The sequence below is a fragment of the Hibiscus syriacus genome, unplaced genomic scaffold, assembly GCF_006381635.1.
Source record: "Hibiscus syriacus cultivar Baekdansim isolate YM2019G1 unplaced genomic scaffold, ASM638163v2 tig00006858_pilon, whole genome shotgun sequence".
NCBI classification, from domain to species: domain Eukaryota; kingdom Viridiplantae; phylum Streptophyta; class Magnoliopsida; order Malvales; family Malvaceae; genus Hibiscus; species Hibiscus syriacus.
The window spans coordinates 1-69,270 of record NW_024062114.1 but is presented as its reverse complement, the minus strand read 5'-3'; the positions used below and the strand labels follow the sequence as shown (position 1 = coordinate 69,270).

The window sequence follows — 69,270 nt, the reverse complement described above, 5'->3', positions numbered from 1 at the left end:
AATATCCAATCATAACAAATAAAAACATGTGCTCTTTTCTTTTTTACCTTGATTTTCCTTCCAAAGTTCCTCTTTGTCTTTTTGTTCCTGTATCTCGAGAGCTTTTCTCTTCGATCTTCGGTAGAATAGCTGCTGAAGATTAACGGTCGCTCCACCGGAGAATGGATGACGCTCACGTTAACATTGCCAAGAGTCTGTCATAAAAACATAGTATCATCAACGACCCACCCACCCCATCCTGTGGAAACGGCACAATACATGCTCATTGATGGATTAAAGTTTTACTTTACGAGTCACTTGATCCGGGTTGGTTTTTGAGATCGTAATCAATCGACTAAATAAATCGAGTTTAGAATCGAAAAGCTAACTCGGCAAAAATAATTAAGGCTGACCTTTATATCTCCTTCACTAAACGCTCTCCTCATCCCGTAAACGGTATCGAAATCCATTCCGGGGAAATCGAGAAAATTAGGCTTGATTGCAGCTTCTTGCATCCATTCCATCGAGCTTAAACAACTTGAGCTGACACTTTTCGAGAACGATACATCGCAGAGCATTTCATTTTCTTGAGTTTGGTTTCCATCCGTTTCCATGACTGGAATCTTGATATCAAGGATCTCTACCAGCGGCGTTCCGATCGCCGCTTGTGCCATCAGATCCTTCTCGCACTCATAGAGAACCTCCAAAAGCTGATCGTTTCGAAACGATTCGATGTCCGCAGCCTTAAGTTCTTGTGAAGTAATGACATCTTCACCACACGAGATCAACGAGATGGCTGCAGTCATGGGATCAAGGCCTAAAGCCGGTTCCTCGATGATCGGTTCTGGAGCTTTGAACAGATCACCATCTCCTCCCAGAGAATATTCAGATATCGTCGAGGTCGGAATCAGGTTGTCTACATTAGGCACAAACAGAAAAACAAAGATTAAAAACAAGTACCATTAACCAATAAATAAGATCTCTTAAACAATGATTCAGCTTAAAGTTGTTAAAGATCAATACAGGCATCAGACAAGTTGAACTCAAATCCGAAGATTCCGGCTCAAATATCGGCGACCTATCACGTAATCGACCTAAAGTTCATTTCAACAATAACTAACTGAAACATATCCGTGCAAATACAATACCTAATTCTGGCCAAATACAGAATTAAGTCAAGTTCATATTGTCGCAACGATTACGAAGATTGTCACTAGAAATATTACTAATAGTGGTAATTTCTTTCTTTTTTTCCTCTACGTGAGTCGGATAGAAAGTGAAATCCCACATCGAAAAGTATAAGAAAATGGGGGAATTCTTCAAGAACACTGAGTTCATGACATGGAAATCATTTTCCAGATATATTCGCAACTTTTCTTTGCTTTTCTCCTTCCCTTTTCCAGCTTCCAGCATCTAAAGATTACTTTTTTTCCCATTTTAGACTTGTTTTGTTTGGTTACTGAGAAAGTGTTTCAAGAGAATAAACTAAGTAAAGTCCCCACCTTCTCCCTTTTCAGGAGAACCCAGAAAAGCATGAAGCTTCAGAAATACAAAAATTTCATTTTTCACACTCTGAAATCACTCAAAAACTGGAAACTATTAGCAGAAACAAGCAGAAGTTTTCTCTTTTGCTCCATTAAAAGCAACAAAGTAAACACAGAAGCAAATGAAAGAAAAAGCAACAAAAAAAAAGACACAATGAACTTGAGATGTTCAATACCGTTGAAGCATTGGGTTTCTGGGTTTTACAGTAATCTCCAAGCTGCTGGAAATCTTGAGCAGCAAAGTTCTGCATGTAAGGGAAAAACAGCCCTGTCTCTGCATACATTTTTCTTTTTAACCAAACAGAAAAAACACACTTTCCTTGATCTTCTCTTAGAAAGAATACAACTTTTCTTAATGAAATTTCACCTTTTTTTTTAATGAAAGGGAGAAATTTTTGGTTTTGAATGATTGAAAGTTTTGAATGAATGAAAGTTTTGAATGAAGGAAGGAATAACACAAGAGTGGGAAGTTCATATATACATGTAAGAATCAGTAGTTACTGTAGAGCTAGTTGTAAGATTTTTGGGAAAGCAAAGAAAGGGTGATGCAATTACTATAACAGGACAAATCGTAAAAGGACATGAAGTACTGTGTTCTGTCCCCACTGTTCCTAATCATGCTCTTAAAAAATACGGTCTCTTCTTCCATGTGTAATAGGGTAAGGAGAGTAAGATAGTAACTTCACTCCAACACTTGGTTGAGAATAATTTTTGTAGGAGACCTCTAAATTATAAAATATTCTTTATGAAACTCGATCCCACGACCTCAAAGTTAAGAACCCTTTCATTTCCTATTTATTTAACATAGTCAAAATCCTTATTAAATTACTTTTGAGAGTATTACGGAAAAAAATAGAAATTTATTGATATTTTAAAATTATTTAAGATTTTATGGTTATTTTTATAAATATTGTTAAAACTATTTTTTAGTAATTTAAGATTGGTTATTATATAATATCTATTTAAGAATTTTCTTAATCATTAACAATATATATATAATCACCGAGAGTATGAGACCGCTTAATTATTTTAGAAAATTATATTTTTATATGTTTGTAAAATAGAAACCAAAATTAATACATATTTTTGTATGTATAATAAACTTATTTTATTCTCAAATTTTTTATCATTCAATTTAGTCCTTATATGTTTATTTTATTAGATCAAATTAGTTTGTGTATTTTTTCATTTGATCTCTATTGAATCTAAAAACCGTTGATGACTATGAATAATTTTAATAATTGTTATAAAATAGTATAAAGTATAAACCCTTAAATATTTTTAAAGTATATTATAAAATAGTATAAAGTATAAACCCCAAAATAATTTTGAAGTATACACAATCTCTATATTTTTAATAGTGTTTTCTAAATTAACCTGTTTTAGTGATGATAATATTTAATTAAGGTGCAATTGATTTATTTATTATTGAAGTGAATGCACCATGCTGGGTTCCGACTGTCTGTGGGCTGGATAGTGCTCATCACAATTACCCTTTTTTTATAATATCTTTATGTCGCATTGGAACAATTTTTCCCACGCGGCTTTTTCTTGCGCGCATGTTTACACTTTTCTAGAGTACCTACAAAATATTTTAGTTTACGGAATGTAAGATTATTAACGAATAGGATTATCGAGAATGTTATATTTTGTGTTTAGTTGGTTTAACAGGAATATAAGATTACCGTGTTTGGTTAAAGGAATAAAAGATTATTAGAATATATATTTAATCAAATTGTTCTTATTATATATTTGTTCTTTTAACAAGTTGAAAATATTTATATATTTTCTTTAAAAAATTTAAGTTCATAAAATTTATAGAATTTTTTTATAAAATTCATATAAAATTTTAATTATAGATTTTTTTTTGTAAATCTAAAATAGTTTAAGGATAAATTTGTAATTTAACCTTCGTATAATTTTTATTATTTAATGACAGAAAAATAATATTTTTGAAAGAAAAAAAATATTTAAGAGCATTTTAGTCCAAAACAACAGTGTATGATTATAAATATATTTTTTGGAGTGATTATTTGATATACATTTGACATTTTTTTAATATAATGCATTTAATTTATTATCATGTGTTTTTAATTAATATTTAAATAAATAAAGTGTATGATTACATATTAAAACAGATTGAGAAAGAAAAACATCTCATTCTTTGTATATGCACATTGTATTGATCATTAAGTGGGAAAAATATACTCTTTTGAAACAAAAATAACTTACTGGTCATTCATTCAATAGTTTAAAAAATTGACGAATTATTGTACGAATCAAACGATTTCAGTGACAAAATAATTGTTGTTATCCTTATAATATATTCTATTATTTATTTCAATAAATACTATTTTCATTTAAAATCTAATAAAACATTATAAAGAAAGAAAGAGACAACAACAACAAGTTTTTTTTTCTATACATAAAATTGATAAAAACAAAACAAAATATCTTAATTTTAGTTAATTTTAGGTACAAGGGCTAAATAAATTATTGATATAACGTTTGGGAAAGACGCCAAAAATGAATAAAATTATTGCAACTATAAATGCAAAATTTCTAAATATTTTTTCTTAAAACATGTCCTTTTTTCTTGCATATTATTTGAGAATTTAAAATTACTCAAAGGGAATATCACTAAAAATGGAAAGCTATAAAGGAATTCGAATCCATTAAAAGAAAAAGAAAAAAAAAAGTTTTGCTAGGGTTCATTATCAAAGCAATTATTGTAGGTTAGAAAGCAAAGCTATATCCTCTAGAACTCACATGCTTACAATATAATATTTTAGATGATTTAGAATTGAATCGGATTATATAAATTTCGATCATATAAAAAAGCATATGTTTATAGAAACTATATATTAAATTAAAAAAGGATTTATGAAACAGCTCTTAATAATATAAAAACTCGTGTATTTATATGAACAAATGCTTTATGATCGAATCAGGTCATGATAATATTATAATACTCACATACTTTTAAGTTTTATAATTTAAATTTTTTTTTGGGTATCCCGAGGTATCCCTAGGCTTCGCCTGGGACTAATCCTTCGAGGTACTGTCGGGCACTAAAGGTGGGGACCTCTTCCTAGAAAGTTTGATGCATCCACAAGAGCTCGAACTAGAGACCACTTGCTTAAGCGACCATAGCCCCTTCCACTCAGGCCAACCTTCGTTGGTATAAATTAGTACTCTTCTTAACTACATTTTTATTTTTAATCATTACTACTCTTCTTCTAAACTACATTAAAGTTTAGTGAACAATATTAATTACATTAAAGTCAAGGCGGAATAAAATTTATTTTGAGGTGTCAAATTTAGAAATTATATGATTTTTTAAAAAAAATAGATGAAATTTAAGAACCGTGTCAATTTATGTTTAAACATGCCAATATTTAAAAAAACACGTTAATTTTATTTTATTTTTAAATATTTTTATACTAAATTTATAAAAAAAATTAAGATGTCACATGATACTCCTCTTTATATAGTGGCTCCGCCGGTGATTAATGTTAAAATACATAAAGATCCATTAACTGATCGAGTGATAAAACATATTTATATTATTCTATTTCATGCGAATTCAAATCTTAATATTTATTTTAAAAATATAATATTTTCTACTTAATCTAAAAAAAATATTAACAGACATAATATTTAAGGATTAAATTTTAATATAAATGATCCCCACCACCTTTCAATAACATGTGTTCACATATTTTATAAGTGATATTGCGATAGTAATTTAATAATACTCGGATTAGCTTCTAGAGGCAAAAAAAAAGACACAAGAAACTAATGTTTTATATCATTACATCTTTCTTTTCATGTTCCAATTCTCTTTTTGTTAAGAACTTTAATCAAAGATGGTATTATTTAATGTTGAAAGAGCACTACAATAATAATAACAATGACAAGCATATGATCCAATCATATTGGAGTTAAGGACTGTCCACAATCCATGCCCAACTTGCATCTTTCTATATCAATAGTAAATAAATATATATTACAATTACATGTTTAAATTAAAATATTCAATACCAACATAAAACAAAAATTATATATTTTTAATTTATTTAAAATTTAACATGCATAATTCATATAAATAAAGATACGAATAGTTATCACTGACTAAGCTAGTAAAAAAGTAATAGCTTAGTCACTGATAATAAAATAAACATTCAGTTAACCTTCAACAATAAATCAATAACAAATTTAATAAATGGTATAAATAGAAAAAAAAAATATGTTCTATATGAAAATATCTAATATTTTAAAAATTAAGATTTGAGCATGCGATGTAAACAGAAAACTAAATGTCGGTGTTGATAGGGATGGTAACGGGGCGGTTTCGGGCCGGGGATTGGTCCCCGTTCTCGTCCCCGTTTAAAAAAACTCATACCCGTCTCCGCTTAAAAAATCGCGAGGATTTAAACGGGAATCTCCATCGGGTAATCGGGAAAAACCGCGGGGAAACGGGTATCTCCGTTTAGCATAAACGGTTATTTAAATGGGTATCGGGTCGGGTATAGGGCTGGGTATATACATTTAAATTATATATATATATATATAATTTAAATTAAATTTATTAATATTATATATATATAATAATAATTTTTAATATTTATCGGGTCGGGTATCATGTCGGGTATTCGGGTAATCGGGGTGTGGATTACCAAACCCGTCCCGTTTAAAACATTCGATTTTTCCCCGTCCCCGTCCCCGTTTATCATCCTCGAACCCGACCTGTTTAATTCGATTTTCCCTTATAGGTTCGGGTTTTTTTTTTTTGCCATTCCTAGTGTTGATTTGAAGATGAAATTGAATGTTGACTATGGAAGATAGACTGCAAAAATCATATCCAACAAGATAACCCTTTCACCGGCCAAAGTTCCCATATAATGCGACAGGGAATGTTTAATTCTCAAATTAAAGTGTTCATTCGATTAATTCCTCAAATTAGGTGTTTTCTACAGTAAATTTGGGATCTCTCGATATCTTCAGGGTTAATCAGATTTTTTTATTGTTTATTGGATCTCTAGGCGTCTTTAGTGGAATCTATGAAAAAATTTGGCTTTTTTTACACAAATATCACCTTAATATAAATTAATTACTTGTTAAGCACTGTTTAAGAATATTTTACGGATCTAGTAAATTTTTAAATACTTTTTATAAATTTAATCATATTTTGTTAGTATTTTTTTAATTATTTTATTATTTTATTATTTTATTTAATTATTTTATTTTTTTACAGTTATAAAATGGAAAGTGGTCCTTGAATAATTATATTCGTATTTCTCGACTTTTAAACTTTTCTCTCGGCTGTAAATACGCCCTCAACCTGTAAACATTCACATCAATCATCTAAACTAGAAGAATGTCGTCGCTTCAGTATAGATATCCACGTGTTGAGAGCGTATTTATAGCCGAGAGAAAAATTTAAAAGCCGAGAAATCCGAATATAATTATTCAAGAATCACTTTCCATTTTATAACTGCAAAAAAATAAAATAATAAAAAAATTAAATAATACAATAATTAAATAAAATACTAACAAAATATGATTAATTTTATAGAAAATATTTAAAAATTTGCTTGATCAGTTAAATATTCTTAAACAGTGCCTAACAAGTAATTAATTTATGTTAAGGTGATATTTGTGTAAAAAGGCCAAATTTTTCATGGATTTAACTAAAGACACCTAGAGATCCAAGCAAGAGTAAAAAAATCTGGTTCACCCTGAAGACGCCGAGAGATCCTAAATCTACCGTAGAAAACACAAACAATCTAATATCCTGAAGACGTCGGGAGATCCCACCAAAAAATCTGGTTAACCCTGAAGACGCCGAGAGATCCCAAATTTACTGTAAAAAATACCTCATTTGAGGAATTAATCGAATGAACACTTTAGTTTGAGAATTAAACATTTCCTGTAGCATTATATGAGAACTTTTGCCCCCTTTCACCATATCTATTGGGAAAAGTAAGCAACTTCACAGCTCTTAAATAGGCTAAAGGGGAAGAAACAATGATATAATATATGATTAATAATAGAATTAGTTTATTGAATTTGAGATAATAAATTAGCATTTAGAAAGGTGAATTTCATATTACCGTTTATTAGCTTTATCCCCTTTGTCTGTGGAATATTTTGTGATATTTTATTAATTTAAGTTAAGAAGAAAAAAATATAACTTTAAACTATTTAAACATATGGTTGATTATTTGATACTAACAATGAAATTATGTTCTCCCAAGAAAATGTATCCCATTTATTTAATCTTTCCTAAATAATTAAAAGTTGTTAATTAGGTATGACAACAGGTCAGATTGGATTGAGTTCTTGACCAACTCGATTCGAGAAGTATGTTCCCTCTACTTGAATTTGACCTGAATTTAGGAAAAATTTATTATATTCTGAATTTGACCCAAATTTTAGAATAAAGATATGTATCTCACTTAATTGATATAAATATAAAAAAAATTCATTTGACAAAATAGGAATCTAACTGAAAAAATATATAAAAAATAGTATTATAAAAATTATCTCTAAATATATAGAAGAAAATTAACTATTATTTCGGCTCGAGTTGAATCAAAGATTTTTCATCTTGAACACGATCCGACTTCATCATTTACAATACTTGATCTGACTTAACCTGAAACCATTTTTATATTTTTTGACAAATTCTAAACCTAATTCTACTTAGAGGGGATGGGGAAAGAATGACTCTAGGGAAAATAATAGGTGTTCTCTTAATGGGTCTAGAATCCATGAGTTAAGAAAATATAAAGAACACAGATGAATGGTTTAATAAACCCACTAAATGTACTTACTCAAAAATTTATCATCTAACCGTTAACAACTTATTAACTTCGTTTATAAAAATATTTTTTTATTATTAATACATAAATAATCCCTTATATATACTTTCAGCTGATATTCTTAACTTCGTTTATAAAATTATTTTTTATTATTAATTCGTAAATAATTCACATATATATATACTTTCACCTTATAACCTTTAGAACACAAGCAACTTGCATTTGAACTTTCTTTATATATATACAAGGTTAAAACCCTAAATTATGCGATGTTGAACTTAGTTTGTTCATAATTTGGAAACACAGTAAAGATGTCAAATCATGCGAAAACGATGTTTAGTTCTGTCAACTTGCTAGTAAGCTTAGCGGCGATAGCTTTGAAGGTTAAATCCGTCGACCAAAACCCAAGTTGTAGGCTTAGCTTTAATCTACTTGCATTAACATTAATTAAGTTATTTAATTATTATTTTACATTGCAAGTTGTGTGTTGTGGGATGTGGGGTATCAAATATTAAAATTAGTCAATTTTTTAATCTAAATCTGTAATTATCTGAACACGAATCAAAAGTTCCGAAGTTAGAGGATATAAGAACATGAAAGGGATATTTTTTATTACGGTTTACGGTTAGATTTGATGTCGATAATCTGATTGTTACTTATGTGGACTTTTAAATTAATTATTTTATAATAATAATTATTTATAATTATCTTAAATATATTGTATTTGAGTAATAACAAAATCAGTTATCAACGTGTTACTATTATTTATGTCAGTGTTGATGATGTTTATCCTTCACCACTATTAACGGCTTTTTTTATATATTATATTTTTTCAAATTATTTGTTAACATTTTTTTATGTATGATCGTATTGTAATTATTTTATGTTTAGTTTATACCTCTAGATGTTGCGGAAGATGACTATCGGATAGAGCAAAATCGCAACTGATAATTTGAGAAAATAAAAATGAAGATAAAAGAGACACAAAATTTACGTGGAAAACCCCTAAATAATATAAGGTAAAAACCACGGACAACGGTAGAAGAATTTCACTATGAGAAAATAGGAATTATAACTTCTCTCGATCTACCAAGGAGAAAATAATGATAATTCTCTCTTGATAAAAAAGAGAAAACAACTCTTAAGAAACTCTCTAAATTCTCTCTAATATTGGAAGAAAGCTAGAATGCTTTGGGATGGTTTTGAAGCTAAATGAGGTATGGTATTTATAGTTGAAGCCTTAAGGACTAATCTTGTAAATACCCTAAAAGTAAAGTGACTAAATTGGGTATTTTACCCTTTATTATTTTATCAAATTTGGTGGCCAAATTTAACTAACATTAGCCGCCCTTAATACTGCCAAGCCGTCCCATTTGTTTCCTTCTCCCTTTTTGACTTTCAACAATCTCCCACTTTAAGATTTGATTGGAACAATTATATCTTCACATCATTCTTTCTACCTTGTACCTTCATGTTGCTTACATTTCTGACATGCCTCAAGAGGATCGACACCAAGTAAATTTATCAGTACTGATCGCCTTGGTCATGAAATCTTCTATGTTGTCTTTGGTATGGATCTTCTGCATATCTACCGTCCCTTCTTCCACCTTTTCACGAATAAAATGGTACTGAACTCGTATGTTCTTTGTCCTTGAATGAAATGTTGGATTCCTTGCTAGATGCAAGGCGCTTTGACTGTCACAAAACAGAGAGACATACTCTTGATTGTGCCCAAGCTCCTCCAATAGCATCTTCAACCAAATTGCTTCTTTACTGGCTTGTGTAGCTGCTACATATTCTGCTTCTGTTGTGGATGTAGCCACAACTTACTGTAATTTTGAAACCCAGCTTACAACTCCACCAGTAACTTTAAACACATATCCTGTAGTAGATTTGCTTTTATCCAAATCGTCTGCATAGTCAGAATCTACATACTCATTGATTAGTAAGTTTGATCCTCCATAACATAATGCAATATTTGAGGTCCCTTTCATGTATCTCAGGATCCTCTTTACTGTATTCCCAATGCTCTTTACCTGGATTCGCCATGTACCGACTAACCACTCCCACTGCTTGTGCAATGTCTGGTCTTGTGCATATCATAGCGAACATTAAACTTCCCACTACTGATGCATACGGAACTCGAGACATCTTCATCCTCTCTTCTTCACTGCTAGGACTCATATTGGAGGATAATTTGAAGTTAATAGGAAGAGGGGTAGAAATTGGCTTACAATATTGCATGCTGAATCGTGACAAGATCTTCTTCAAATAATTCTTTTGTGAAAGCCAAATCTTCCTATTACTTCTATCTCGGTGAATTTGCATCCCTAGAATCTTATTTGCCGATCCCAAGTCCTTCATTTCAAATTCCCTAGCCAGTTGTACCTTCAATTCTTCAATATGATCTTTGTTGGGTCCTGCAACCAACATGTCATCCACATACAACAACAATATAACAAAATCGTTATCACCATACCTCTTGAAATAAGTACAAGGGTCAGCATTAAGTCTGTTGTATCCAAGGCACATAATGAAGGAATCAAATCTCTTATACCAACACCTTGGCGACTGCTTTAGACCGTACAGAGATTTGTTCAACCTGCAAACCAAGTTCTTCTTTTCTTTTTCTTCAAAACCTTCAGGCTGGAGCATATAAATTTCTTCTTCAAGATTTCCATGAAGAAAAGTTGTTTTAACATCTAGCTGCTCTAGATGTAAGTCCAATGTAGCACACATTGTCAAAACTACTCGAACTGTTGTTAGTCGAACCACAGGAGAAAATATTTCATTGAAATCAATACCTTATTTTTGAGCATATCCTTTGACCACCAGTCTTGCACGATACCTCTCAACTTGATCGTCACCATTTTGCTTGATTTTGAAAACCCATTTGTTACCAATTGGCTTCCTTCCTTGTGGTAGTGGCACAAGGTCCCATGTATTATTTTTATGAAGGGCTTCGATTTCTTCTTGCATTGCCATCATCCACAGTGAAGCATCTGAGTTGTTTATTACCTCCTGGTATGTTGATGGCTCACCGTCCTCTGTTAAAAGACATTATGTAATATTACCTTCTATAACATAATATGAGTGCCAATTGGGACGTCTTCTCACACAATCTGATTGACGAGTTGTTGGAGCTTCAGAATTCTCTGGTTCTTGTTCATCTTGTGCTTGTTCTGCTTCAGAAGAATCTCCTTGTTCAACCTCATTTTCCACATGTATCTATGTAGTCTCTGACTTTTCAGCGCTATCATCATATTCTTTTCTTTGTAGTTTATCTTCTACAAAGATAACATCCCTGCTGATGATCACTTTGCGGGCAGTGGGATCCCACAAGCGATACCCCTTTACTCCATCAGCATACCCCAAGAATTTGCATTTCCTGGGTTTTGGATCCAGCTTTGAAATTTCTTGGGAGTTGTACATCACGTACACTATACTTCCAAATACATGGAGGTTTTAATAATCAGCTGGTTTTCCAGTCCACATCTCCATTGGTGTCTTCAGCTCTATTGCAGTTGATGGAGCTCGATTCACCAAATAACAGGCGGTATTGACTGCTTCTGCCCATAATGATTTTTCTAGGCCTGCATCCCTCAACATTGCTCTTGTTTTTTCTAACAAGGTTCTATTCATCCGCTCTGCCACTCCATTTTATTGAGGAGTGTTCGCCACTGTGAACTGTCTTTTGATGCCTTCTTTCCTACAAAAGTCATAAAATTCTTCGCTTGTGTATTCTCCTCCATTATCTATTCTGAAACACTTGATCTTATTTTCAGAATCAAGTTCCACCCACTCTTTGAAGTTTTTGAATGTTGAAAACACATCTGACTTTTTCTTAATAGGGTACACCCAACATCTCCTAGAGTAGTCATCAATAAATGAGACAAAGTATTTTGCTCCGCCAAGGGATGTAATCGGTGCTTGCCATACATCAGAGTGAACCAATTCTAGAACACTTTTGCCTCTAGAATTTGATGTGTTGAATTTCAACCGGTGCTGCTTACTTGTTATGCAATGCTCACACAAAGGAAGTGATACCTTTGTTAAGCCTGGAAGTAGCTTTTGCTCCACAAGGACTTTCATTCCTTGTTCTGACATGTGTCCAAGTTTCTGATGCCATAACATTGTATAATCTAAACTACATGAGGCAACAGAGGCTTCTGCTTCTAGCAAAGTTTCTCCCTTCAACATGTACAAGTTTGCTGATATCTTTTCGCCTTTTAACACCACAAGCGCTCCACGGAACACCTTCACGATTCCTTTCCGTGTTTCAATCTTGCTTGTATTATTATCCAACAATCCGTAGGATAATACATTTTTCTTCAGGCCTTTCACGTGCCGTACATCTCGAACAACTTTAATTGTTCCATCATACATCTTCAATTTGATGGTTTCCACGGCAATAATCTCTAAGGCATGATCATTACAACTATACACAGATCCTCCTGAGACAGGTTCATAATGATGGAACCATTCTCTTCTTGAGGTCATGTGATATGTTACTCCCGAATCAATGAGCCATATGTCTGTATATCTCTTTTTACCTTTCACGGTGGTTGACGCTTCACAGCATAGAGCATCTCCATTATCTGAAGTGTTTGCAGTATTGCCTTGTAGATTGGAGTTTTTATTTAGACTCCAATAATCCTTCTTCAAGTGACCCTTCTTTCCACAGTTGTAACACTTTAAATTATTCTTGCTCCTTGACTTCGATCTACCATGTTTGTGACTGCTGCTTTGGCCACGTTCCGTTTATCTCCCTCTCATCGTTGTCAACGCTTCTGCTTGTTGCAGATTTACTTGTATGTCTTCCTTGTTCTTGCGCCAATTTTCTTCTTGTAGAACAGCAGCTGCAACATCATCGAAGACTAGACTGGTGACATTACTGTTTATCAAGTTGATGATGAGTTTGTCATACGAATCAGGTAGACTTTGAAGTAGAAGTTCATCACGTTCTTGATCTCCTATTATACATCTTAGGGATGTAAGCTGAGAAAATAAAGTGTTCAGCGTGTTTAAGTGCTCCGTCACTGAAGTAGATTCTGGCATACGGAGAGTATACAATTTCCTCTTAAGGAAAATTTTATTGTGAAACGATGTGGCTCGTACAATTTGGTGAGATAATCCCATATCTCCTTAGCTGTCTTTTTCTCCTCGATGCTTGACAATACTTCATCTGCTAATGCTAGATGAAAGTTTGCCATAACATTTCTGTCCATTTTGATACATTTGCTGTCATCTGCAAAATCCACCGGCCTTTCACTGATAGCCGCTAGACACCCGTCTTTTCTCAGGATGTCATTCATCTTTAATTTCCACAATGAGAAATTTCTCCCATTGAACTTTTCAATATCAAATTTCGTTGCCATAGCTTCTTTTATGGATAGCTCACACTATTTCACTATCGTGAATAGTTCTCTGGAACCTTCAAAGAATGGGTAATAACTTCTTACTTTCTTATGTTGGAGGATCCACCTTTTTGTAGCAACCACAAAGACAATAAGCAGATATTACACACTCTAATCTAGCTCTGATACCAATTATTGCGGAAGACGACTATCGGATAGAGCAAAATCGCAACTGATAATTTGAGAAAATAAAAATGAAGATAAAAGAGACACAAAATTTACGTGGAAAACCCCTAAATAATATAGGGTAAAAACCACAGACAACGGTAGAAGAATTTCACTATGAGAAAATAGGAATTACAACTTCTCTCGATCTACCAAGGAGAAAACAATGATAATTCTCTCTTGATAAAAAGGAAAAAACAGCTCTTAAGAAATTCTCTAAATTCTCTCTAGTATTGGAAGAAAGCTAGAATGTTTTGAGATGGTTTTGAAGCTAAATGAGGTAGGGTATTTATAGTTGAAGCCTTAAGGACTAATCTTGTAAATACCCTAAAAGTAAAGTGACTAAATTGGATATTTTACCCTTTATTATTTTATCAAATTTGGTGGCCAAATTTGAGTAACAATAGCCGCCCTTAATACTGCCAAGGCACCCCATTTGTTTCCTTCTCCCTTTTTGACTTTCAACAGAAGGTGATTTTAGGAGGAATGACTAACAAATATATTAGTCTATTTTAACTTTGTTCATATATCAAACTTCAAATTTTTAAAAAATGCAAAAATTAAAATTAATTAATTAAATTATAGTATAAGGACTAATGATAAAATTAATTAATTAAGTACAAAACAATCCATACATCATATTAGTAATGAATGTGAGCCACGAGCTTGTCTACCGTCAATCCACCTTATTTGTTTAAAACCATACCATCATCTCAAACAAGAAAAAATTTCCCAGGAAAGTGACAACATGCTTAATTATTTACATTTTTTTATTGGCTAAACCTAAGGATGAATTATTTTTATTATTTTCTAGGGTTTTGCTTCCATTGGTTGCAACTTGAATCTGTCTTCTTTTAGCCTAAGGGGCCACTTAATGTCGTCCTGATTTTCTGCATGACAATGAAATATGAAATATGAAATATGAAATAAAACAAAACAAAATATTAATAATTTTTTATTTATCATATTTTATTACTAATAAAACTTGTCTTCCTTCATTAAACAATTAATTATCATTTTTGTTCTAAACCCTAATTAATGTTTGACGTTTCTGTCAGTTTCAAAGAAAGGACAAAAGTAGCTTGACATTTTAGAGAAATTAAAAAGGAAAATGTTTAATTTATTGATGTTATATGGTTTTATATATTGTTTATGAATCAAACTATAATGTATCATTGAAATAATTTTTTATTAATATGAGATTATTATAAGATAATATATTTTGTCTAATTTTATTAATCTGTTGATAATGAACACAAATTATACATACATAATTGTTTGAACTCATGTCTTCAAAGAAAAATACTTTTTTCTAAAAATCACTTGTTTAACATTGTTTATGATTCCAAAAGTGCTTTTCATCCAAAAAAAATATTTTTAAAAAGTAATGTTGAATCGACTCTAAATTTACAGCTTACATAAAATATAATGCATTAACAATACAATACAATACAATTCGACTTGATTTATTTAACCATTGTTATTTAGATCAAGAATCAAATTTCATGATTAATGTATTTAAAATCATATATTTACATTGATTTTTTTAAAAAAATACAAGTTTAGAAAGAAGATAATGAATACCTAATAATTAATATTTATCAGTTAATTTAGATTTAAACCAATAATCAGCATCATTTTGAGGTAACATGTAAGAGGACAATCAGCAAACAGTGAAACGCCCACTAAAAGCATTTCCCTATCAAAGTTTTGTTATCTTCAAGTTTAATTGCTTCGTCAAATAGCTTTCGAGTTGAAGTTTGGAATATGGAGTTGGGCTGTAAAGTGAGAGAATTCAACCAAGTCCTTTTCTATTTGCAAAATTGAAGTGCGGTACTGTCCTCTTTGGGATGGTTACCATGACGGTGCAAAACAACTTCAAATACCATAAAAAATTGAAATGGATTCAAATATTCTTATGACATCATAAGTTAAGAGTAAAAGAAAAATCGAGATAAAATTATCAAAATTTAAACCAAAATTAAATGTTAAATGCGTTTAAGTTAATTATTTTTATCGAAATAAGATGAATTATTTCCTCCATGAATGTAGGTATACCTGAAAAGAGGGAAAAAACACTCGAGTTACACGTGTTAGATTTGTTGATGCTTTTGTCACGCGGAAATACTTTTAAACCAACTGTGTGCTTACACCTGGCGCATCTACATCTCGCCAAATGGCACGACCATAGCTTTTGTGGTGGACTTTACAGCAGACAAAAGAATAAGGAATGTCGTAGTTACTCCAGCTGGTTGAGTTAATGAATCCAATTTCATTCATTTGGACCATAATGGGTATAATTAACTGTAAAAGATGTAAATTCAAATAAATTAGTTTTTAAATTTTGATAAATGAATGTAAAATTGGGAATTTGGAGAGCTTCAACGAGTTTGAGTAACACAGCTGGAGAGGATTGTCCGTTTGTGGAGCAAAAGAGGATGAATTTTGGTTTTAGGTAAATGGGACCCCTTTGCACTTCCACAGACATGGCCCAAAGCTCCATTCCTCTGGTTTGGATTCTTTCCCTTTTGGAAGTAAATGGGTTCTTCTCATCAACTTTGATTTAACCAAGTTTTGATCTCCACTTTAAAGGCTCCAGTTCCCACCCACCTACTTTAGTTTATGCCAAAATCTAACCCTACATATTCCACTTTAATCTAATTTAACGAAAATCATAATAAGTAAATCAGTATTATTTTACCATTTGAATTTTATATGAATTTTCTTTAGAGTCGAATCATATATACTTGTTTATAATATTAATTAGTCTCAATTTAAACAATTCTCGTTAATCATATATGATATACACATATATTTTTCGTATGTGTAAATAAAAATTGTAATGTTATTTATTAAATCAAATATCACATAAAAGTATACAATATATTTATAATTTTTTTTAAATAAAACATTTCGAGGATATAGTGTTGGTAGGAGTATAAAGGAGTCAAGTAACTAATGAGGAAAAAGAATTTGAAAAGAATTACAGTCGAAAGACCAAATTAAATAAAATATAAAATTGAAGTCGAGTGATTAGATTTTTAAAAATATTATCAAACAAAAGAAATTATACAACTAATTACAAATTCTTTCGGTTGAATTAAATATGATTATAAAGTAGTATTTATTTTAAATATTCTCAATCATTTGACAATGAACGCTCAATCATCATTACAATTACCAGTGCTCGAACTTATGACCTCTAAGAACAATAATGATTCTTTTAATCACAAAGGTAAATTAGTTGGTATTATATATATCTACAATTGACCGACTAAAATTGGATTGTTTTTTACTTTCGACATCCAATATTATAACAGTACGTACAAGTTCGATGTTATTTTAGTTCATTTTCTCTCTTTTTATATTTTTTAATATCAAACTATAATATTTAAACTAAATATAATATCTGGTTCGTAAATTGGAATGAATTATACTAAATAAAAAAAGAGCTTCCTATGTTACAATAAACCTATATTCAATCAATTTCTTTCTCTCTTGTACTTTAGTTTATAATACCAAACTTACGTTCAGAGGCTTGCGATAATGACAAAAACGATCGTGTCAGAAACAATTCAATAATTGAATGAAATTAGTACCCAATTTGAAGGAAAAATACATCGATGGAAAACTACACGTTAATCCAATTTGCGAAACATCCAAATCGATAAACACCAGAAGAATTTGGAATACTTTTTGTAAGGTTTTCATCCACGGTTGAATTCCATCAACAATCGAAAGCTTTCGATAGAAACTCAATCATGAAGGTAAGGTGTTCGACGAAATTAATAGAAACTCAATAATTGTTTCAGGGACCATTACAGATGTTGGATGCGGAAACATCGAAACCCGCCAGCTTGGGCAAGTTCGGAAAAGGGCAATTTCAATGGCAATATTCTATTGGGAAAACTACATTTTTATCACTGAACTTTATTAATGTTTTTTTGTCACTCAACTTTAAATTATTTTAATTTCATCCCTAAACTTTTGAATTTAGTTGTTTTTTATCACTAGGCCACTAAATCTTTAACTTTATTTTTTTCTTCTGGTGAATTTATGTAAAAAAAACCCATGAAAAATTAGCCTCAAACCTTAATTTTTGGAGTCCTTTTTTTTCACCAACCAGGGCCGTGGCTAGGTTTTCGGAGGCCATGTACAAATTCATATAAAAGGCCCTATTTTTTAGATATATTCTATTTCGGGGTAACAATAGTGGCGTTTTTGAAAAAACGTCGCAATAGGTTCATCTATATTGGTGTTTATTGGAAAAACGCCACTATATATATATATATTTTTTTGGCATTTTTTGGGGCACTCAATAATAGTGGCGTTTTTTGAAAACACGTCACAATAGATCCATATATAGTGGTGTTTATTGGTTAAACGCCATTATATATATTTTTTTTTTGGGCATGCGCGATCATGCAATTCGCGCCGCCCCAACCACGCCCCTGTCACCAACACCATAGTTGTTTATCTTTTAAAATTGAATGATAGGAAGTTGAGGAGGACAAAAATCATATATCTTAACTCCACATTAATCTAACCAAAGCTTTGATTTTAATTTACCGATTCCAAGAGAAATTTAAGGAAAATCAAACCGAAAATAAGAAATAAAAAATAAAAACGTTTTGGTACCAACTATATTGGAAATGATGAACGACAATGAAAAAAAAAATCCAACTAAAGATTAAAATTTGAAGGGAAATTCAGAAATAAAAAGCTTCAAAACGTATTATTTTGGTACTAGCATTACACACTTGAAGGCCTATCGATTAAACGGAGTAAAATTCAATAATAAAATCAAAACAAAAACACATGAAAAATTAAGTGAGCAGAATAACAATTTACCCTATCCTATTTCAAGGGGAATCCCAGGGCAGCTCAGCTGAAAAGAACCTGCCCCGGAATTGGACAATCGTTGGGTGGCCCGACTAACTTTTTATGGAAAAGGGCTTGTGAAAAAAGAACCGATATGTATGGCGTTTTCTGGACAAGTGTTGCCGAATGGTTGCGTGCTTCAGCGGTGATATTTGTCGCCTTGTGAGTTTCTTTTGTTTGCTTTCGTTATTTTATCTCTATTATGTTCGATGAAATTCCTCAATGGGAGACAAGTTTTAGTGAAGGAGTGTTCATGAGTCATGGTCATGAACAGACGTCTCTTGCTTTTTGAGTTTTTTAGAACACTGTAGATGTTGGCAGTATTGGTTTTGGCTACCAATTTAACAAATAAGTGTTATCACTATAACCCAATTGAACCAAAACCAATTTTCTAAACTGAATTTGGTTTGATCCATTTAATTTCTTTAAAGTGTTCTTTATATATATAAAAAATGTAATATTTTCCACTCATTTAAACCAAGTTATAGTGACGGACCTTAATTCTTTTAAAGCCTTAAATTTTCTTTGTTTGTTCTGGGCACTACAAACCAAGTTATAGTGACGGAACTTAAAACGTAGCAGAAACTCGTCACTACAAACAATTGCATTTATTTATGGTCCAGCGGGTGCAAGTTGTGATTAACTTGTAAATGTTCTCTCATTAATTACAGACCAAACTTCCATGGACGCGCACAAAGTTTATTTGAAAATTATTAGGGTTCCATATCAAAAAAATAATGTAGTTAAACACGAATTTAATGATTTTAGTTAATAAAAATATAATTGTTATCTCTAGAGGTTTCGATTTTGAGCACTATGTATGCAGAGGTATTTGAGTTTTTATTGTCAAATGATTGATAATCTTTTGAATAAATATTATATCATAATCATCTCATATTTATCAAAAATAAATAAATAATATAATTAAGTGTTGCTATTAAATTTAAGGTGGTGTTTGTTTTCACTGTGCAAGCTCTTCAAGCCACTTATGTATGCGTCGCGCAGACCACGCGCAGACATTAGGCTTCGCAGACTGTTTGTTTTTTAGAAGACAGAAGCTCTTCAAACGTCTGCGCGAGCTCTTCTTGGTGCTGACTTGGTTTTATATCCTCAAAGGTCTTCAAACCTCTTCAAGAACAATTATAAAATATAGTTATTTATTAAAATAATTTTAAATAATTTAATAAAGTTATTTATTTTAAAATAATTTATTTTATAATAATTTATTAGTATAGATTGATTTATTTTAAAATATGGATTGATTTATTTTAAATAATTTATTAGTATGGATTGATTTATTTTAAAATATGGATTGATTTATTTTAAATAATTTATTAGTATGGATTGATTTATTTTAAAATATGGATTGATTTATTATTGTAGTTGTATGGATTGATTTATTTTAAATAATTTATTAGTATGGATTGATTTATTTTAAAATATGGATTGATTTATTTTAAAATATAGATTGATTTATTTTAAATAATTTATTAGTATCAATTGATTTATTTTAAATAATTTATTTGTATGGATTGATTTATTTATTTTAAAATATGAATTGATTTATTATTGTAGTTGTATGGATTGATTTATTTTAAATAATTTATTAGTATGAGTTGATTTATTTTAAAATATGAATTGATTTATTTTAAATAATTTATTAGTATGTATTAATTTATTTTAAATAATTTATTTGTATGGATTGATTTATTTTAAAATATAGATTGATTTATTATTGTAGTTGTATGGATTGATTGATTTTAAATAATTTATTAGTATGAATTGATTTATTTTAAAATATGGATTGATTTATTTTAAATAATTTATTATTGTAGTTGTATGGATTATTTAAATTTCAGTATTGTAAAACTAAAATTATTTAAATCTCAGTATTGCAAAACTCTTTTAAGTTTAAAAAATCAGTTTATTTATATTTCAGTTCATTTTAGCAGTCTGCAGACGTTAAAAAACAAACAGTCTTCTTCTTGCAGACTGCAGACTTTTGGTCCACCTCTTCTGCTGCAGATGCCTGCAGATGTGGTCCGTAGACTGCAGATCTTTTACCTCTGCAAAAACAAACACCACCTAAGTGTTTATTTGGGTAAAATTGTACTTAACATTATATTTTATTTTCAGTTAGATTATCCATCACAATTAACTAGAATTTTCAAGCAAAACAAACAATCAAAGAGTAACTCAATTTCACATAAAACTTGAAAATTATATAAAAAAGAATCTTTTAAGTGATTTTCATCTTATTTTTGAAGGAGTTGCATTGGATAAAATAATTGAATGGCCAATATAGAAATATACAAATACATGGAATACCAAATAAATAGTTTATCCTAATTTTAATTAGTCCTAAAAGTTCTAAGTGAAATATTAGTTCAAATATAAGTAATTGGATTCAAATCAAACATTTAATTTAATATGTTTATTAGGGAAATTAGTTAAACAAAACAAACTCGAACAATTTAATAATTTATGTTGAATCAAGTACAAATTTCAAAAATATAAATGAATTTAAGCTTAAAATTGAACATCTTTGCGATTGAACTTTGCTCAAATGGCTGTGTAAATAATAGGTTCGAAATACCAATAAATTGTGGGCTGTTTGAGCATTCGAACAGAGTAGCTAAAGTTATGGGATTTGGTCGCCTACAAAGTGGACCTCTTCAAAAGGGCCGAGTATCCATAGTTCCCATGAATTGGGTTTGTTTTCTTTGCTTAGATCTGTTCTGACAGAGCCATGGGAGCAAGAGAACAGCAGAAACATCATCTTCATCAGCATCTATCAATGTTGGCAGCAATTTCACGATTCACTCGAAAACAATGGTGAAGATGACTAGATTCAGCATCGCATGCACAGAAGACACGTCTAAACTTACCTAATTCTGCCTAATCAATCACGATTCATGCAGCCTTGGAAGTTTATTATTTCTTAAAGGCTTAATAAAAAAAAGTGAGTACATTATACAAAAATTTCCATTTAGGTGCCTAATTTTCTTTTCAATCAATCTATGTGTCTAACGTTTTCAACATTACACTTTTAGGTGTTTGGACCGTTACCGCTGTTAAAAAATTTCATTAAGAGACACATGTCATATTCTGATAATTTTGACAATTTTATTTTTTAAAATCAAATTAAAAGATTATTATATTTATAAAAAAACCTAATTCCTCTACAACTAAAAAAATAAAATCCCTAAAAAATTCTTAAAATCAACCCTAAACTCTCTAACCCTAACCTTACCATCCCCATTACTGGACACGGTCGTTGCTGTCTCCTTCACCACTGGTATCTCCATCGTCGGTCCTCGTCGCCCTTATCGTCCAGTCGCTTGGGTGTCAAAAATCTTTAAAGTTTGGTTCGTTAGTGGCATCGGGTTTTTAGGGTTATGAGTCATTGAGTTTATCTTGTAGTCGAGTGAAGGTTCTGACGGAGGCTTGGTCGATGATAATGGTGGAAAACGACGACAGACGAGAGTATAACAATTGAAATCAAGGTCTTCAAAGCTTTTGGGGTTTTTTAAGATTTGAGAAAATTTTGGGTTTTTATTTTATTTTATAAATATATATAATTTTAAGTTTTTTCTTTTAAGTAATTTTTTTTGAAATTATATAAATGTGACGCCTGTCATTTAACAGTAGTAATAGTATAGACACCTAAAAATATAATGTTAGAAACATTAGCCACCTAAATTAATCAAAAAAGAATTTAAGTATTTAAACGAGAAAAATAAAATAATTTAAACACTTATTTTCATACTAAACATTTCTTAAAAGTTAACATTATGATATAAAACTAAACATCTTAAACGTTTACATTATGATATAAAACATTGAATTCGTCCTGATATATGACGACCAGTTCAACTAAATATATTTTCACCTGAAAATGATTTTGATCGATATTATATTTCATTTTAATTATGTTTGCGGATGACAATTTCAGAAAAACAACTCTTCATACATTAAAAAAAAAAATTAGTTGACCCTATTCCCATATGTAATGGGATAAGGGGGAGGTAGGGTAGTAGGCTTCCCCCAACGCCAGGTTGAGGGAAGCTTTTGTGGAATACCTCCAGCAATCAGAATTATGAATTGCCCACCGTGGGACTCGATCCAACGACCACAAGGTTAAGAGCCTTGCGCTCTACCAACTGAGCTGGACGGTTTTTAAATATATTGTAGTTTTCATCATAAACCCCTAACAATATTTGATATAAGCAATTCTCTAATTATTTTCTTAATCACCGTTTTTCCTTAAAAGAAACTTCGTAAATATTTGTTTTACTTTATAAATATTAAAATATATTTTACAAATTAAATTATTATATAAAGTACACAAGAGAAGTTAATAAACTACGTTTAAATGATTATTTTAGTCACCAATTTTTAAAAAAGATACAAAATTATTATTAAATTATTAAAAAATAGTTATTAAATTTTCCGAGTTGTTTTAAAATGATCATTAAATTTTATTGAAATGTTACAAAATCTTATTAACTATAGTTATTATAACATCAAAATGATAACTTTGTAATAATTCGATAAATTTAATGATTATTATGTAATTTTTAGTGACTAAAATGACTCTTTAAATATAGGTCAATGATCTTTAGTGTATTTTAACCTATATTATTTTTACTAATTAAATAATAAAAAACTTTAGAACATTAAAAGCAAACACCTAAAGGTGGTGAAAGAAATGGCTGAAAATGAATGATGTGGAAAAGATAAGAAAGGATCTCAACCAATTGCCAATGCCATGCATAGAATGTTGGAGAAGGCATAATCTAAAAACACTACATATAAGTTATAGTAATAAATAACATTTTTAATATAACTCGATGCCCATTTTTTCTATTTTGAAATAATAAATATCATAAAAATAACTATTAATTATAATATTATCATATATCATGAATAAATTATCGATTTTATTTTAAATTAATTTGATCAATCATATTAAGTATTTAGTTTTTAATTCCATGTAAGATGGTGGGTGTAATGGTAATATATTCTTATTGGTGTGATGTATTATCTCCATGGAGCACTAAATTAGGGTTTGATTTGCTTTGATTACTTTACTTAAAAAGAGGGGCATAAAGCAAAGAGCACAACGAGCTACTTTTAGTGACAAAGCCATGAAGGGAGTGTTGCAGATATTGTTATCTTGTGGGTTAAGCAATTGCATGCACAATTATATCTGCAATTGCTTAGCCCACAAGAAGCACAATTTTTAATTAAAATCTTGAGGACTTAATGATATCTTTTTGAAAAATGTGAGGGTCTAACGGCGAATTGTCAACAACCTCCGCACCTAGCAGTTTGCATCAACCATACCTAAAAAAGCCTAATTAACTAATTATGAAAATAATTGAATCGTAACTACTTCTCACAATCATGCATATAAAAAGAGTTCATACAAACTTATTAATTAAGTCTTCGACTTTATAACTAAAAGTCATTTCAACGTGTCTAAGAAGAAAAGGATGAAGTACAACGTGTGTTATTGAATTATGTTTAAATGATCATTTTAGTTATTAAACTTTTAAAAATTACAAAATGATCATTAAATTATTGAATTGTAATAAAAACAGTTGACATATCATTATTAAAGTTATAAATTTTTGATAAATTTATTGACGGTTTACAACAGTTTGATAAAATTTAATGATTATTTTATATATCTTTTTTGATAAATTTAATTATTTTTTTATTTTTTATTTTTTTGAAAGTTTAATTATCAAAATAATCATTTGAATATAATTCAATGATGTGTAATGTATTTTACCCAAAAGAAAAAAAAATCCACAAATCAATCAACAAGTTCTCTCAACCTTTCTTTCTTGATCAATTTCAGTCTTTCCACTTTCCTTAACGTAGTATGTCATATTCATATGTTTTTTTTCTTTTCATCTGCCTTTGAAGAAAATCCCGACAAAGGTAGGGTTTAAATCGCTTAAAGTCCTTGAATTCTTACAAAGTTGAAAAATTAGTTTTCAATTTAACAATGTTGGCCCTATTGTTAACATTGAATATTGTTGCCGTTGATGAGACTGAAGTGACAAGACAACATCAGACAAGTGAAGAGTCTTGTATTAATTTTCTACAAACTTTTTTTTTTTGGGGTGGGGGGGGGGGTTGGGGGAATCAGTGAAGTTTTTAATTTTTATTTTACATTAGTTAAGTCTTCGTAAACTAAAATTTAATCAATACAAGATTTGATTAATGTTGACCATTAAATCTAAGATATATTTTAGATATATTGATGATACTCGTAGGGATGGATCGAGGGGGTGTTGAGGGTGCAATCGTACCCTTTAGACATTTTAAATTCCCTTATATTTTAGGGTTTTTCTTTATATTTTTTTATTGATTATTTAATTTCACACCCTCTAAAATTTTTAACACAACTTTTTAAGTTTGCACCCCCTGACAGGATCAATTCCTATGTCTGTCCTTGGATACTTGTAATTTATAAATTTCATGCGATAGAATCGTAGTATATCAAATAATAATGATATCTCATAAATAAAATTATTAAGAATTAATGATTAAGGGGAAAATGGCTGAGATAATGTAAGTGAGATTTTTTTAATTCCCAAACTAATCCACTCCGGGGATTATTTCCCCATCTAGGGTGAATTGAATAGTACTAACCTAAAGACGTCAGGTGCTCCATGCGTTTTCAAGCTAAATATGAAGACTCCACGATTGCATGGAGTATTCAGAAAAATGAAAAAGACTCCACTACTGCATGACGTCTTCAGGTAAATAGAGAAGACACCATGAGTGCACGGCGTCTTCAGACCAATAAAAAACCCTAGTTCAGGTAATAATATGGTGGATGTTTTATATGGAAAAATAATTTTTCCCAAAACCCTACATGGGCAAGGGAGGCAATGATTAAGATTGATTATAGGACCCATTTGATTTAATTTCTTAGTTTGAAGATTCAATTGGATGCAAAAATATTCAGTGACTCAATTAATTTTTTTTCCAAAAGTTTGAAAGCTTGAAACACCCTTAAATTAATGAAAGTTTTTTTAACGGTATAATCATTTGAACTTTTTTATTATTATTATTATTTAAAAATGGGAGTATTATATTAATTAATCGAAAATAGTCTCATGAATTTCAATGTTCAAACTACAAATGGGATAATCAAACTCAGAGTATAAATTCGCGTCAAAATTCAAAGACCATTTCATTAATGCGTGAGCCGCTCCATTTGCATCCCGTTGAAGGTATTGAACCTTAATATTCTTGTAATCCATTAAAATCTCCATGGCTTCCCTGCAAATGGAACCCCACGAGCGATAAATCGACTCTGGATGAGATAATTTATTAATAATATTGGCATCATCCCCTCCACAATAACGATAGTCCAACTTTTTCGTACTGTCAATTTTTTTTTAATAATCTAGAATGAATAAAAGTAACATATGTTTAAATTTTTTCTTAATTATTGATAAAACATACATGTTATACAAATTGAATTACTCGAATTCAATATATCTAAGAATAATATCATTCCGTTTAATTATTAATTTTACTTGATAAGAAGTTATTTTACACTATCAATTTTAAACCAACGATGACCGCGTGTACTTCTACGAAACTAGCATCATGCATGACACTTAAAGATCATGCTGAGTAGGCTACCACTTGTCCAGTATAATCACGAGCTATCACCCCAAACTTCATTTATTAATAAATCAAACGAGTTGGTGGGTTAAATTCATGGAATTGAAATTATAAGTACTAAATTTTAAAAATGAAAAGAAAACAGGGACTATGACATGATTATATCATTCCAAAAAAAAAGACGGTAAAAGTAAAACGAAGTATAGGGACTAATTTGCAAGAAAAATTCTATCGTACGATAGTCTTAATATATGTATAAGAAAGATGTTATCGGAAATATTATTATTTTTTAACATTTTCGATAAAATATTAATTAAAACATTAATATTTTTTAACATTTTTGGTAAAGTGTCTAATATTAATATTTCGGGTAGGAAAATAATATTTTAGGTAGTACTTTATCGAATATGTTAACAAATCCGATAAAGTAATAATAATAATATTTTTGATAAAAATAATAATTTTAGGTAATTTTTTATCAAAAATATTTAAAAAATAAGAATATTTTCGGTAAACCGTAAATTCTGCCGCACGTGAGACTTTTCCAATTTAAAATCCCTTTTACAATGGCAAGAAAGTGGTGAAAGTAGAGAACAGCTCATTATTGCCATAAACTTCAACACCGACCTTCTCTTTTTCTCTCTAATTTCCACCGTCATCTTCTTTTATATAACCCCACCACTCTCTTTACTCCCTTTTATGAACATTCATGTGATCATTACTGATTTCGCAGACACACAAAGAACAAACTTCAATGGGATATGATAAGCTCCGGCGATCGGAGCCTGGAAGTTCCGGGAACCACTTGCAACAACATGAAGAACCCAGAGATCAAAAGAAGAAGAAAAGGCTTGTTTTCGTTTCATTTATCGCTCTGGGAATGATCATTGTGTCAGCTGTTTGTGCTGGGCTTGCGATGGTGATCCGTGAACGAGCTGCCGATCCGGTTACCGGCGGAGGAGACAACGGCGCCACCATGGTTCATCGTAAGCCTACTCAAGCTATTTCGAAGACCTGTGGGAAGACTCGGTTCCCGAACCTCTGTGTTAACTCGCTCCTCCAGTTCCCCGGCTCGATCACTGCTAGCGAGCAAGACCTCGTCCACATTTCGTTCAACATGACGTTGCGGCACTTCAGTCAGGCTCTTTATGGGACGTCGTTGATCTCATACGTTAAGATGGATCCACGTGTGCGGTCGGCATTCGACGACTGCCTCGAGCTTCTGGAAGACTCCGTCGACGCCCTCTCCCGGTCTCTCTCCTCCGTTGTTCCATCCCAAGACGGAGGCGATAACAAAGTCGGGTCTCCACAGGACGTGATGACATGGCTGAGCTCCGCGTTGACGAACCACGACACGTGCACGGAGGGGTTTGAGGGAGTGAGCGGGGAAGTGAAGTCACAAGTGGCGGCGAAACTGAAGGACTTGTCGGAGCTCGTGAGTAATTGCTTGTCTTTATTCGCGGTGAGCGGTGGGGACGATTTCGGAGGAGTGCCGGTGCAGAACAGACGATTGCTGGCGTCGGGTGACGATTTATCGGAAGAAAATATCGATGGGGAGAGATTCCCAAAATGGTTGGGGAGGAAGGAGAGACGACTGTTGAACACTCCGGTGTCCGCGATCCAGGCTGATATAATCGTTTCGAAAGATGGAAACGGCACCGTTAAGACGATTGGTGAGGCGATAAAAAAGGCGCCGGAATATAGTTCTCGGCGGATCATCATATACGTGAGAGCAGGAAGGTAAATTACTGTTTTAATAATTTTAAAGCCTAATTTACCGTTACAACCTTTAAAATTTCGGCTTTTCTTGATACACTATTAGTATTTAATTAAATAATTAACATCAAATTTATTAGAAACTTCCTACTAATATATAATTTAAAACTATTTAATTGGTATTTTTAATTTTTTATCATATTTATAAATATATTTATTGACCTTGAACATCATAGACAAGATTATATCAACAATCGGTTGATCTAGTGGGATGAGAAACTATAATTTTCAAATAATGTTAAATGTTTGAATCTTGACTTTTATGAATGGAGCAAACTAGATTGTGAGAGGCGTAATATCCGATTTGAATTAATAGATAAGATATTAGTTATTAATTAAAAAATAGTTGTGGCTTTGAATGATATTTTTCTATTTTTAATAGTACATTAGTGGGTTGGTATAACAAAATCAATCTTTATTTTTTATATAAGAAGTTTAATATTTAATATTATTTTTCATTGTTTTTGAAAATCTAAACAAAAAACAAAAAAATTGACTGATTCTTCAATAGAAGAAGCAGATGAAGATTTTAGTAATAAAAATCTGAGCAATGTGATTTGCAGGTACGAAGAGAAGGATTTGAAGGTGGGGAGGAAGAAAATAAACTTGATGTTTGTAGGTGACGGGAAGGGTAAAACAGTCATTTCCGGAGGAAAAAGTGTATATGACAACATGACCACATTCCACACCGCGTCCTTCGGTAAGTCTACGCGGTTTACCTTGCTACTTGTAGTACTTTCTTTTGTCTAATACTCAATTTAGTATTTAATTTTTATTTTGATTCAATTAAGTAATTGAATTTAATTTTTTTTGTTTAAATTAATATATAAACTTAATTTTTTTTGAATTGGTACTTATCATATAATTGGACCATAAAAATGTAAATATTAAGTTGAACTTTAAAATCAAAGTCGAGTATTAAAATATATATTTATCTGAAATAAAAATAATAAAAGAAGCACTAACGGGACCAAAAGGTCCAAAACCTTTAAGACATGCATGATGTTGAAGTTGCACATGGGCAGTTATTCTGGATAGACAAAGTACTAGATTCTTATATTCACTTCACCTAACCATATATTTTCTTTCATTATTTTTTTTTTCAAATAGAAATCGAATTTAATTTATAGAAAATAATTCTAATTTAATTGGAAACTGTTAGAGAGATGAAAGGTTATGATTTTTTGCTACAATTTGAAGCTCGGATGGATTCATTGATTGTTCGAGTGTCGTTTTCTCTCTACAGCTGCGACCGGTGCGGGTTTTATTGCAAGAGATATAACATTCGAGAACTGGGCCGGACCTGCCAAGCATCAGGCCGTGGCTCTTCGTGTCGGGGCGGATCATGCCGTAGTTTACCGATGCAACATTATTGGATACCAAGACACCCTATATGTTCACTCCAACCGGCAATTCTACCGCGAATGTGATATTTACGGCACAGTCGATTTCATTTTTGGTAACGCCGCCGTGGTGCTCCAAAACTGCAGCATTTACGCTCGAAAACCGATGGCCTTACAAAAGAACACCATCACGGCTCAAAATCGAAAAGACCCGAATCAAAATACAGGAATTTCGATCCATGCATCGCGAATTCTACCCACACCAGATCTCGTCGCAGCCAACAACAGCTTCCAAACGTATCTAGGCCGTCCATGGAAACTTTACTCCAGGACCGTGGTCATGTTGTCATACATGAACAACCACATTCACCCTAGGGGATGGCTCGAGTGGAACGCCACATTCGCCTTGGATACACTATATTACGGCGAATACATGAACTATGGGCCGGGTGCGGCGGTCGGGCAACGGATCGGATGGCCCGGGTATAGAGTCATTACTTCTGAAGTCGAAGCAAGCAAATTTACAGTTCAACAGTTTATTTATGGATCATCATGGTTACCATCAACTGGGGTTGCTTTCTTGGCTGGTTTACAAGTTTAAGTTAGATTTTTCATAAGTGTATGGTTTGACAAATGATCAGTGTATCCATTACCGGTTGTTAAATTTTTTAATCAATTTAAATAATTTTAAATTTTAAATATGAAAATTATGGTGTAATTATGATTTTAATTCATATATTCTTTTTAGTATTTAAATGGTTGTTTTAATTATTAAAATTTTAAAAAATATTGTATAATTTAAATAAATTCATTATTAAATTGAACTTGAACATGAATATCAGATGCATATATCATATATTCATATGAAATAAGTGTCACTATTCTTGCTAACGACAATAAATGTTATTGGAGCCTAAAGAGGTGTCTGAAGAAAATGATATGTTTGCTTTGGATTTTACCTATTTGTCGGTGCAACTGTTTGGGGCATGTGCGGCTCGGGTTTGTCTTAAAGTTATGTTGGTGTCGGTGAGTTGGGTAGTTGAACTGAGAAATGAATGCATACCGATAGGCCATTGGTTTGCTGGTTCGTTGCTCATTAAAGCATGCCCATGGGGGCATCACGGGTGCTGTCGGATTGAGTGAAAATGTTTGGAATTATATGGGATATTAGAGGTAGTCATAGATCGGATCAAGTCAAATTCAGTTGTACTGAGTATCGAATACGAGTATGTTTCTAATATGGACATATCGAAAACAAGTACTTTTTGAAAAAAATAAAGAAAGGGTCGGAACGACATAATGCTAAGCTGCTATATATTACCCAGTTTTAGAATCGAGTGGGATATTTTGATACAAATGCCTTCCACTCTTCTGGATCAATTCTCCCATCACCCTGCTTCGACAAATGTCAGCGGGAAACACGGAAGAAACGGAGACTAAGAATGTCAGTATCGAATACAAATAGATCGAATAGTTGAGCGTCTGCACCTTATCCACAATTGTTTCAACAACATCCTCCGAAAGAACTAAACCCGATTCATGCAAAAGTGCCAAAACCATGCCCTTCAACTGTGAGTTGATGAAAACTTTTAGTTTGTATCAACGATAAACAATCCTTAGACAATGAAACTCAGTATGTCAACGGTGCGACACGAACTCGATACAGCCTGAAAGCAACTGCAAAGGGATTGATTCAACTTAGAACATGTTTCTGAAGGAAGGTTCATAATTTCTCAATGTATTACCCAAGAAAGAAAAACATGACATGCAATTTTTTCAGCCACAGGTGCATTGGGGTGAAAGGCACCCAATGGTCGAACGAACTCCCCGAACGCAATAACCCCATTACATTCAACACCAAACAAATCGAAAATCAGTGAATAGTAGGCAATGATATAAGTGAAGACAGAACTATAACATTGCAGAAGAAGAGATATGTTCTCGTTGGAGTGATTTAGCGTTACAAACAGCTATAAATACATGCAATATTAGCTGAAGCCTGCACAAAAATAAAGTTAGATACCTAATACCAGCAATGTGGAGCTAGCAATACACACCCTGTCCGCAAAAGCAAAAAGATTCCTATGATTTTTGCTCTTGAAGAGGGCAAACCGGAGCTCTTCCTGTTCAAATGAGGAGGCATCTAATTTGTCAAAACATGACAGAAAATCGTTGATGTTCGATTACATCTCGAATCTTAAACGTACCTTGTGAATAAGCCCATATTCTGCAATTATCGAATTCTTTAGTTTCATAAAAAGCTCATACAAGGCCTCTAATTCGCTAACCGTAACTGCAAACAAGAGAAATAATTCGTGCTCCAATTGACCAAACATGTGTAGGATATGTGTGCCAGAGACAAAGAAATATAAAGAATCCAAGCAACATAAGACATATTTGTGAGCTACATGAAGATCCAGAATTGTTACTCACAAGGTGTTTCGGCAGCAAGAACTTTTGGGTCTTCATAACCAGGGACACGTTTGATGCTCTACGAGATTCCACAGCCCATGGCTACAACAAATGTTATTCAATCACAAAGTTGTCCACTCATTTGTAGCACCTACTACGAACGATTCACAAATAGTTTATCAAATACCATATTCATTTATACCCATATTATAACCATAACAACTCAACTTGCAATAATAATCAAGACACTAATATAAAACTCGAAAGTAAGAAAGGATCACTTTTGGCCTTTCCACTTTCCCTTTTTTCTCACCAACCAAACAAATGCTAGTAAGGTTACATAAAATATCAGTTTAACTTATGAATTCGATTAAAATTATCGTCATTGACCGTCTGTCATCATTGGCTGCCTCTGCCAATGTTCATTGCACCCAAAATTTTTAGTTCATTCTTTCTAGAGATCTTAGACGTGAATTTAATGTCCATTTCATCGATAAATATCTAGAACTCCACAAATATAACATAAACCTTTAACTTTTTTAAAATTAAATTATAATAATAAATATATTATTAATAATTTTTTAAAATAATCACATTAAAAATATAAATTTATATCATAATCAAATATATAATTTTTTAATGACGTAATATATTTATTGATAAAAAAGAAGTATCACAAAAAAATAATCATAAAAAATAAAATAAAATTTTGTAATAATTATATTTTAAAAATTAAGTATATTAGTTAATTTTAAAATATTAATTAAAATATTTCAGTAGACGATTACCTTTTATTTAGAATTCATGTATATTTCTATCGAAGTATAATAATTTTGAAACATATTAAATTTTATAGTTTAATATTTATTTTATTTAATTAAGCTTAAATTTAATGTATATTTGAATATATATATATATATATATATCAATAATTCTAATTAATTATGATGAAATGTTTTAAAATTAATTAATATATATTATATAATTTTCTTAATTATTCAAATGTTATTCTCAGAATTTTTCATTTTTTTCATTCGTCCTTAAACCCTATCAATTTTATCCCCAAAGTGTTCCGTTTTCAGCATATTAAAAACCCTCCATCTTCCCACCAACTAAACCCCGAAGCCTAAACTTTCCTTCCATTTTACCTCACAAAAATGGCTCTTTTGAAAACCGCCTTCCTCGACCATCTCAAAATCCTCGCCAATCCCCGCCACCGTTTTGCGCCCTCTTTCGTTACCCTCCGTTGCCTCTCATTTAGTACCCCGGAAGAAGCCGCCGCTGAACGCCGTCGCCGCAAGCGTCGCCTCCGAGTCGAACCTCCGCTCTCCTCCTCTCAACGTTCCCAACAACAGGCTCAGCAGGTGACCCCACCGAGACCGATTCAAAACCCAAACGCCCGTAAACTTCCTGAACCCGTAACGGCACTCTCCGGCAACCGCCTCAACCTCCACAACAAGATTTTGAAGCTCATTCGCGAGAACGACCTCGAGGAAGCCGCTCTGTACACGCGCCACTCTGTTTACTCTAATTGCCGCCCAACGATTTACACCGTCAACGCCGTCTTGAACGCCCAGCTCCGGCAATTGAAGTACGTGGATCTCCTCTCTTTGCATCGGTTCATTATCCTAGCTGGAATCGCCCCCAATGTGATCACACACAATCTAATTTTCCAAACTTATCTTGATTGCAAAAAACCCGATACTGCCCTCGAGCATTACAAGCAGTTCATTAATGAGTCCCCGGTGAGTCCTTCTCCTACTACTTATAGGATTTTAGTCAAAGGGTTGGTGGATAATGGGAAACTCGAGAAGGCTGTGGAAATGAAGGATGAAATGACCGAGAAAGGTTTGGCTCCTGACCCTATTGTTTATAGTTTTTTAATGTTCGGCTGTGCCAAGAACGGCGATTCCAATGGGATTTTTAAGCTTTTTGAGGAGTTAAAAGAGAAGAAAGATGAGGTTTTGGATGATGGGGTCGTTTATGGGGGCTTAATAAACGGGTACTTCATGAAGGGAATGGAGAAGGAAGCTATGAAGTGTTATGAAGAAGCTTGTGGAGAGAATTCAAAGCTTAAAATAAGTGATGTTGCTTATAATTATGTTCTTGACGCATTAAGTAAGAACAGGAAGTTTGATGAGGCTTTGAGGTTGTTTGATAGGATGAAAAATGAGCATAATCCTCCTAGGAGATTAGCTGTGAATTTGGGAAGCTTTAATGTGATTGTTGATGGATATTGCGCCGAAGGTAAGTTTAAGGAAGCCATCGATGTTTTCAGGTCAATGCTCGATTATAGGTGTACTATGGATACTTTGTCATTTAACAATTTGATTGATCAGTTGTGTCAAAATGGATTGGTGGGTGAAGCGGAGGAGCTATATGGTGGAATGGGGACTGAGGGGGTTAGCCCTGATGAGTATACTTATGTTCTGTTGATGGATGCTTGCTTTAAAGTGGATAGGATTGATGACGGAGCTTCATATTTTAGGAAGATGGTAGAGGCGGGTTTGAGGCCGAGCTTGGCTGTTTACAATAGATTGGTGGATGAATTGGTTAAAGTTGGGAAAGTGGATGAGGCGAAATCGTTTTACGATACAATGGTGAAGAAGCTTAAGATGGATGATGCAAGCTATAAGTTTATGATGAAAGCACTCAGTGATGTCGGGAAGTTGGATGATGCACTGAAGATGGTTGATGAGATGTTGGATGAGGAAATCTCTGATTTTACCGAGGAGTTGCAAGGATTTGTTAAAGAGCTGTTAAGAAATGTAGGGAGAGAAGATGAGTTGACAAAGCTTATGGAGGAGAAAGAGAGACTGAAGGCCGAAGCTAAAGCTCGAGAAGTCGAAGCTGCAGAAGCAGCCAAGAGAAGTGCCAAAGCTGCAGTTGCATCTTTGCTTCCATCAAAGTTATTTGGGAGAAAGGAAGGTGAATCTGAGTCGTCTGTAGACACTGAAAACACCATTGATGCTTCCTCTCGAGGTGAAGTACCGGGTGAAGATGAGAGTGAAGGGCCTATTGAGGAAGCTTCTGTTATGGGGTCTGATGCAGATTCTAATGCTGTTGATGCAAAGCAACCATTTTGATGAAAATATTGTCTAAAACTGATTGCAAATGACAGCAGGTAATAGCTTCCGTATTTTGAATGATAAAGTCTCATCTTTTATGTTCATTCATGGTCTCAGTTTTATCTGCTTAGTCTCTCTAATTGGGGAATTAAAAGAAAATCTGGTTTTGAGTAAGCATAATTTCTTAATTATTGATGGGAATACTGGCTTAATAATTATTGCTGGAAAGGATCTGAGGGTGTCATCTGAGATTTGTCATTCAAAACTATATGATGTGAATTCCACTAATATCGTGTTTGATCCTGAATTCGTATAGTGTTTGTATTAAAACAATAGCTTGAGCAATCATAAAGAAATAAACAAAGAATTATCAATATTTTTATAGAAATATCAATAGTTTCAAAGAATGTTTCAAGATTTCATTGAAAAAAATGTCCATAGTCCAAAATATACAGCAATTCCAAGTTTACATTACTATACAGAAATTTCAAGAACCTATTCAAGACACATTAATTCCTTTTAAGACTCTCCCTTATCTCCATATTGTAAATACAAAGAGCATGTTCTCTTTCCGTTTAAAACCATCTCTTAGATGTAAAGAGCTGTACACATACAAACCTGAAGAGCAGCAAATGCAAAGAAGGGAAATATGGAACAGAAAGTCAACCATGGAAATAATGAAATGCTGATAGAACAAAGAAATACAACAGTCTTTGTTCGTCTGTCTTTGTTGGCACCATCTTGATTTCCCCTTCAAGGACTTTCTCGCGAACATAGTAATAGTACACTTCTATATGTTTTGTCCTTGCATGGAAGATTAGATTCTCTATTAGACATATAGTTGATAGGTTATCGAAAAAAGCCTTACTTGATAATATATTAGCTGATGAAGATCTTCTATTAATTGTTTCAACTAAGTACTTTCTTGTGTTTGATGCTACAAAATAATAATATTGTTAATTGTCTCTTACTACACTATTATATTGCTCCTGTTCCAAGATTAAACATATACTCAATTGAAAACTTTCATCCATTCGTATCGTGTTTGATCGTGAATTCGTATGGTGTACGTGACTTTGTGTTACTTTTTTCTTGTTACATTCAAATTAATCAAATTATTGCAAAAAGAAGGTTGGGGAATAAGATATTCTTATTGCACATTTCATTGAAGCTGAAAATTTTCATCCATTACAATATACCAGAAACGGGTTGGCAGAGAGCGGTTGAACACACTGAAAAACAGATCGAAACAGACAGAAAAAAAAGTTGTCAGAATCAATTGTCTCAGCTACATTAGTTCGGTATGCACATACCAGCATCTGGATTTTGTTCTTCCTTCCATATCCTTCCTGTAACCCTCAGCTTTAGCTCCTTTCTATCCCCACCAGAGAAGAAAAGTGCCATGTTTCGTTGGATGATTAGACCATCATGGCTGTCCCTGACTTTCCGGTGACTATCACGGATGCTGCGTGGGGTGCCTTCCCATGTAAGTTTCCGGCCATTTCCTCCAACTTCTAGGCTGTAGCTATAGTTCCTAGCCTCCGTCTCGTCACCCATGAAACGAAGAAATGCCATGTAGACAGGAGTCATTCCCAACTGGAAGGCTTCAAAGTGTAGGCAGAAATACTGACCATAACAATGGAACACCTGTCAAACATCAGCAAAACCAGCAGATTAAGGTTCATGCCAGGAAGATTATTACAGATCACATCGGAACATAGTAATAAAAGATACAAAACTAACCGTCAGCATCCAAGTAGCATTTTCAACTTCCCGATGGTTGGATTTCACGTATCTATGGTTAAATGTGGAGCCGGTGTGCATGTCCACCTTATGGTCATCCCTCAGATGGGCAACGAGGAAAGGAATATCCCCAACAACGGAACACTCCGAACCAGCATAGGGACAATTGTATGGTCTGTAGTTGCAAATTCCCTCATGCTTGAGTTTGCTGTAGTAGGGATATATTTCCGAGCACCCCAACGTGTAGTATTTGCAGGGCAATTCAAGGGACTCTGCTATTTTCTCCAATGCTAAACATCTAATATCACCGAGTTCATGTCTACAAGTCGGGCACCGGTTGTGTACTCGGATTTTACAGGTAGAACAAAGTGTATGTCCATTGGGGCACTGCAAAAAGCCGTAGTGTTAGAGAGAGGAATTTATCCTCCATATACAAACAAAATATCCTTGCTATGTACCCTAAAATTTTTAATTATTATATATTTTAGATATATTTTTTATATTTTTTTTATTGATAATATATTTTCTAGAATTTTATAAATTCAACCCCCTAATATTAGAACCTGTGTCCGTCCCTGTTTGCTAACCGATCAAACAAATATTTAGAGATCTCACCGTCCAGCACATCAGAGAAATTACCTTCTCAAATTATTCCAATGTTTTCTTCTCTGTAATAGAATTTCAGATTACAAGATAGAAAAAAACAATGTTAGGAGAAATTTGTCCCGTTTAAGGATTCGATCCGGCTTGATTCTAGATATAATCGGAATCCATTTGGTTACTAAACAATGGTTATTAGACCCAAAAAGAAAAATAACAACATACATGATGAACTATAATTTCTACGCAAATATGTAAATGAATATGCACAATCCATCTTAAAAATTGAAAAGAAACTATTACAAAAACAATGCTTTCCCTTCAAATGCACAACAAATCAAAGTCAACACGAGCAGGGGGGAAGGGGGTAATGAATTGAAGAAAGACGCGATAAAACCTGATGGATCGGCGGGTACATAGAATTGGTACAAACAGGGCATTCTAACAATTCACTGACGCTGGAAGCTGGAGCGACCGCCGTTGGAATTCCGAGATTGTTGATGTTATTACCATTATCGATGCTGTTTCTAGTGGCATTATGAGGTTTCGACGACGGGGGTTGATGGTAGGCAGGGCCAGGGTGTGGATTATGGTGATGGATCTCAGCCTCATCTACGGTCGAAAGGCATTCAATATTATCAAAATCCATTCTTAAGCAATAAAATGCCCTCTGAAGCCCAAATCTCCGACTCTTGTTTGTATCAACTCTGAAACACACACCCAAAACTCCAATTTCTTTTCTCAATTCCCTTCTTCCTCTCTTCCTTTTTCCTTTATCTTTTCAATTAGGAGATGATGACCGAGAGAAAGAGAGAGAGAGGAAAGAAGAAAGAGGAGATTTGGGAGAACAAAATGGATCCAAAAGAACCAAACACACCCCTCTTCTCTCCTCCTTTAATAAGACACATCCTTCCTTTGCTTTCGCTCCCTTTTTATTTAGAGTAAACTGCACGGAAGATCACCTAACTATAAACCTTTTTCACTCTGACTACCAATGTTTCAATTTAATCAATCAGACCACCCAACTATTTAAATTCTTCAATCAAATCACTGTCTATTAACTTTTAACAGGGAAGTGACGTGGCAGTTAAAAGATTTAGTATAATTACATATTTGATCTTTAATATTTATATTTTTTATCAATTTAATCATAATTTAATTAAAATAAATTTTATTTTCAATTAAATGAGGACATGTGTCAGTATCTAGTTGGAGGACATCTTCATAATTATTTATTTATTTAATCTAATTTATATTTATTTCAATAAGGTGGTGAACCATGTCACAACCATATTAAGTGGATTAATTAACATGCGCACACACTGAACTGCTGAGATAACCTAACTCATTTACCTTCAATATACAATATATTGTATATATCTTATTTCAGTTAAAATTAGAAAAAAGAGAGAGAAAGAATTGAATATGCAAATTGGAGATTCAAAACAAGGATGAAATTACTTTAACCATTAATCTAATCACATTTAAATATAATTACTGTATTTTTATATATTTTAGAATTTTTAAATGGAAGAAATAATTCTTAATTTTTTATTAACTATAATTTATATAATTTTATTTTTTTAATGGAAGAAATAATTTTTATTTTTATTTATTAACTATATTTTACAAAAAAAATTACATATTTTTAATTTTTGTTAATGAAAGAATTAGTTCTTAATTTTTATTTCTTAATTATAATTTAAAATATTTTATATATTTTTAATTTTTGTTAGTGGAAGAAATAATATTTAATTTTATTTATTAATTATAATTTAATAATCATATATTCTATTGAATTGTTGTTAATGGAAGAAATAATTTCTAATATTATATATAAATATTAAATTATAATTAATAAATAAAATTAAATATTATTTCTTCCATGAACAAACATTAAAAATATAAAAAAATATTATAAATTATACTTAATAAATAAAAATTAAACATTATTTCTTTCATTAAAAATTTAAAATATATAAAAATATTGTAAATTATATTCAAATACAATTGAGTTTAATGGTTAAAGTAATTTCATCCTTGTTTCAAATCCGCAATGTGCATTTTCAATTCTTTTTTTTCTCTTTAACTGGACTAAGATATATAAAATATTTTGTAAATCAAAACCAAAGGAATTGGTTATCTTAGCGGTTCAGGCGTGTGCATGTTACCAGGATGACCCAAGTTTGACTCTTGTTAAGTGTATTAATCTCCCTTTCATTTTCTCACTTAATAAGATTGTGACACATGTCACCGTTTTATTGATGGAAATATAAATTGGATTAAATAAATAAACAATTATGAAAATGTCCTCCAACATAGTATTGACACATGTCACCATCTAATTGAAAATAAAATTTATTTTAATTAAATTAAATTATGACCAAATATACAATTATACCAATTTTTTTAACTGTCATGTCACATTCTCCATTAAAACTTAACGGTAAGTGACTTGATTGAAATATTTAAATAGTTTGGTGATATAATTGATTAAATTGAAACATTAATAGTCAAAGTGAAAAAAAGCTATAGTTAAGTGGTCACCCTTGTAGTTTACTTTTTTATTTATTTATTCATTTTAATGGTAAACAATAAATAACGTAAAAGCTTGAAATTGAAACCTCGCACCTCATTGATACAAATTACAACCACCAAATATTAACTACATCACGCTAAACCAAAATCATAATCCCATTTTTTAATAATTTAAAATAGGCGTACAGTTATTTTTTTAATTTTATTTTATTTTCAATTACGTAAATAAAGGGTGTATTTAATTAAGAGTATTTTCGATAAAACGTGTTTAGTTAGTCACTTTTTTTATCTTACATAGTTGATATGAGTATCATTTTCTCTATATAAATTCATTTGGGATGCTATTCTTTAATTATATTAGAAATGAGTATCATTCTCATAAAATTACCGTTAATTTATTCATAGTTAAACTATTTAAGTTTGATGAGTTTTAATTTGATTTGATTTTATAAAATTATTTTTTACAATTCAAATTTGAGGTGGATCAAGATGATTTTCGTGTAAAAAAGAGTCATATCGTTATAGGTAGGGGTGAGCAAAATCCTACTCGACTTGAAAAATCAATTTTTTTTTTAATTTTGAGTTATTCAAGTCGAGTTATTCGAGTCAACTCAAATTATATGTTCGATTTTTGAGTTCAAGTAAAGTTAGAATTTGGAAATCTCAAGTTACTCGAAAAATAAAAAATTTGGCTGACTATTTTGATAGTTTTACGATTTAGTCCCTGATTTTCTTATTCATTCAATTCATCATTCATTTTAAGTTCGTTTTTTTTACTAAATTTAAATCACATGCTCCTAAACCATCATAGAATACCAATGTGCTTTCAATTCCTCTTTTGATAACAATTTTTTATTTTTCAATTTAATCCCTCAACTTTTCATGATTTCTTTATTTATTCAATTCACACTTCTTTTTAAGTCAATTTTACCAAATTTGAATCACATGCACTTATACTACTATAGAATACCTATGCAACTTCAATTCTTATTTTTTTTTATTAAAAATATACTCTCTTTTTTCGTTTAGTCTCTTAACTTTATATTTTACTCAATTTGTTCTTTTGATTGCAGTTGTTTGGAAATTTTTTCTTCCCATCAATTTCTTGACTCTTTTAAACTCTCATCAATACTTTACCCTCAAAATATATTCTTTAAAATATAATATTGTAAATATATTTTATAATTTTATATTGTATTTGATATATTAAATAACATTATATTGTTTAAAGAATATGAAAAAAATACATATATCTTATTTGATTAGAGAAAATTAAAAAATTAGAATCAATCCTTATCATAAATACTATAAATAATTATAATAAAATTGTATAGAAACTCGAATAATTCGACTCAAATTTCTTAAAATTGACTTGAAAAAATTTCAAATTAAATTCGAGTCACAAAATATAACTCATCAACTCGAATAGCTCAAAATTTTTGAATCAACTCGACTCGATTTTATGTTCACCTTTAGTTATAAGTATAGGGTAAGAAAATTCTTGATCCGATCCAAAATAATTATCATATTTTCTAATTATATTAACAATAATTACTATAATATTTTTCATATATATAATTGTTTTTTATGAAATAAAAATAAAAATTATTATTATTTTGTTAAGTCAAATCGATAATTAATTTTTATTTCAAAATTCAAAATAAATAAAATATTATAAAATATTAAGATGAATGGAAAACGAAAAAATATTTTAATATTTATATGGAAAACGAATGAAAAATTATAATAGCTAAAAGATAAATCTTATCCCATTTCGCATAGTGTCTATTCCTATTTTTTACAAATAATTTTTTTTATAAAGAAATATATTGTCATATTTTGTGAATATTTGCTAAACTATATTAATAGCCGAACTATTTAATATACATTTGTGTTAATGGATAGTGATATATTATAAACAAAGTGATAGTAAGGATTTAATTATTAACTTATTAATTTAAAATTAAAAATAGATTAAGAGTCGTTGGGATGAAGTTAAATTTAAGATAAAATATTCTCGACTCGACCTGATAAAATATTCCGAGACAACTCTCCGATGATTTAAGTTGCCGGAAAACACTTTCTCCACTCAATTTTACAGCAGTTTACGTCAACAATTTCATCAAAACGATCAAATGTGGCAAACAACTAAAAGAATCTGCATTTCCATCAACTGTGATTGAATTAGATCATTTAATATGATAAAATATACATCTTGGTAATAAAAAAGGCTAATGTTTCAGCTGTAAGAGAAGATCCCATCATTTCAACAGATTTTGCAAATAGCTTGATCATATATGAACATGAAACTATCGAGAATTAACCTGTGTATATTATCTTTATAGAACTATCGAGCGAATAAAGAGCAGTCGATTAGAAATATAGTCACCTCGGAGTCGATTGGGAGGGAGTTCCGAGCTCTTGGGTGTATTGCAGTGGGCACATATACCTCGGAGTTGATTGGGAGGGAGTTCCGAGCTCTTGGGTGTATTGCAGTGGGCTCATAGTTACGATATCGTTGATCGCATCATCGGTATTATCCATGTACTTCTGGAACTTGGTTTTTTTCTTGTTGTGCCTAGGAGGTCTCTCTTAAGCTTTTCATTTGATTTCTCTATATGTTGCAAGGTGGTTGTTAGTTCAATTTGTTTTTCCTTGATTTGATCCATGATTTTCTTGCTTTGAGGAGACACGTTCCTGTTCTCGACTGGAAAATATATTTCCGGATTCCAAGAAGGCAACAACTTGAGAAATTAGACATGAAGCAGATAACTAAGCGCATATGCATAGCTAGCGAGAGAGTATTAAGTACCTGAATCCAAGAGATATAAGTCCATTCTTTCTCAGAATCCCTCCATCCAGAGACACAGCACCATGTTTTATGCAATTACGAGCCTTTTCCATATGTTTCCTCGTATCGTATACTTAACCTTACCAAAAAGTCTGTAAAAAGAGTCTCACACAAGCCGTGGCCGGAATCAATTCTGTAGGTAGAATTATCTAGGTTAATCATGTTAACTGCATAGCCGATAAACCCCGGAGGACAGTGTCCAAATGATAAGCTAGGATCTAGTAAGACTAACTTCTTTTGAGGGTCATTGAATTCAACCCCTCCCGGATAAGGCCTGCATGATTGAACATTACATAGAATAGTTATATTCAATTCTTGAAGATTTGTTCTTTAATGTCTATAAGAATAGTTGTAGTGATCTTCGTTAACGTTTCGAAACCAATAAGTATCATGCATACGGTACCTTATATCCTAGAGGCAGACAACAAGAAATCTGCCACTTAAAGATTTACCAAGAGCGGTAGCTTTTGCATGAAGACCGAACCTAGAATCAACTTCACCATTATGCCCATGCTGCTCAAGAGCATGAACATCCGCTGAATAATAGGATTTGCATACAACCGCAAACATTTGATCTTCGCCCAAGTACTCGGATAAAATCCTACAACAGAGATATCGGGAAAATTATCGGAGATGAAGTTACAGAACATGTAATATTTTCATTATGTCTCGCAGTGACATCTTTAAAAATAAAGCAAAGACAACCTGCTAAGTTGAACAGAGCAAACTGTTCCAAGTAGTGCTACCACGCCTACTACATCTTCCGTGATATTCATCGGTGGTCCTTGAGCAAGACTGCAGACAACAGCAGCTGCAGTACGACCTCTTCCCTGGATCAGTTTCATTAGTTCTTTTGTTGACAAGCAATCCAGATTGTTTGCTAAATCGGGTTCCGGAGAAGCTGCAAAAAGATGAAGATAAAGAACTGCTTTCGTCTTTTTTAACATAACAAGTTTACGAGGATAAACAAGAATTATAAACAAGCCATGTTTATTATTAAAAATAATCGATTTAAACGAGAAAAACAACCTTGCAACCTAGAAATATCGTGCTCGATGCCTGTCTTCCAACAATTAAGACCTCTCATAAAATTTTCCCTATGTCCCACACGCTCAGCCAGGGTATCAAATAGCGTTCCGAAAACGATATTACGGCCGCAATATTGCGGTCGCGCCACCGTCCGAAACCATTATTCATAGTTTTTGCGGTGGGTCACGATTCACACTGATAGCGGTCGATTGCGTCCGTAACTAAACGGGAACGGACGATTGCGCCGATAACAGGACGCAATCACCGTTATTCAACCGTATTTGCCATATCTTAAGAAAAACCCACTGCTGATCTTAACGGACTTTGCTGCAATTGTTATGGAAGATGAAGGAAGGAAGGAGAAGAAATAGAAAAAGAGAAAAAGTCACTGTTGAACACACCTTCATCTGGATCCTTCTGTTTTGAAATCAAAACTTGATCTGTCTGGGTTCCAGTCCCAGCTTCCTACTCAACTGTAATTTTTGCTTCTCATCTGGGTGTGGGCACTCCTTGTACATTCTTCACGTTTTAACTAACAATATCAATTCGTTTATCCAAAAGAAAAGAAAAAAAAACAAAATCTGATTCTGGTTTGAAGAGAAAGAAGGGCCAACAGAGTTTTCTTCTTTTAGTTTTCTAGAATGTTCATTCAAACGGTTTTAAGATGAGTTTTATATTTTTTCGAGTAGTATGTTAACAGTTGTCTCCCACTTTGTTGCTTTAATGGATGTAGTTAGTGTGGTGCACATGGACTTTTATCATTTTATTTTTTAGTTTCAATAAAGAGCTGGCCATTTCATTTGTCAAAAAAAATATTATGTATTATAAACTTATAATTTTATATTTTATATTTTTTATGTGATTTTTTTATTAGTTCTTATGTGGATTTTTAAAAAAATAATATAAATACGTGTAACCAGGTTTATAAATACCCGCCTCTTACGGGCCAAGACTCGAAAGTCTCGAATACCTAAAATGTAAGTACCTGAATTTAAACACCCTTAACATGGGCAATTAAGCCAACAACCTAGAGCTCCCTTAAGAAGCACACCTAAACTACTGGGCTAAGTCCACTTGGTAATAGTTTACAACATTTTATATATTTTGTTTTTAGCTAAAGACCTTCTAATGTATGGAAAACAAATTGAATCCAAAAAAATAGCCGGAAGGGATCACACTTGGGTCTTCAAGGGTATTACGACGTGCTCCTAACACTGAACAAACACTCAAATTTGGTTCATGTCTTGCAACATAATGTATTTACCTTGTATCATAACAAAAATAATAAAATGAATTAAACATTGATTATTTTAGAGAATATATAACCACCAAAACAAAGCAAAATTAGGCCAATAATCATGTTTTAAGATTAGTTGTGTAAAATTTAAAAAAATTCACGACCGCAACACCCTCAGTGACCGCGATGGCATACGTTATGTCCGCAACCGCGATAAACGCGACGCGACCGAAAACGTGACCGCAACGCTATTTAAAACCCTGAGCTCAGCATATTTGAGCACTTCACTCTCTAGTTCCTGTTCAAGAAGCAGTCCACTTCGAGAATTAAACTACAGTTTCATTGAGTGAATACACACAATTAGAACAGGTTCCCTTACTTTGTCATATTTCACTATGGACAGTAGGTTTCCTACATTGTCATTATTGACAAATGGTGAGTTCTGCAGGAATAAGACCTTTCCACCGGAAGTGTGCGACTCGACCTCACTGTTCTCGACTTTTGGAGCATGAGGAGAAATCTGTAGATTTAAATCAGCAATTTAGAATAAAATCAGCAATGTGTTACTCTTTCATTCTTGACAAATGGTTAGTTCTGCAGGAATAAGACCTTTCCATCTGAAGTGTGGACCTCAACCTCGCTGTTATTGACTATCGGAGCATGTACAAGACAAATCTGCGGATTGAAATCAGCAATATGCTGTGGAACTGTTAATCACAAAATAGAAACAAGATTTTCCTTACCTTAACATCGCAATATAGCTGAGAGTAACGAGAATGAAAAGCTTTGAAGCAAAGGGGCCCTTCAATTTGAGGAAGGGGAAAAGAAGTGATGTTGCAGCGGCCATGCTTGAACACGTAGCGTATAGAATCATCTACTTCAAATGATTCTGACTTAACTACGAGCGTATGGAATTGGCCACACTTTTCATCATCATGAAATGTTTTATCAACATCCCCATTGGAGTCTACAACTTCAAAACCTATATTTTCCAGTGAGGAACCAGCAATGCATTGCTCCGGTACCTGAGAAAACATTATGGTAAAGAGTGAAGTTGAGGGAAATATTGGTGACGATAAAGATGAAAAAGGAGTGAATAATTTACTGACACTTGATGATATTCTGAGCTCCCTTTTCTCAGTTTGAAAATTTTGCTTGAAAATTACTTCATCATAGTGTAAAACAGAGAGACAAGCTGCAGGGGCAAGACATGCAGGAAAAATCGCTAGAAGGATTAAGACTTATAGTTCAGCAATTTATACTTAATGTTCCAACTGGTGTGTTTACAAGTATGAATTTCGAAAGTATCCTTATCCCGAAGAACCGAATCAATCCGAACCAAACCAATCTCACCCCAACCGCTAATCATGAAGGTATATATTGCTTTGCATAACATGTGGTTACTTTCAATAGCCCCCCTAGGTCAATGCATCCATGGTTATCCACCTAGAATTTTTGAGAGAACTGTTATTAGTTTTCATCAAAAATATTGAACAAGCAGTATAAATTAGTATGGAATTTTTTATTTTCCATAGAGCATTAACACAGATTAGTTTGAAGATTGAACCTTAAACCTCGAGCCTATTTGACCTTGGATGCTAAAACCATCCAACTGGAATTCAACTTCCAAGCCTTCTTCAACATGATTTCTGTACACATCGAACACCTACCAAAAATACACTACTGTTTAATAACATGAAGATCACATATCCAATCTACCGTTTCAGATTACAATTCTTATGCCCCGTGCCCCCGTGTGCTATTATTTCAATTCCAACCAGAGAAAAAGATTATAAGAAAGGAGGGTCTTGCTCTATGTATAGAACCAAACAAGTCATTGAAACAAAGATAGGGCATTAAAATGATAGAAGTTTCACCTAGAAAAAACTCTACTACAAAACCTGGGAGTAATTGCTTTCGGGGAAGTTGTGAACAGACTTTGATAGAGTGTAGATCTCCAGGAGTAACTAATGTGCCACACGCAAAAAAACATGTCAGTACAAAAGAAATGATTCAATTCATTTCTGTTATAAAGCTTTTACATGCAGAGTAATGTTAGAGCTGAGTACCATGACATTCCACAGAAACTGATCTCGACTCATCTTGAATATATATCATCAAGGTGGCTGCATAATTTGGCCGGATTGAGTCCAACTCATTACTTTCAATCACAACATCCTGCAGCATTAGGAAAAACCAAGAAAGAGAACAAATGATCACAAAATTACTTGGGCAAAAAGACTTATGGAAGAACATACCTTAATAATAAAGACCGAATTATCAGATGAAAGGGAAGGCTTCATCTTGACCACATCAATACACAAATCTTCATTCATGATGAGCTTGATCTTTAAGCTAGGAAAGGAGGTAAATGACATTTGGTTGTCATAGACGTCATAGCATGCAATAGATAAGGGTGGAAAACATGAACCGACCCTGCCCGAAGAACATAGATTTAGAGAGGAGTGGAAAACATGATCCCATTTCAAACTTCTAGAATGTAGTTCTAAAAAGGAAAATTTATTGATATATATACTTCATTTTCCAAGGAAGTAAATGAACACCCAAACATAGATTTAGAATGTAGTTCTAAAAAGGAAAATTTGTTGATATATATATACACTTCATTTTCCTAGGAATTCAATGAACACCCAAATCTAGAAATTATTTCCTCAAGATTCCCTACCTTACAGAATAAGATGGAAACTTCTCATCATGAAGAAGCTCCCACTTTCCAACCTTTTCTGAAGGCACAACCATAATCGTTTGTTTGTAATTCGGAAAACCCGAATGTTCCTAGTTAATGTGAACTTCAATTAGATTTCACGACCAGAAGAAACTTGAAAAAGTATGACAATGTATAAACTCAAAGTAGGAAAAAGATATAAAAGAGGTCTCTGAGTTACTCACAGCGGAGAATGAAAATGTATATGCACCTGCTTTCTGAAATAAGTGAGGGAACTTCACCCCGAGTGGGAACATATACAAGCCATGAAACCCTTTGAAGGATGAAGGTGATGAAGGTGCAATGCGAACAGCGTAAATGAGTTCAACATCTTGATGGTTCTTGGTTCTTCTAAATGTGACTTCCATTGACATCTCCAAATTAACCTTCACAATGTCCTTCTGGTCCAAGTAATTTGAAGCAAGAGAAAATGTGAAACTACTTGGACGAAAAACAGCCACAATGACCTTTGGAGGGGTTTGTCCAGCATGTGTTGGAAGATCGGTCGGCAATGCCTAATACAGGAAATCAGGACAATCAAAATAAGGCATATTGAAGATGCTTGAACTGAGAATCAGGAAGGAGAATATAACCAATTGTTTTGACATAAAATGATGATACTTGTTATTAACATTTGCAATCTTAAAGGATAAAGATTCTGTTACAAAAATGCCAAAAACCATAGTGCAACAGATAAACAAAAGATTAGGCAACTATCACTGTTGAATATCAACTGACCCAATCAACCTCCAACTGATGACACTGTTTCGCATTCAGCAATTCAATTCTTGAGGGAGTCTTCTGAATTTGTTTCCTAAGTTGGAGCTCCCAATTAGAATCATCAATGGGCATGCACTGCAAATGGCTCAGAATCCAGCATGTTACTCAACAATATGAAACAGTTGCAAACAGGTTTCATATTATTATAATGATTTACAATAAAAGCTAACCATCCCAGAATCAATCACGCTAATTGGAAGTGATAATGAGTCCTGAATATCCAAATTGGGAGTTCCACCCTTTATAGAAAGCTTGCAGCCATTTTCTATACCTAGTGGCCTTCCGTACAGAAATGGACATATACATTAGTAAACAATAAGGTATTAGATATTAAAAAAAACAAAACTACAAGAAACTTAAAAGGAAAAGCACCATGGTTACCTGCATATAATCCGAGCTTCTCCTATAGAAAACAGAAAAATGAAGCATTAAATCAATCAAAAGAATATTTCAATGTGTAAAGTACAATAAAGGTATATCAAACTTCTTATCTGTAATAAAATATTACCACCAGAATCCCCCTGAAACCCTTCAAGCAAGAAATGTTCTATCGTTGCATAAACATTATTCTTATGACACTTGGTGCATGCACCCTTGAGAACTTTGATTTTCTGGCCACTTTTCCACAATAGTCCCTTTCTCTTCAGAATTTGATGAACTCTTACCACTGCAAGTTAAAAAGAAGCAATAGTATATATAATATAGGTAATGCCAGTTAAAACAGGATGGAAAGAAAATGCCAGCAAACCAAATTAAGAGGTAACAGATAATCAAACATGCATTTGTACATCAAACTGCTTAAAAGATAATACTTACCTTCAGATGATATTCCTAGTGCCTTCTTGTTCAAGGGACTGACAACAATAATAGGTTGATCCTCACCACAGTCGATTTCTTCATCATACATGCGATGCATTTGAAGAAGCCAATCCAGGTACTCCCTTTCCAGTTGCATATATGTCATCTGTTTTCCATCTCTATGAATGTCAACATTGACATCTATAGATTCAAGAATAACTGATTAATAAGGATCGTTTACGAAGTGAAATTCTCACATTTGACGTGAAGGAAAACCAAAAACAAAGTTCACCTTTTTCTTTGTCCTGAGGCCTACTACCAAAGTTCTTAAGAGCAATGGAGAAAGGATTATGGTGCGCCAAATCAGTCTGGGAAAAAATACTGTATGAATGTTGGTTTGCCCATATATTTAAAAGCATATGTATTAACTCGGCATTCTTTGCTAGCGTATTTTTTTTTCTTTGAGCAGCAATCAGGGGAACTGCTTGCTGCAACTAAGCATTTCCTCTACTAATTCAATAAGAGGATAATCAGATAACAGGTGGTGAAATAAATTTTAACTCAAACACTTCACAATAACAAGTTCCAAGGACAAAAAATAACTGAAAAGGTTCTCAGAGCAATAAAGGAATCATACAACTTATATACAACATCTTCCATTATTGCTGTAACCGATACAGAATTGCACGGTCAATTACTTGATATAGTAATTCTCACCACATAAGAAACCGTACCATACATTCACATACACAAACCCATATAAGAGCGGTAATTCCCATGTAGAAAAGGCAGGAATCAAGGAATCATATCAATAATTCATGACACTTTCTCCAACAACCTGAAAGCAAAACAGTTGGTGACTTCCAACAAACAGTAGAAATCAACATAACAGCAAGCAATGCAAAATTCAGGAACCATGCTAGTGAATAAAAATATAAGGGAGGCAAAGTTGTTTACTTTGAAGGCATTGGATTGAATCCAGTATCAGTATCTGCAATGAAAAAGTGCTTGCTTGAAGAATAATGATAATAGAGAGAGAAAAGAAACATTACAAGCATGCATATAAAGCACTTTTTCTTGAATTTAGTGCACTTGACCAACAAAGCATTTAACTCTCAAGCAACATCTTTTCAACAACTGAGAGTTTTCTCCCTTTCTATGCCTCAAATCCATAAAAGGAAGTAATGCCTGTATTAAGCAAATGCATTACATATTAATTTTTGTGACTTTCTTAACCAAGCAGCACAACACAAAGAAGCACCAAAGCATATGAATTTAAACATTTATAGAAGCGTAAATTAGTATATGCTCGTGAAGGATTCTTTAAAATGGAAATACCAAAATTACCATATAAGTATATGAAAAAAATAGACTTTAAGTTCACAAGCTTGATAAGCAACTAACCCAACGAGCATCTGGAAGTAGACGTCCAAGTCGACGAATTGAGACACGACTATAGTTCTCAAAGTTTTCTCTAACGCCACATCCTTCAGCTTCCAAATTATCCAAAATCCTCTCAATAATCTCCTTCCCCTGTAAAACGTATTCAAAATACTTCCAAAGAGCTTATATACTAAAATAAATAAATAAATAAATCATGTACCTGACGGGTGGGAAAATAAATACACTTGAGGCGTGCATTTGCCATATGAGGAGCCTTAGAACTGGAAAATATAAAACATCAGAAACTTAACACTGGCAAATTTGTTGCTGTTCAACGGCAGCAAGAATGCCATCGATAAAAGCAGTAAAATAGCAAGTTCTGTGATATACATTAATCTTAGAATTTGATTTAGCATAATATCAGAGATTTATACTGTAAATGTTTAATGTTATCTTGGTCTTTCCTTATTTTGTATAGTTAACTATTAGTATAAAAGCCTATTAATGCTTGAGAGATAATCAAGCTGAATTTTCATAACTTTTTTTCTTTTCTTACTCCCTTCTTCCTCTCTTTCTCACAGCAAACAGCCCCCTTTTTTAACTGTTTTTCGCCTTCTTTATTTTCTTCCAACTTCCAAATTTCTCTTGATTTTCAGCAAGAATTATAACTACCTGAAGCATTGGATGAAGAATTCTCCTTTTTAAGGGAAAAGCGCAGTGATACAGTAAATTCAGAACCATTGCAAGAATGCAAGTTGGTGATTGCAACTTCGCCGCCTTGGATTTCAGCTAAATCAACACCATTAACCTGAAAAGCATCAATATCCTTTAATACTCCCCAAACATTTTACGGTAAGTTCACGAACAACTCTAAAATTAGGAGTAACTGCAAAGGCTGTGTCAAAATTAATATGTTGGAGTTACTCAAAGATGACCAAAACCTGGAACTCAACAGGCATAACAGTCTTACCACCCTCGGACAACTCATCGCACTGCAGGTCAACAAATTGTTGCATGAGAGGTAATTACAAATCTAGCATGATTTGAAGTCGTAAAGTTCAGAATAAAGTCACACCTGAATATATGGAAAGTATATGTCCTTCAGCTTACATTGGAGCTTAGATATGTCCAAGTTTTTCACTTTAGGCCTTAGTATCTCCACCTGTAATAATCAAACTATCAATACACGAATTGAGACAATAAAATATGAACACCTCACCTAGCTAAAATGGCTAAAATTACACCTATGCACAAATAAAATGCAGGATCTAACCTATAAAACAAAAATATATGAAGATTAAAGGGGATGTACAGAAAAGTAAACCTTTGTAAAGCTCCGATGGGGTGATTTCACAATTTCATCATCTGAAGGATCCCTAATGCCGCCTCAGTCTAATGTAAAAAGGTTTTGATGACATAATGCAACAAACATATGAGAAAGTTAAATATAACAAAAAGAATTCGATAAAAAAACTTATTCTATAGGGAAATCAATACTAAGAGAACTTTCATACCCTCCAACTACGTCCAGAACCAGATTTGCTGAGTAAAACATCTCGTGCAGGACTTAACTTATAAACCTTCTTGGATTCTTTTGTCTTGGACGAAACTATAACACAGCTAAATGAAGATAAAAAAAACAGAAAAACAAAAATCAGCATAAAACGGAGTGACAGGCATGTACAATTTGTCCAAAAGGCCATACCTCCCTAGATGCATAGATGCAACAGGTCCTCCATATCCAAACATGCCAAAAAAGGGCTGCATTGTTATGAAAGCCAAAAAATAACATAAAACTAACAAATCCATCAATGATATAAAGAGCTTCTAAGTCATATTGGAATCTTTGTTAGCAAAGTTAAAGGCAAACTGCGGTTACATCAATTTCAGACAGATACTAACTTGTCTGATCAAAAGAAATAAAAGATAATTTCAGAGTTTTACCACTAAGAATGGAGGTCTGCACCCTATTGCCTTTATTTTATATAACCTGTTTAGAGAGGCACCCATCTTTCCCCTGAATAAAACAAGTAGAATAAACTTGAATTCGTTAGCTCTAAAGAAAAATTATAATTAAGAAACACAACCAGGAGAAGAATACAGAAAAAAATTTCTTCCAAAATATTTCTCACTTATGTTTGAACTTTGAACAAAGCAGAATGACATTTAAATTACGATTGAATAAATTATAAATTTCTTACCCAACAACGGAAGAAAAGTTAACCAAAGTCTCAAAGCAAGAATTAAAACAAAATAAACATAGATATAAAGAAAGAAAAAGAAATGGTAAAATCATACCACTTTACAATAGAGTTTTCATCACTGTTGTTCATTCCAGGCCCAGTGTCAAATATTGAGATTCTATTCTCAAGAACATCCACACTGCAACAATATTAAGATAGCCATATGAAGCATGATATAGGAAAAGCAATACAGCATGCGCACAATATACATAAAGAGGCTAAAATATAATATATTTAAGAAACACAGAGAGGTCACTAGGAAAATCTGGCATAAACTCTAAGCCTCATGCCGTCGGCATGATCAATAATCTCGTACAGGAACATTGCAATTCAAAACTTTCGTTCGTTACGCCTCCAACTCACTGTTCGAAAGAAAACTATATTCCATAAAAAGAATAAATTCAAGCCAAGAGAAAAGGAAAAAAACAGAGATATAAACTAAATTCAATAAGCTTAAAGCAGTGAAATTGCCATTATAAAATAAACCATCAAATGACACATGTAATTTCAGACCTTATCAGTCTCCTATGGTTTTCACGATTCAACCAAACTGCTTGCAAGGAATTGTCCTGTTAAACAGGTAGAAAAGGGTAAGCACCGACTAACACATCGAAGGATAAAAGAAAATCCGGAATCAAAGAAACATGATTGAACTTACAATCAAATCTGCAAGAGCAGTTTCAAAAGTGTATTCTTCCGGTAGCTCCATTAACAAATCTGTATCTGGAGTCAAATCCCACACATTCTGAAAACCAACAAATTCATCAAAAAAAAAACCATGGTTTCTCAGCAGAGTAGATCATTCGAACAACAATGCCCCCAAAATGGAAAGGAGAAAATTCATTACCTCAAAAGTATTGGTCACATCTTCAGAACCATCCTGAACATCAAACCAACAGAAAGTAAGTGACAAGCAAATAAAAACACATTCCAGTTCTTTCATGTCTTTGAAGAGTTTCTCTTTCTTTTTTTTATTAGCCAACCAAAAGGGGCATAACATAAACAAATTTGCAACTTAAAACACTCACATGAAGTTTTAAAATGTGACACTTATGGTGTTTAAAACGCCGCAAATCGATCCGTCTACTTATTTTCAAGCCGTTTATATCCTCAAGATACAGCCTTTCACTCCTCCAGTTTATCATCTTTTTCCTTTTAAACGACCCAGATTGTCGTTTCTCCACATCGTAAGCGTCCCTGATCAAGTCAATGAAACCCTGAAATGATATTTCATTCTCTAGGTCGTCTTTCAACGTCAAACCAACGCTAGTCCCGTTGGGTAACAGAACTTTGAAACGCTGGAGTGCGACGTCGGAATCTTCGTCGTCAAAGGCCAACCGCCTCTTCAGACCCTTGAAATGGGAATTGTCTTCCATTGAAAAAAGGTTTCCAGTAGACAAACAAATGTCGCTGTGGATTGAAAATGAAGAGACTTGGTTAAGACTGGGAAGAACTTGGAGGTTTTTAGGAGAAACAACAAGCAACAACTGCGCGCTGGTACGTGAAACGAATCGTCCTGTAGTTCTGACTTTATTTTTACAATTAGTGGGATTATTAATCGTAAACTCAATACGGTGGATAAAATATTAGCTTAAAAATGTATAAGAAATAAATTTAATCTCGAAAACGAGAAATGTTTAAATATAATTATTTATATATATATATAATATTTTTTTATTAATCTGACAGATTATAATATAATATTTTGTTAAAATTAATTATTGATAATGTTTTTATCCTTTAAATACAATTATTTGAGCTTAAAATTTTAAAAAAAAATTTCTTTTACGTTGAAATTGTTTGATGGATTCACGAATATATTACTATTAATAATACAATTTTTTTGCGTAATGTGATGATTGATTTTAATCTTAATTATATGTATATGTTTATTATATTTATAACTATATTTGTACATAATTGACTCCGATAATATTAAATATATAAAACTAGTCTATATTGAATAAAATTAACACATATAAATTTAAATGAATTTTAAATTTACTAATTAAAATAGATGGATTTCGGTAAAATTTAAAACATATATGTTTCAAACGAAAATAAATTTAAGTTCATATAGTGATTGATGTCTATCAAGATAGGTAATAATTAAATAAGTTTTTTTATGTGAAATGTTGTTTTAATTAAATTTTTGTTTTAAAAAATCATTTAAAATAATATTATGTAATTTAACGAGACTAATTTTTATATAAACCTAAAATTTAAATAATTATATAATACTAATATAAAGCCAAATAACCAACCCCATCAGCATGGCGATTTTAAAAAAAATACCCTTAAAAGTTTTTTTCCTGTCAGACACAGTTTAGATTTTATTTCTTGATTTAACATTCTTTGTGTAAAAACGTCAATTTTATTTATTTATTTTTATGTGTGAAAAAAACTTTCTATATTAAAATCTTTATATATTCTTTTAAAAATTATTTTATAACTCGATAAATTTTGATTTTTGCATGAAATTACACAATACGTATAATCTATTAAAAGAAAACTTTGAGAGTAAGTATTTTAAAATATGAATAATTTTATAAAAATTTTATAATTAGTATTTCTTTTATAAAATGATAATGATGATAATAAATATTTTATAATTTAAAAAATTATAAATTTCATATATTTTTAAAAATTTATTAACTTTTAAAATTAATTGTTTAAAAATATAAAAAAATATTAAAATACAATTTTAATTATAATTTACTTTTGCAATAAAAGTCACTCTACTTTTGATTTTTTATGTGTGCACGTAGGCAATTATATTCAACATAAAAGAATTGAAAAATAAAGGAGTTCATACGCGGGAGAAAATGATGAGACAAAACAGTTTTTGTGAAGATTAAGCAGAAAAGAACAAATCTTTGATCGGATGTTTATTCGTGATACAGTTGAGTTAATATTTAGACAGCAGTTAAATAATTTTGAGTTATTGATTTTTTTGGGATGCTGACATTTTTTTAGTTATTTTAAATTATATTTTTAAAATTAAATTTTATAATTGTTAAATTTATGTATAGGATAAGATATTATCTATCACTTCTGGGCAATTAGTGGAACGATAAAGCCATGTTTCGTGACAAAAATAATAAGCGATTTTTAAGGATGTGTGACGAAAAATAATGATAATCCTTTGATTATACGATATTATTTTGTTAAATTTTATGATATTAAAAGTTATAAAATAATTTATTCAAAATATGATATTTCTTTGTTGAGTCATTCGACTATTAAAAGTTATAAAATCATCACCCAACTATCCATATATTTCAAACTAATCATTTTTCATTAAAAAATCGGTGATTGTTTGAGCTAGATGTTAATTTGTTTACTGAGATATGCTAAAATTTGATCATAAAATCTCAAACGACTATTATAAATCAATAAGAATGTTAATATTTTTTTTATCGAAAAATAATGAGTTTAGAACATATGAATAGTCGAGTTATCATTTTATAACTTTTAATAGTCAAATGACTCAACAAAGCAACATCATATAATTAGAGGACCATTTTATAACTGTTAATAATCGGAGGACTTAATAAAAAACACTCTATAATCAGGAGATTGTTTGTATATTTTATAAAAAGAAATACAATATTACGAATGTAATAAATGGTATTAGATATGAAACTAAAATATGTATTAAGAGCAGGGATATAAAGATTAAATTGATTAGTATTCAAATTTATAAGGGTTTAAAGAGTCATTAGACCTTAGAAGGTTAGAATGCATTAGGCATAGTTTTCTTAGATCCTTCGTAACTCTTATTTTTACTTTTAACACTTAGATGAGGTATATATGATGAATAACTGTGAAAATGGTTCGTGATTAAAACATTAGGAGATTAAGATGAAAGAAAATGTTACGTCATGGAAAGGTAAAATACATTAATCTCACATCAAAAAAAAATTATAAAGCTTAAAAGTAATATCTTCGTGAGACTCGATCCCACGACCTTAAGGTTTTTATTTTTTTTAGTCTCACTTTTTTACATTTGTAATTGAGGTTCTTATTTTTTTTCAATTCTACTTTTTTATTTTATAATTGAAGCCTCTAATTTTTTTCAATCTCACTTTTTACCTTTATAATTGAGATTCCTAATTTTTTTCAATCTTACTTTTATCTTTATAATTAATGACTCTAATTTTTCCAACCCTACTTTTTTACTTTTACTAGTTTAAGCCTTTAATTTCATCATTTTTCTAAAATTTATTAATGCAATATTAAATTAATTATTTACAGTAATAGAATATATTTTTGTTTTATAAAGATTTATTTTTTCAACTTCGCTTAAAGCCATTTTTTGAAAATCGGATCGGACTAGCCAGTTCAACCGGGAACCGTTGCCTAGTCTGGTTCAAACTAAACCGGTTTAACCGCTATTAGTGAATCGACCAGAATCGTTGAACCGTTCGAACCGGACCGGTTGAAAACCGGAAAAAACCGCTATTTTTTTAAATTAAACCAAACGACGTCGTTTGTTAAACGAGCCAAGTCGAACTCGAGTATTGCTGAGCTCGACTCAAACTTTAAAAGTAAGCTCAACTCGACTCAAACTCACGAACTAAAAATTATTAAGTTCAACTCGAACTCGAAATATAATATTGAAACTTGAACTCGAAAAGGCTTGAACTCAAAAAAAATTTAAAAGCTCGATTGAAGCCTAAAATTCGAGTTTGATTGAAGTGAAAGAATATTTTACTCTATGCTCACCAAAAGGCTCAATGATTTTGAATGTCAAATTACCTCTATTATTTATAGAAGTTAGTTGGGATGCTCTTCTATGTTTCTTAGCCATGTGGATTTTTTGTTCTCATATTTTTACTCTTTAGACTTTTGGGATGTTCTTCTAGCCCCAAATTTATTTTTTAATTATAATTATATAATTATATTTATTATTTAATATGTTTTATCTTAAATATTATGTTGTAGTTAATTTGAATCATTTTGTTTCACTTGATTTTATGGTTTTTAACTCATATATGTTATGACTTATTTTGAATATGATTTGTGATATACAAAATTATTTTTTATTAAATATTTTTGGTATTTTTATTTAATTTTTTAAATAATTATGACGTCGTCCGGTTCTTTTGACCGATCGAACTGGTTCGACCAGTTGAATCAGTGAACCAATAGCATGACCGGTTCACTAACCGGTTCGATTCTAAAAACCATGCTCAAAGCTCCGAAACATCCGAGACGGCTTTGCGCCGAGTCTTAAGGAGATGATTTCGAAAACCAATTCTTCTCAAAAGAAAAAGAAGCTACAAATGAAGTAGCCTAACATTGATGTCTGTCTGTGGTGTAAATAAAAATGCAAATGGTTTATTGTATCTGTCCTATTCATGCATGCACTAATACTTTCCGACGGAGTTCCACATGTGCCTAACATTGACATGACAGACCGTGACAAGTTACTACTCTACAAGTCTAATAAGGTACTCAAACTTATGACATTTATTAAACAAGCGGCCAGCTCCATCCGGATTAAGGATAATTGAAGTATTTAAATTCGACGAACAGTTAACAATACCATAACGCATCCTCCTGAATTTTTAGTAATGTTGAGAATGCAAGGTTCCAAACAAATAACAAATTCCCGACTGGGGCGACAAGTTTTTTTTTTTTTTGGTACAAGATGAACGTCTGAGCATGGATAACAATTACATCAAACACAGGAATGAATGGAATCAGAACCTTTAAAATGGTGCGGGGTGTTACCAATCCTCCTTTACTATCTTCGCCTTCTCGAGTATGAATTTCCCTTCCTTGTACTTCTGTGATGCCTCGTAAGCTCGCTCGTATTTCCAACCTAAAACCTGGTGGCAATCAGCACAGTAAACATCAGCCACGGTGTGGAGACCGGTTAAGAGATGCCTGTCTTCTTTCGGTCCGACGGTTATATTCATTGCGTGCGAGAACAAAAATGCCCGGCCATTTCTTCCCTATAAGAACAAAAGAATGTGGGACAAAAGTCCCCTAAGATCCTTTTCATTGATCATATATGAAACTAATTTAAACTTCAACGATGTTCGAATTTAATTCATATTGATATAAGATGTTGCAATATATCCGTATCCAGAACTCGCATTGGTATGGAGATACCCTGCAAGACCTCCTAATACATGGAGCATGCTTGTATTCAACATACACCTAAATTCCAATAACATGATATAAATACATATTTACGACATTATTATGGGATAGGGTCAAGCATAGGTCTGGCAATGAGTTGTGTTACTTGAGTTTTCGACTACTGACCCAAAAAGATATCATGTCAGAGAATCCAATCTCACCTTTTACAAAATTCGACTAGAACTCAATTTTTTTATTAAAAAGAACCCAATATTATCGAGTTGAGTGAGATTGAAACTCATAAGATTCGGATCAAATTACCTTCCTAATCAAGCATATTACCGTATCTATATTCGACCCCCACGTAACATAGGTTCTAATGACCATATGAAGAAAAATATAGCTTATGAAAACACAAATTAACCTGGAAACACTTGGAAATTATATCATCGTGGAGAGAAACGCGGTTTCGACAATTCGAGCAGCTGTACAGTCGTGGGCCCAATGATTCCGCCATTGATCAACAACTTTCAAGCTTCAACACCCTCGACGCTGATACAGTATCCAAATCACAACCAGTGAACCAAAAGGAAACAAAACCAATTTCAAGTAAAAAAAAAAGGAAAAAAGCCAGAAAAGATTATAATCTTCACCTAAAACACAGCAATAATAGATTGATAAAATAAAATTTGAAGTATTTGCGTGCAAGATTAAACCAAAGTGGATCACAAAGATTCCATGGATTTTGATTAAACAAATGGGTGAGTGATAAAGACAGGATTTGTGGGATATTTCACTGGTTAATCAGAAATTTTCAACATAAGAATCTTTCAGAGAAGGATTAACAGGGTTTATTAACATCATTGACCTGATTTTCGAGGGTGAAAGTTTGGATTCATTGAATGAGAACATTGGGTCTTTTAAAAAGAGGATTTTGATTTGATTTTTTGAGTCAAGATGACGGAGGGTACTGTTGTTTGTTATTGAAGATAAAGCGGGTGTGGCGGTAGTTGAAGTTACACACGCGCCTGATATAGAGCGTGATGTGCTCATACGTCGGTTCCCATTGTCGTTTGAAGGTGAGGTCCGCTTTGCTTGCTTCAAGCTTAAACATCCTTTGTGATGCTGAGACGTGACAGAAGGCGCGTGAAGTTAAGGCTGTTGTTTCGAGGAAGTTTACATTCGTTGTGGTCTTTTGTCCCAGACTATAATTTTGGTCTTCCTACTTCTCAGTTTAAAATTTTAATTAGATAAAAAGTTAGAGATGATTTCCTTATAATTATCATAACCGTCTATTATAATTTAAATAACATAACCAATTATCACTATATCAACAATTATTTGATATATTATTACGGATTAACATGTAATTACAAATATAATTGAGAATCTTTAGAATATAATATATTGTAATCATTCTAAATTAATAAAAAGTTTAATTATATATACTTGTTGATGATAATAAGTTTGACTCATCAATTGTTAATGATTAATTCTTTTTAATTTAGACAAAAAGTCACAATTGATAAAAAAAAAGATTGTTGACTTATATATAAATATAGAAGAAGGTTGGTAATCATGAGAAAGAGAAAGAATAATACTCAAGGAAGGTCGATCACGATAATCTACGGTTCATTTTCGTTAACGATTAACATTTTTAATTTGGACAAAGAATTATAATCGGTGAGAGAACGGATATTAACCGATGTATGGATAAAATGAAAGAGGACCCGAGGGGTTTGCAGTCGCTCCTATTTTATATTTTCTATTGATAATATGTCGACATACAAATTAAATATTGTAATTAGATTTTGAATTTTGTCTGACGTATCACATGAATTGTCAGAGATCTTATCTATGTACTCTAGTTGATTAGAAACATATGTCCATGGGACATAAGTTAGTCATAGGCTCTAATAGATGGAGAAGTTTGTCTAAAGATTTTGGTGGATGGATAGTTGATCATTTCAACGAGTTTTACCTAATAAATTTAAAGATTTTCGGATAAGGTATAACAGGAACGAAGATATTATTGATATAAATATGCTGGATAAATATTTTTTATTTAGGACCGCACTTGCACCGGTTATTATCTGCCCGCCGTATTTGGGACCCAACAGTACGTTCATTGCATGTTGGAACATATAAGCTTCCCCTGATTTTGCCTGTTAATCAAATCAAAAAAGAAAAGCAAAGGTTTTACTATGAACTTCTTCGACAGAAGATCCTCGACAAGAGCAAGGGGATTTCGGCAGTCCATTAATGTCCACTGAAGCTAGCTAGCTATAAAATAAAAACACATTAAAATTTAACTTAAAAAAAACAATCCGATAAGTGAAGTTAAACATACATGAGAAGATTGTATGGTGAAATTCCCAGTTCTGCAACTGAGAGGATATGAAGAAACATGTTGGGTCGGGGGCTGTTTAAATAGGGCTACAAGTCAAAAGTTTATTAGAAAAATAGAACAAGGGAAGATCATCGTCATGGGACTAAGTTTTGTTTAAAGATACAGCACTGACCGAGGCTTATAGTTCAAAGATTTAGTATGACTTGTAACTGAAAGCAGCTTGGATCATCCACTTATTATAGTATTTTTATTTTTGTCAACCAATTTTTTTAAATTATCCTTAATATTATATTTTTCTGTTTCGGTTATCAACCATTAATTTTTTTTAACAAAAACGATGACATCTTTGATAATTTGGAGGTCTCTACGGAAGCTGCTCTCAACCTAGTGTTGGGGATAGCCTATTATCTTATCTCCCCCTTACATCATTACATATGAGACAAGGGATAACCATTTGATGATATCTTTGATATAACAATAATTTTAATCTTAAAATTTATATATTTTATTGATTAAATCTTAATGTGATTAATATTTACAATTTAAACTAAACTAAACTAAAATGATTTTGATTTTATTTAATATTTTAATGTCATCTATGTAGCCAAAACTACGTTATTTTGTGCCTATTCACTTAGGTGGTGTTTGTTTTTGAAGAGGTAAAAGCTCTGCAGTCTGCGAACCACATCTGTAGACATCTACAGCAGAAGAGGTGGACCAAAAGTCTGCAGTCTGTAGTCTGCAAGAAGAAGACTGTTTTTTTTAACGTTTGCAGACTGCTAAAATAAACTGATTTTTTAAACTTAAAACAGTTTTGTAATCCTAAAATTTAAATAATTTTAGTTTTATAATACTGAAATTTAAATAATCCATACAACTACAATAATAATTTTTTTAAAATAAATCAATTCATATTTTAAAATAAATCAATCCATATTTTAAAATAAATCAATCCATATTTTAAAATAAAATTTTTCATATTTTAAAATAAATCAATTCATATTTTAAAATAAATTTTTTCATATTTTAAAATAAATCAATCCATATTTTAAAATAAATCAATCCATATTTTAAAATAAATCAATCAATATTTTAAAATAAATTTTTTCCATATTTTAAAATAAATCAATCCATATTTTAAAATAATTTTTTTCATATTTTAAAATAAATCAATCCATATTTTAAAATAAATCAATCCATATTTTAAAATAAATAAATATATTTTAAAATAAATTTTAAAATAGATTTAAATGATTTTAATTTTCATGCAGACCTTTGAAGACATAAAATCATGTCTGCACCAAGAAGAGCTCGCGCAGACGTTTGAAGATTTTCTGTCTTCTAAAAAACAAACGGTCTGCGAAGCCTAATGTCTGCGCGGCACAGACATAAGATGTTTGAAGAGGTTGCACAGTGAAAACAAACTAAGCCTTAATCGTGTATGATAATTTCTGCAACGAAAAAAAGTAACAACAACAACAAAACACTATTTTCATATACAATTAGGTAAGGGGAGGTAGGGTAGTAGGCTGCCTCCAACGCCAGGTTGAGAGCAGCTTCCGTGGAAGACCTCCGACAGTCAGAAAATTAAAAATAAAGATAAAATACAATGCATATAAATAAATACCTAATTGAACAGTCTTCATATGCGCGTCTAAATGAGAAGTAATCCCTGCAAATCAATCTCTGCGTAAAAATCTTTGCATATAGACAGAAACGTAAGACCCGACTAAATTTAAAAGGAGAAAACATGAAGAGAATGATACACAGAAGTCAGCGATAGCAAGCTACGAGAAGTAATATAGTCAAATGGGTAAAAACCTAAACTAAGGCAACACTACTACGATACCCTAGTTCTAAGCCTTCATAAATTCCAATGGCAGAAACGTATAAAAAATAAAGTCATGAAAATTACTACAAAGGCGTTAAAAAGAAAACAGAGATGTTACACCCTATGGTTGTGACCCACACTACTCGGCTACCCTGGTCTTAAGTCTCCATACTTTCCTATCAGAGGTCATGTTCTCGGTAAAGGCTAAATCCTTCAAATCAGATCTCAAGCAATCTACTCATTCCTCTTTGGTCGTCCTCTCCTTCTGGCACCGTCGATTGTAATTGACTCTACCCTCCTGACCGTATCCAGCGGTTGTCGCTAAGGACATGCCCAAACTACCGTAGTCTTCCCTCCTTCAATTTTTTGGATACAGATATTACCCCCAAGGACATCCTAATTGCAGAGTTTGATGTCATGTCCCACAGAGTCCTACCACATGCCCATTGAAGCATTCTCATTTCTGCGGCCTCCATCCTCCTTACGTGATCCTTCTTGATTGCCCAACATTCTGATCCATACAGCAGCACTGGTCTTATTGTCATTCTATAAAATTTTCCTTTAAGTTTTAGAGACACTTTTTTGTTACACAAAACTCTAGTAGCAGCCCTCCACTTTAGTCATCCCGCCTTTATACAGTGTGTAACGTCATTATCTACACCTCATCTTTATGTATCATAAATAATATTAGTTTGAAGAGAAAAAGTAAAGGAATTATTGTTATTTATGAAACTCTCATGTTCGAGTATCATTATGTCAATGATATAAACATTTAATGTTAAATGGTCGAAAGTTATCTTTAAACAAATATTATCTTGTATTTACTTAGAAAATAAATTATAAAAAGTATAATAATTATGTAAAAGGATTATATAACAATTGATAAGTGGTTGTAAATTATAAATTTTAACGCAATTATGACAAATATTAAGAAGTGATAATAATTTAAGCAAATTGATAATCTTTTTACGTAATTTGGCAATTTCAGAGATTATTACATAAATTAATAACAATTTACGTAATTTTAATATTAATTTAATAATCTTTTACATAATTGGTGTGAAATTATTATTATTATTTTAGAAATTGAGATAAAGTGAAGTAAAAGATAAGCGTTTACTACCTTTTATAAAAACTCGAGTTTTGCCTTCAAAAAGGTGTTTGTCAGTTACATTTTGGCTTTGGCCTGGTTCACAGTTATTTATATTTTCTCTTCTGAAACTGTTGTTTAATACGGCGCGGTTTACTTCTTTTTCTTAAACGTTTGTTTTTGCTTAAAACTTATCTGTGCTTTCTCACTCTTTTCATTGTATCTAAGCTAAAAGACTAGAACCATGGCCAATTCTTATTGGAGGTATAGCAACTCTCGCCAACCTCCGCCGTCCACCTCAATCCCTCCTTTCGTAGGCAAACGCACTCGCTCCGATTATGGTAATTTCAGCTTTTCTCTTGTTTTTTTTTTTTACATTTTAACCCGTACATTTTTTTAATATCTTATCATTTAGGGTTTCATGTTTTCGTGTTGCGAATCTCAATTAGGTTCGGTAACAGGGATAGGTAAAAAAAAAGAAAAGTATTTTTTTCTGATATGTTCTTGTTTTACTCTAAGCTGAAAAGTCATTTTTTTAATCCTGGTCAAAATTTCAACTTTTAATGCATTATTGAATTCAAATTTCCTTGCTTGAAGTAATTTTTAATCTCAGCGTCGCTTGTCGTTGTGTATTGATCTTTTTCATGATATATTTGGCTAATTGCTTGCTTACAATAACTGAAATTTAACATAATTGGCTTGTGTTTCCATGATTGCATTTGCAGTAGGTTCTTGTCTCACCATCGATCGTTGCTGTGTAATTGATCTTTTTCAGGATATATTTCACTAATTGCCTGCTTAAAATATCTGAAACCTAGCATAATTGGCTTGCATTTCCATGATTACATTCGCAATAAGTTCATGTTTCAGCATGGGTGATTATTCATAATGATGTATTTAGAAGCTTGATAGACGTTTCGTAAATTTTCAGTTAGCAGTGAGCGGGAAAGCTTAATTATTTTTAGCTATTATGATATTCCCAGATAGTCGGGAATACTGGAAAACTGCTGGTTGGTTGAATGGTTTTGATTTTACATGTCTTAACGCAATGCCGGTCTTTTTTAGTAACGGATGTCTTTTTTTGTCGGTACCTTGCTAATATAACAAGTTTTTGGATTTACTGATTGTTGCTATCTGACTGCTTGATGTCTCCTTTGTCAGTTCTATATTTAATGACGAAACGAGCATACCGCTTTGTGTAGTTATGGATTTATTAACATATGAAACCTTAAATGATAAACTATTTGGTGATTATCTGGCTTAATTGATATGCTGTTTGTACTTGCACAGTTTGTGTTTGCTTGGAAACTTTGTTGTGGATTTTATGATTCTTGGTACCCTTTTAGCAGGTTCACTAGTTTGCTCTAATTGTTACCATCAAAAGTTTGAGGAGCTCAGCACTCTTTTGTTCTTCATTCCTTAATGTGGTTTTTTTTTTTAGCCTTTGGATAGGATTAGTATGTGCTCCTTCTCAGCCCATCTTATCCCTTCTTCTTTTCTTGGTTGTTTGCTGGCTGAAGTGTGCTTAATCTTGTAGTCTCAGGCGGCCATGAGCTTTCTAGTTATTATTCACAGGATGATGGAGGAGCAATGCGGGTAACTGGAGATGGTGACTTCATTGGAGCATCTTATGATCGTTACCTTCACGGCACGGTATTGAACTAGTAGTTTCTTTTTGGTGTATGTGTGTGTGATTAAGGTTCAAAGTTTTTATCCTTTTCATTATTATATAAGTGGAGTTAATAAATGAAAACATCCTGCCAGCAACTGTCATCATTTAGTGGGTCTGCAAGACCAATGAGCGGGGGAATGCCTCGCCATTCTGTTGATGATCCCCATATGGTGGGTATCGGTGGTGTTGATCCTGAGCCAACAATAAAAGATAGGACATTAAGATTTGGCAGTGGAAGGCCCGAACCTTCTCTTCCTCCTGATGCATCCAGCACTCTCTATGTAGAGGGATTGCCTTCGGATTGTACGCGCCGAGAAGTTTCTCGTATCCTGATTGGATGTAATTTTCACTTCGGCGTTTTATTTTTCAATTTTCCTCTTTAGTTTTATTCCTTTACTTCGTTGACAGATATTTTCCGCCCCTTTGTTGGGTACAAGGAAGTGAGACTTGTAACCAAAGAACCTAGATATGTAAGTTTATTTATTTATTTTTATCTTGACTTCAGATTAAATATATAGTACATCGATAATTCATGATTTGTGCAGCCTGGAGGAGATCCGATAAAACTTTGTTTTGTTGATTTTCTAAGCCCTTCTCATGCTGCCACTTCAAAGGATGCTTTACAAGGTTAGCCTGACAAGGATTTTCCGGTCTCCTATATTTTGTGGATCAAGTTATATTTCGTGGATGTTATTTTTTATACTGTAAATGAAGGCACTGACACACCCCATCACCCATGCATGAACTAGTAAAACACAGAATAGGGGCAAGCAGGCTAATGTGACCTTGGGAAGACCCACCTTCAGTAACACCCTGTTTGGTTTTGCTTTCTCCCTCTCCCTTCCCCCCTCCTTTGCCCATTTTTTTCTTCCACGTGAGGTTTTGAGAAAGGTTTAATTCTTTCTAAGGGTGATCAGATTGTAGCAAGATTTCTTTTCAAAGGGATGGCTAAGTTTAATATAAAAAATTCACTTGGGTCATTTATTCCAATTTTTTAACTTGTTTATGTCTGCTTGTTTCTTAACTTTCATTTGCAAAGAAAGACTGATTAGAACCATAAAATCAATGATATATGTGCTATGAAGGGATAGTTTAAACAAACAAAAAAATCAAAAGAATCTCAGCTATTCTTATTCCATTACAATCTTAGGTTTTACTTTTTCATTCATTTTGGGGGTTTCTCAGATTTTTCTCTGGTTAAAATTATAACATACAACCTAACTCTCAAGGTTACCTATTCAAACAAGTCATAATTCATCAGCATGTACGTTTGGCATCCTGTGATTTCAAGGAAAATTTTCAGTACATACTTTATATCAGCAAGTTAACAGGATAGCTATGTCTTCACAATCTGCTCTGCAATGTGATCTTGGATTTTTGGAGGAACCTTTCGGTTCGTTCTGCATTGACTTTGAATTTCTTCATGTCATTTGATTGTAGCAGATATACTGATCGAAATTTGCAAGAAAATCAAGTATGCTTGCCTCCTACATTAGTTAGATCCTCCAAGATTCTGTACCTTAATATGACTTTATGCTTCTCCAGTCCTAAAGCTTAACCGGTCGTCTTTCTTGTACTGGTTGCGTTAGATTCTCCTCTGTTAGATCCTCAACTGGTTGCATCGACCTACTGTGAGACCAAGTATTTGTTTTTCTCGTTTACTTTACTCTGTGTGATCTTGCTAACATCGCAATTAAATATCGGTTTATTATGGGCCTCGTCTCGCCTTTTCCCAATTCCCATTGCCATGTCAAGACCATAACATAAAATTAATCAGGTAAAGAAAACAGTTTAATGCAGAATATTTCACAGTTTTGCCTTCTATTTTACGTACAAATAAAAGCGTGGCAGTTAGCTTTCTGAAACCTAGCTTGTCTTTCCCTAGTCGTGTTTGTTTGCTTCCATTCATTGATACAGGGAATGTGCTGGATCATTGCGTCATAGTTAGGATTCTGAGAAAGTAAACCGTTATCGGTAGAATTTAATCATTGAAGTAATGTTTGCTTCTTACCGTGTGTGGGTCATGAAACCTTCTTCCCGCTTTTGAAGCATGGCAAGTTGTGCGGTATAAATAGTTAAGCTCGATTTTGCAGGTTATATATTCAATGAGCATGGCCATGACTCTGTCAAACTAAGGTTGCAATTTGCTCGCCACCCTGGTGCAAGGGTAGGTGGCGGGCATCGTGGCAAGCGCTGAGTTGTTCGATCTGCAGGTGATTGACGCTTATTTTATCCAGTCAACGTTTCCTATTAATGGTCATTAGGTATTATAAGAAATTTCGTGTAAAACAATTGACGACGTTTAATTGTGGAACGGCACTTCTCTGTAGGATTTGCTTGAATATGGGAGGTTTTGATAACGAGGGATGGTAAAAAAGCCTTGTGATTTCTCGAGAACTATGCCAGTCTTGATATGGTCGCTTTTATTAGGATGAACGTTTTAGTTGTTTAGTTTTCGATACTTTGAGGACAATCGCTAGATATTTTAAGAGTGTTTCTCTTTCTGGTAGAAAGCAGCGAACTGTATTTGGTTTTATTATTTGAAACGACTTCATGTGCATTTCACCTAATTCTTTCATACTTGTTTATGTTTGCAATTGGGAGTCATGGTTTGGAAATATTTGACTAACGGTAGACCTGCAGTGAAATAGCTTCATGTATTTCATTTTTGTCAAAATTATTCCGCAGTTCGGTTCCCATCTCTCCCTCTATGAAGTTCGAATAAAAAGAATGAACGAAAAAAATAAAGAAAAGGAGACAAGAACCTTTCCTGCTCTTATTTCTGATAGACGCCTCCTTCTTAGGGATTATTATTTCCCATCTATATGCGGGAGGGAAGATTTAAAGCATTTTCTTTTGGCACCCAGCAAAAAACTCGATCATAGTCTTTACCAGTAGGTGGTAGGTGTATATATATATATTTTACCTGTTGGTGGTAGTTAGCAGTGCAAGAAATACTTCTAATACGATGCAGTTCCGAGTTCTCCGAGTTCATTGTGGATGTAATATGTAAGCGTGGACTTTGTGGTGAAGTACTTTCGCTGTATTTTAAGCTTGCCGGCATAGGTTGGGCAGTTATTGTAGATGTGATTATTTCTTTTTGGATTGCAAGATGAAGCTGTTTGGATGTTTTGAGAAAAATACAGTACCATATTCTTATCTTTTGAAGATTCGATCGGGTAACCAAAATTCGTACTATTTGTAGTTGCCAATCGTTTTACGGGAATACATGTTCTTTT

At 32.4% G+C, this 69,270-nt stretch overlaps 11 protein-coding genes and 1 long non-coding RNA gene across 15 annotated transcripts in view; 3 read left to right on the top strand and 9 right to left on the bottom strand.

Moving 5' to 3' along the window:
* Positions 1-1,920, bottom strand: part of LOC120201070 (two-component response regulator-like APRR9) — a 2,214-nt gene extending 294 nt beyond the window's left edge. The window contains exons 1-3 of one of the 2 annotated variants that reach the window (XM_039201756.1): positions 1,699-1,920; positions 393-895; positions 48-194 (exon numbers count right to left, since the gene is read on the bottom strand). In XM_039201756.1, the coding sequence (XP_039057687.1) occupies positions 48-194; positions 393-895; positions 1,699-1,807 (759 nt within the window). In that variant the 5' untranslated portion in view covers positions 1,808-1,920. Of the gene's footprint in view, positions 1-47; positions 195-392; positions 899-1,698 lie in introns of both variants that reach the window. The other variant, XM_039201755.1, reaches the window with a different exon arrangement.
* A 25,275-nt stretch (positions 1,921-27,195) lies between these two features.
* LOC120201066 (probable pectinesterase/pectinesterase inhibitor 34) lies at positions 27,196-44,481 on the top strand. Of its 2 annotated transcripts, XM_039201752.1 has the most exons (6): positions 27,209-27,260; positions 27,291-28,209; positions 28,809-28,945; positions 29,492-30,189; positions 34,050-34,055; positions 44,470-44,481. In XM_039201752.1, the coding sequence occupies exons 1-4, from the start codon at positions 27,224-27,226 to the stop codon at positions 30,187-30,189; spliced, it is 1,791 nt and encodes a 596-aa protein (XP_039057683.1). In that variant the 5' UTR covers positions 27,209-27,223; the 3' UTR covers positions 34,050-34,055; positions 44,470-44,481. The 2 variants fall into 2 exon arrangements, with proteins under 2 accessions (XP_039057682.1, XP_039057683.1); XM_039201751.1 differs by having other exon boundaries at positions 27,196-28,209.
* On the top strand, positions 33,133-35,172 carry LOC120201065 (pentatricopeptide repeat-containing protein At3g49240, mitochondrial-like). The gene has a single exon (XM_039201750.1). The coding sequence runs from the start codon at positions 33,158-33,160 to the stop codon at positions 35,084-35,086; it is 1,929 nt and encodes a 642-aa protein (XP_039057681.1). The 5' UTR covers positions 33,133-33,157; the 3' UTR covers positions 35,087-35,172.
* Positions 36,232-38,289, bottom strand: LOC120201067 (E3 ubiquitin-protein ligase SINAT5-like). The gene is made up of 3 exons (XM_039201753.1): positions 37,809-38,289; positions 36,812-37,198; positions 36,232-36,715 (listed from the first exon to the last, which is right to left on the bottom strand). Exons 1-3 carry the CDS (start codon positions 38,058-38,060, stop codon positions 36,362-36,364), a joined length of 993 nt encoding a protein of 330 aa, XP_039057684.1. The 5' UTR covers positions 38,061-38,289; the 3' UTR covers positions 36,232-36,361.
* Positions 42,137-44,441, bottom strand: LOC120201069 (protein DEFECTIVE IN MERISTEM SILENCING 3-like). The gene is made up of 5 exons (XM_039201754.1): positions 43,830-44,441; positions 43,506-43,701; positions 43,204-43,401; positions 42,762-43,074; positions 42,137-42,656 (listed from the first exon to the last, which is right to left on the bottom strand). Exons 1-3 carry the CDS (start codon positions 43,885-43,887, stop codon positions 43,212-43,214), a joined length of 444 nt encoding a protein of 147 aa, XP_039057685.1. The 5' UTR covers positions 43,888-44,441; the 3' UTR covers positions 42,137-42,656; positions 42,762-43,074; positions 43,204-43,211.
* Positions 44,482-45,397: 916 nt separating the features above from the next.
* On the bottom strand, positions 45,398-46,133 carry LOC120201062 (structural maintenance of chromosomes flexible hinge domain-containing protein GMI1-like). The gene is made up of 3 exons (XM_039201746.1): positions 45,810-46,133; positions 45,676-45,741; positions 45,398-45,586 (listed from the first exon to the last, which is right to left on the bottom strand). Exons 1-3 carry the CDS (start codon positions 46,101-46,103, stop codon positions 45,398-45,400), a joined length of 549 nt encoding a protein of 182 aa, XP_039057677.1. The 5' UTR covers positions 46,104-46,133.
* A 700-nt stretch (positions 46,134-46,833) lies between these two features.
* On the bottom strand, positions 46,834-50,287 carry LOC120201061 (structural maintenance of chromosomes flexible hinge domain-containing protein GMI1-like). The gene is made up of 12 exons (XM_039201745.1): positions 50,208-50,287; positions 49,662-49,750; positions 49,388-49,570; positions 49,080-49,238; positions 48,953-48,974; positions 48,742-48,850; positions 48,530-48,646; positions 47,977-48,306; positions 47,753-47,862; positions 47,325-47,502; positions 47,136-47,244; positions 46,834-47,033 (listed from the first exon to the last, which is right to left on the bottom strand). The coding sequence occupies exons 1-12, from the start codon at positions 50,285-50,287 to the stop codon at positions 46,834-46,836; spliced, it is 1,686 nt and encodes a 561-aa protein (XP_039057676.1).
* A 59-nt stretch (positions 50,288-50,346) lies between these two features.
* Positions 50,347-51,023, bottom strand: LOC120201060 (structural maintenance of chromosomes flexible hinge domain-containing protein GMI1-like). The gene is made up of 3 exons (XM_039201744.1): positions 50,973-51,023; positions 50,774-50,902; positions 50,347-50,557 (listed from the first exon to the last, which is right to left on the bottom strand). The coding sequence occupies exons 1-3, from the start codon at positions 51,015-51,017 to the stop codon at positions 50,453-50,455; spliced, it is 279 nt and encodes a 92-aa protein (XP_039057675.1). The 5' UTR covers positions 51,018-51,023; the 3' UTR covers positions 50,347-50,452.
* Positions 51,024-51,359: 336 nt separating this feature from the next.
* LOC120201059 lies at positions 51,360-52,175 on the bottom strand. The gene is made up of 4 exons (XR_005523624.1): positions 52,077-52,175; positions 51,828-51,914; positions 51,694-51,744; positions 51,360-51,560 (listed from the first exon to the last, which is right to left on the bottom strand). It is a non-coding gene; the product is annotated as an uncharacterized LOC120201059 (long non-coding RNA).
* Positions 52,176-52,260: 85 nt separating this feature from the next.
* On the bottom strand, positions 52,261-54,371 carry LOC120201056 (structural maintenance of chromosomes flexible hinge domain-containing protein GMI1-like). Its single transcript, XM_039201742.1, has 7 exons — positions 54,024-54,371; positions 53,843-53,875; positions 53,654-53,740; positions 53,509-53,564; positions 53,059-53,134; positions 52,458-52,513; positions 52,261-52,372 (listed from the first exon to the last, which is right to left on the bottom strand). Exons 1-7 carry the CDS (start codon positions 54,369-54,371, stop codon positions 52,261-52,263), a joined length of 768 nt encoding a protein of 255 aa, XP_039057673.1.
* A 4,273-nt stretch (positions 54,372-58,644) lies between these two features.
* LOC120201064 (protein yippee-like At4g27745) lies at positions 58,645-60,033 on the bottom strand. Of its 2 annotated transcripts, none has more exons than XM_039201748.1 (3): positions 59,957-60,033; positions 59,513-59,640; positions 58,645-58,958 (listed from the first exon to the last, which is right to left on the bottom strand). In XM_039201748.1, exons 2-3 carry the CDS (start codon positions 59,603-59,605, stop codon positions 58,731-58,733), a joined length of 321 nt encoding a protein of 106 aa, XP_039057679.1. In that variant the 5' UTR covers positions 59,606-59,640; positions 59,957-60,033; the 3' UTR covers positions 58,645-58,730. The 2 variants fall into 2 exon arrangements, with proteins under 2 accessions (XP_039057679.1, XP_039057680.1); XM_039201749.1 differs by lacking the exon at positions 59,957-60,033 and adding an exon at positions 59,742-59,881.
* Positions 60,034-64,501: 4,468 nt separating this feature from the next.
* Positions 64,502-68,598, top strand: LOC120201063 (RNA-binding protein 2-like). Its single transcript, XM_039201747.1, has 7 exons — positions 64,502-64,700; positions 65,897-66,012; positions 66,124-66,355; positions 66,440-66,501; positions 66,577-66,658; positions 68,125-68,244; positions 68,362-68,598. Exons 1-6 carry the CDS (start codon positions 64,604-64,606, stop codon positions 68,226-68,228), a joined length of 693 nt encoding a protein of 230 aa, XP_039057678.1. The 5' UTR covers positions 64,502-64,603; the 3' UTR covers positions 68,229-68,244; positions 68,362-68,598.
* The last annotated feature ends 672 nt before the right edge of the window (positions 68,599-69,270 follow it).

Coding starts and splice junctions, on each gene's coding strand:
- LOC120201063 (XM_039201747.1), top strand. CDS start 64,604: ATGGCCAATTCTTATTGGAGGTATAGCAACTCTCGCCAACCTCCGCCG. Junction 66,013..66,123: donor ATCGTTACCTTCACGGCACG/GTATTGAACTAG, acceptor ACATCCTGCCAG/CAACTGTCATCATTTAGTGG. Junction 66,502..66,576: donor TAACCAAAGAACCTAGATAT/GTAAGTTTATTT, acceptor TGATTTGTGCAG/CCTGGAGGAGATCCGATAAA.
- LOC120201064 (XM_039201748.1), bottom strand. CDS start 59,605: ATGGCGGAATCATTGGGCCCACGACTGTACAGCTGCTCGAATTGTCGA. Junction 58,959..59,512: donor TAATTTCCAAGTGTTTCCAG/GTTAATTTGTGT, acceptor TTGTTCTTATAG/GGAAGAAATGGCCGGGCATT.
- LOC120201066 (XM_039201751.1), top strand. CDS start 27,224: ATGGGATATGATAAGCTCCGGCGATCGGAGCCTGGAAGTTCCGGGAAC. Junction 28,210..28,808: donor ATATACGTGAGAGCAGGAAG/GTAAATTACTGT, acceptor TGTGATTTGCAG/GTACGAAGAGAAGGATTTGA. Junction 28,946..29,491: donor ATTCCACACCGCGTCCTTCG/GTAAGTCTACGC, acceptor TTCTCTCTACAG/CTGCGACCGGTGCGGGTTTT.
- LOC120201065 (XM_039201750.1), top strand. CDS start 33,158: ATGGCTCTTTTGAAAACCGCCTTCCTCGACCATCTCAAAATCCTCGCC.
- LOC120201056 (XM_039201742.1), bottom strand. CDS start 54,371: ATGGAAGACAATTCCCATTTCAAGGGTCTGAAGAGGCGGTTGGCCTTT. Junction 53,876..54,023: donor GTCACATTTTAAAACTTCAT/GTGAGTGTTTTA, acceptor TTTGATGTTCAG/GATGGTTCTGAAGATGTGAC. Junction 52,373..52,457: donor GCATCTATGCATCTAGGGAG/GTATGGCCTTTT, acceptor ATCTTCATTTAG/CTGTGTTATAGTTTCGTCCA.
- LOC120201062 (XM_039201746.1), bottom strand. CDS start 46,103: ATGTTTTCTCAGGTACCGGAGCAATGCATTGCTGGTTCCTCACTGGAA. Junction 45,742..45,809: donor AGCTATATTGCGATGTTAAG/GTAAGGAAAATC, acceptor TTCAATCCGCAG/ATTTGTCTTGTACATGCTCC. Junction 45,587..45,675: donor TCCACACTTCAGATGGAAAG/GTCTTATTCCTG, acceptor TTAAATCTACAG/ATTTCTCCTCATGCTCCAAA.
- LOC120201067 (XM_039201753.1), bottom strand. CDS start 38,060: ATGGATTTTGATAATATTGAATGCCTTTCGACCGTAGATGAGGCTGAG. Junction 37,199..37,808: donor TGTACCCGCCGATCCATCAG/GTTTTATCGCGT, acceptor GGCTTTTTGCAG/TGCCCCAATGGACATACACT. Junction 36,716..36,811: donor ATGCTACTTGGATGCTGACG/GTTAGTTTTGTA, acceptor GATGTTTGACAG/GTGTTCCATTGTTATGGTCA.
- LOC120201061 (XM_039201745.1), bottom strand. CDS start 50,287: ATGGTTCCTGAATTTTGCATTGCTTGCTGTTATGTTGATTTCTACTGT. Junction 48,975..49,079: donor GTTTCAGGGGGATTCTGGTG/GTAATATTTTAT, acceptor TGTTTTCTATAG/GAGAAGCTCGGATTATATGC. Junction 48,851..48,952: donor GAAGCTCGGATTATATGCAG/GTAACCATGGTG, acceptor TCTGTACGGAAG/GCCACTAGGTATAGAAAATG.
- LOC120201060 (XM_039201744.1), bottom strand. CDS start 51,017: ATGGCAAATGCACGCCTCAAGTGTATTTATTTTCCCACCCGTCAG. Junction 50,903..50,972: donor TTTATTTTCCCACCCGTCAG/GTACATGATTTA, acceptor TACGTTTTACAG/GGGAAGGAGATTATTGAGAG. Junction 50,558..50,773: donor TACTTCCAGATGCTCGTTGG/GTTAGTTGCTTA, acceptor TGCTTAATACAG/GCATTACTTCCTTTTATGGA.
- LOC120201069 (XM_039201754.1), bottom strand. CDS start 43,887: ATGAGAGGTCTTAATTGTTGGAAGACAGGCATCGAGCACGATATTTCT. Junction 43,702..43,829: donor CGATATTTCTAGGTTGCAAG/GTTGTTTTTCTC, acceptor ATCTTTTTGCAG/CTTCTCCGGAACCCGATTTA. Junction 43,402..43,505: donor TGCTCTGTTCAACTTAGCAG/GTTGTCTTTGCT, acceptor TCTCTGTTGTAG/GATTTTATCCGAGTACTTGG.